General features: G+C 45.4%; 1 protein-coding gene and 1 long non-coding RNA gene across 2 annotated transcripts in view; both read left to right on the forward strand.

The window, feature by feature from the left end:
* The first annotated feature begins 2492 nt into the window (after positions 1–2492).
* Positions 2493–28214, forward strand: LOC137632540 (enterin neuropeptides-like). The gene is made up of 2 exons (XM_068364517.1): positions 2493–2603; positions 27792–28214. Exons 1-2 carry the CDS (start codon positions 2493–2495, stop codon positions 28212–28214), a joined length of 534 nt encoding a protein of 177 aa, XP_068220618.1.
* An 18639-nt stretch (positions 28215–46853) lies between these two features.
* The window catches only part of LOC137637775 (uncharacterized), a 563408-nt gene continuing 538172 nt past the window's right edge, over positions 46854–72089 (forward strand). The window contains exons 1-2 of the long non-coding RNA XR_011043798.1: positions 46854–47044; positions 65236–65399. This is a non-coding gene — a long non-coding RNA (uncharacterized lncRNA). The remainder of the gene's footprint in view (positions 47045–65235; positions 65400–72089) is intronic.

Raw genomic sequence — 72089 nt, forward strand, 5'->3', positions numbered from 1 at the left:
AAAAATTAGGATAAAATATGATTATGTTGAGATGAAACTTTTGGCAAGGGCCTAAACTACTTGACCGACACACCTAATGTCGGTGGCATTTCAGTGACCTTAAGCGCATGCAGAGTGGTCAAGAGAAGTACCCTGCTTTGAATGAAAACCGAGGAGTGGAAAGGTCCATTGTCGCAATCCAATCCTGAAAAGCGAGAGGATTTTGTTCCGAAGATAAACCTTGGAGTGTTCGAAAGCTCTATGCGCTTAGAAATAAATTGCTTCAGCCTCGTAAAACTGAATGAAAGTATGTAAGAGGAGCCCTGTGACTTGAACATTCCATTCCCTGAAATATATGCGCATTTCCTGAGTCCAGCGGTATCTGATTAAAGTACAGCTAATTACCAGGCCTAACATTGTCTAACTTTGTTAAACAGACGAGAAGTGGATTTTTTTGATGTGGTACTGTACTGTATAGTCAATGACCGATCTAACAGTTAGTTGATGAGAATGACTTGCTCACTATTTGTTACGTGCATCTGTAGTCATCTATCCATAAGCTTACTGGAAGTCTGACAACGGAGCAGAGAGAGGACAGTGCTCCCTATCTGCCAAAGAGTCACAGAAGTTACCATGTATAATGGCTTTCATCTAATTGCCTATTCCCCATGAAGGAATCTTCTTAAAGGAAGCACATGAGCCTTTCATCTCAAAGATCCAGACAATAAAATAGGTTTCCTCGTGCTTTCCCAGTTTTAGCTTCCAGGAAGTGTAATCAGACAAGTGTTCCAGCAGAAGTTTTGTATACAACCTATAGATATCCTCGGAGCATTTCAAAAACATTAACATTCTTCACATGCCCTCAGACCCAACAGAAGGCAGAAGGATTTTACTTATTAAGTATTGTTGCAGTGGGTTGGAAGAGTCGAGAGATCCACAGGGTTGCACTTTTGCTTGGGCTCACGCTGACATGAAGTCAATATAGTACTGTACTATGTAAAACCAACCAACTTTTATTCTAAGCAGATAGAAAACACCATGAGATGATGAATTTACCATACCATATAACTGACTCGACTAAACCTACCAGCAAGTACTTGAGACACATCACAGATATTAAGAGATACAGTTTAGAGGTTGCCATGAATGGCAGAGGCATGGGAAAGGAGAAGGCCCTAAATACTGACCTTATACTGTATACATAAGATCAGTGCCCAAGCTCCCTCTCCATCAAGCTAGAACCTGGATGGTTAGGCAATGACTGCTGATGACTCAATAGGTAGACCCATAGGCTTCCGCAACACCCCATCCCTAGCTCACAAGAAAGCCGAGGTTGCAGACACTAAAAGAAATTATCAAGCTTGAGCGAGTCTCGAACTCTCGTTTAAAAGACTGTCAGACCAGTACGTTTCCAATAGGCTACCACAACCCTACATATTTTATTATATCCATGCTATGTACAATTAATGTGCCTCCTTATGAATAACATACACAAAATATACATGTATTTTTACCATAATGTGATATCCATTGCATACATTGCTAATCTGCCAACATTGTACAGTATTGTCATTCAGCAATTTTCCATGAACTAAGGCCACCACTTTAAGCACTCCATCAGTATTTTTAATTTGCAAAGATAATTAATGTGCCTCCTTATGAATAACATACACAAAATATACATGTATTTTTACCATAATGTGATATCCATTGCATACATTGCTAATCTGCCAACATTGTACAGTATTGTCATTCAGCAATTTTCCATGAACTAAGGCCACCACTTTAAGCACTCCATCAGTATTTTTAATTTGCAAAGATACTTCGGTGATAAGAACCTATATTCAACAATTTTGTGTCTTCTTATCTCCTTAAGTTATAGGCCTCCAGAAACAATAACTTCATACAAGGCTTAATGACCCTTTTTAAGTCTTGGTAACATTTTGGTAACATTTTACAAACAGATAAATATCAGCAAATCAAAGTAAAAACAATAAGTTTCAGGAATGTTACAGCAAGATAGGATCCCTCCTATTTTAGGTTAGGGAAGAATAACTAGGATGCATTACCTCAGTTCTGTCAATCCTATGTAATTGCAGTTTTGATATTCCACATACTGAGATCTGGGTAATATTTTAAACAACATTAGGACTCTTTGCAGAACTCCGCCACTAGGAGTGCTGTTTATAGCCCAACATCTTCAATCCACCCTTACTTCTTTGCACCAGGTCTTTACAGCATTTCCCTCTTTGTATAACACTACTTCTCTGGCTGACTATCTTACTTTTGTATTGTCCCTCATTGCTAAAAATATCTTGAACAAGTGTTTGGCAATAAACAAGTGCTCTTCCTTTATACACACTAAGGCCCCTAAGGGAACTGCTTCATCTTTCCAAGCTAACGCTTCCTCTTCTCAAGCTAACGCTACGCGCTAGATGAAGCTCATGACTCTCACGAAAGATGGTAGAAGTTCTTGGTAAGTGCAGGGAGGGGATGTCTTATGTAGCTGTAGGATGACTTTTTGGTTGAATGAAAGTACCATGAGGTACATGGAGAAAAAAGCAAAGAAGATTCGTGTAGCCGTGGCAGCAAATGGCCCAAGCCATGTAAAGAATGTCTCCCAGGTGAGGGACATGGGCATGATCTGAAAATTACTTGTTTGTGTAGATCAAGGATCAGCATTGCATGGAAATAACCATTGACTAGCTCATCATACAAGAGAAAGCCAAGTCTCTACCCCGTCATTTCTCGCAAGATAAACCTCAGTTGACCACCAGTCAAGACACCATATCTGCACCTCATATGCCTTTCTAAGCCAGCAAAGGTTGGCTCGATTAGTTTAAATGCTGTTTTTCTTTGAAGAACATGAAAATGACTTTAGAGTCAAGCTTTTCAGACCACAGTGCAGCTTTCTTAACCATAAGTGTTCAACAGCATGACAAATTCGTAGATAATTTGTATTTTTCCTAACTATACAAACCTTAGCTACTTACATGGGGTAATTACTTCGGCGTACCTGAATGACGAGCCATAAAAGTTTTAACGAGGGTTTACTACCCTGCCGCTAGATAGCGGGGGGGTAGGGAGGGGTAGCTAGCTACCACCCCTCCCCCCTCACACACACTTGTGAATGCTTCACTTTGCTTAGAGGTAGGACTTATCTTGGGGGACAGGGCTGGCGGGCACATATGTGTAAATAGCTAAGGTTTGTATAGTTAGGAAAAATACAAATTATCTACGAATTTGTCATTTGTTCCGTAACTGAAATACAAACCACGCTATTTACATGGGGTGACTTAACCCTTAGGAAGGGTGGCAAGTACTCTGACATACTGGCTTTGGCTTGCCCGGGGACCCCGAACTTGAGTGTGTAGGAACTCAAGAAGTAAGGGGTCCCTGCTCCAAGCTGACAGTTGTGAAACGGCTGCGGCCTACGTAAGCTGTGTGTGAAGGTGAGAAGTGACTCGTCCTAGGAAGTTGACCTGGAGTTCTTCAGATGGAAATCTAGGCTAGGACTCTCCCAATACCACCTCGTCAGGGTATGGGGACATGACAGTATTACATCTTAATACTAGGAACACAAGGGAGCATGGCTTACCTGCAGAGGTTCGAGGTCAGCTGTGCAAGGAACCCAGGATGCTGCTTTCTCCAAGGGAGGAGAGGATGAAGAAAAGAATAAGGGCCAGGTAGATCTTTTCATTCACGCAGACTAAAACCGGGTAACAATGCCCTCAACCTCCTGCTACTTGTCCAATAAGGAGCCTGAGGTTAGACCAGCTGTTGTGCAGCCACCAAAGGGCCGATAGAAAACGTATCAAGCCTCCTGTGTGTCACGTCTTGCAGGTAGTGGGCCGTGAAGGTGGTCTGACGCTTCCACACCCCATCTTGAAGGACCTGTGTCACGGAAAAGTTCTTCTTGAAGACCAGGGACGTAGCCACGCCCCTGATGTCATGCGCTCTAGGGGCGACGTGACGGAGGAGGGTCAGGATTCATGGCCAGATGTATTACCTTGCGAATCCAGACTGATATGGTATTTCTGGTGACCCTCCTCTTCGTCTCCCCGGTGCTCACGAACAAAGCTCGCACCTGGGGACGAACTGCAGCTGTTCTTTTAAGATACAACCTCAGACTCCTAACTGGGAACAGTAGGAGATGGTCTGGGTCATCTGTTACAGAACGGAGACTCGAAACCCGGAAGGAGTCGAACCTTGGGTCCGGCACTCCCGGGTTCTGAGTCTTGGCAACAAACTCAGGGACGAAGCTGAACGTTACCTCCCCCCATCCCCTTGAATGGGCGTCGTCGTACGAGAGACCATGAAGCTCACTGACTCGCTTGGCCGAGGCCAAAGCTAGCAGGAAAACCGTCTCCCAGGTAAGGTGGCGATCAGAAGCCTGGCGTAATGGTTCGTAGGGAGGTCTCTTAAGAGACCTGAGAACTCGAACCACGTTCCATGGAGGAGGTCTCACTTCCGACTGAGGGCAGGTAAGTTCATAACTCTGTATGAGAAGGGAAAGTTCCAGCAAGGAAGAAATGTCCATTCCTTTAAGCCTGAAGGCAAGACTTAAGGCTGAGCGATAGCTTTTCACTGCCGAGACTGAAAGGCGCATTTCCTCCCGCAGATAAACGAGGAACTCCGCTATTGCTGGTAAAGTGGCATCGAGGGGAGAGATACCCCTTCCACGACACCAACCTCAGAAAACACGCCACTTCGCCTGGTAGACTCCTGCGGATGATTTGCGCAGGTGGCCAGACATCCTGTTCACAACTTGTTGCGAAAATCCTCTCTCTGTGAGGAGATGCTGGATAGTCTCCAGGCATGAAGTCAAAGTGAAGCCACGACCTTGTGGTAGATGTTGGAATGTGGTTGTTTGAGTAGCTCGTGATGTGGAGGGAGCTCCCTCAGAATCTCCGTGAGGAGTTGCAGAAGGTCCAGGAACCACTCTGCATGATGCCATAGTGGAGCTATCAGGGTCATTGAGAGATTGACCGATGTTCTGGTCTTGTTGAGTACCCTCCTCATCAGACAGAACGGGGAAAGGCGTACACATCGACGTTGTCCCACCGTTGTTGAAAGGCATCCTGACAGAGAGCCTTGGGGTCTGGGACTGGGGAGCAGTACAGCGGGAGCTTGGTGTTCAGCGCCGTAGCGAACAGATCCACCGTCGGGGAACCCCACAAAGTCAGGACTTTGTTGGCTATCTGAGGATCCAAAGACCACTCGGTACTCACTATCTGCGTCGCTCTGCTCAGACTGTCGGCGAGCACATTCCTTTTGCCTGGAATGAAGCGAGCCGCTAGTGAAATCGAGTGGACTTCGGACCATCTCAGGATCTCTACTGCAAGATGGGATAGCTGTTCTGAAAAGGTACCTCCCTGCTTGTTGATATATGCCACTACCGTGGTGTTGTCGCTCATCACCACCACAGAGTGGCCCGCCAGGACTCGGTGGAACTTCTGAAGTGCCAGGAACATGGCCTTCATTTCTAGCAGGTTTATGTGAAGGTACTTTTCTGATTCTGACCACAGGCCTGAGGTTCTGTGGCTCAGATCGTTGGCCCCCCACCCTTTGTTTGATGCGTCCGAGAACAGCATCAAATCTGGGGGGGGGGACGAGAAGATCCACTCCCTTTCGTAGATTCTCGTCTGCCACCCACCACCGGAGATCCGTCCATTCTGCAGGACCCATAGGGATCAAAGTGTCCGGGGAGTCGTGGCCTTGACTCCACCGGGACTTGAGTCGCCACTGGAGGGATCTCATTCTGAGGCGACCATTGGGAACGAGACGGGTCAGGGAGGAGAGGTGGCCGAGGAGACGAAGCCACGATTGGGCTGGGAGTTCTTCTCGATTGAGGAAAGGTCTCGCGACGTTCCACAGCCTTGCTATCCTTTCGTCTGATGGGAAGGCTTTGTGGAGATTGATGTCTATGACAATGCCTAGATATACCAGTTTCTGAGAGGGCTGCAGGGAGGACTTCTCAAGATTTACCACGATCCCTAGATCCTGGCAAACTTCGAGGAGCTTGTCTCGGTGGCGAAGGAGGATTGCCTCCGAGTCCGCTAGGATCAGCCAGTCGTCCAGATAACGAAGGAGACGGATGCCGATCCTGTGTGCCCACGAAGAGATGAGGGTGAAGACTCTGGTGAACACTTGAGGGGCTGTGGAGAGCCCGAAACACAGCACCTTGAACTGGTAGATCTTGTTGTCTAGGCAGAATCTTAGGTACTTCCTTGAAGACGGATGGATTGGGATCTGGAAGTACGCGTCCTTCAGGTCCAGTGTACAGTACACATGAAGTCTAGTGGTCTCACCGCAAGTCTGACTGTGTCTGCCGTCTCCATGCTGAACGGAGTCTGCTTGACAAACCCGTTCAGGGTTGAGAGGTCGATGACTGGTCTCCAGCCTCCAGATGCCTTTCTCACAAGAAAGAGTCGACTGTAGAAGCCTGGGGACCCGTCTACAACCTCCTGGAGAGCGTCCTTCTTCAACATGGTCTGGACTTCTGCCCGAAGGGCCTGCCCTTTTGCCGATCCCATGGCAAAAGAGCTCAACGACACTGGATTCGCTGTCAGGGGAGGTAGAGAGGCTGTGAACGGGACGCGATAACCTAGCGTGATCACGGAGATCGTCCAGGCATCTGCCCCTAGTTGCTGCCACCTTGTAGAGCAACTCTGTAGGCATCCCCCCACTGGTGGACATGCAGGGGGATTGCCAACCCTAGCGTTTCCGGCCTTTGCTGTTACCTCTAGGGTTCTTGCCTCCCCTGAAGGACTTCTTGCTCCTTCTGCTCTTGGCAGGAAAGGGCTTAGACACCTTTGGCTTCGCTAAGGTAGTCTTCTTTGTGTCCTTAGCTGGACGGGGCTGCTGGACTGCTGGAGGTTTGTAGGGCCTCGATGTCAGGGCCCTGTGAATGAGGGAATCCTGGTTGGATTTCCTCCACCTCTCAGCGGTGAGCTCCACGTCCTTAGGATCAAACAGACTCTTACCAAACACGGAAGAGGGTCTGAGCCTGCTAACTTCCGAACTGGGGACCTTCTGATGGGACCACTCGGCCACAGAGTCCCGACGCTTGAGAATTGTATTGGCCCACAATCTCGAGACTTGGTGGGCCAGAAACTCAATGGTCCGTGTGCCTGAGAGTAAAAAAGTCTCCAGCGCCTTCCTGGTGCTTTCTTTGGAGAGGTCCTCGGACCGCACCAGGATGCCCAGAGACCCCAGCCAGATGTCGAGCCACGAAGTTGCCTGCATGGCACACTTCGTGACCTTCTCCTGGCTCAGGATCTCTGTGGCTGAGAAGGACACGTGCTGGTTGGAGAGTCTTTCAAGAGGGACTCCCCCTGTGAGTTCTTCCACAGAGTGGTGCAATGGAAGACTCAGACAAGATTCCTCAAGGATCTCGAAGTACCTCCTCTGATGGACTCGAGGAGGAGGGAGGAGCTTGTTACCAGCACTCAATCTGCTGGAGGAGGCAAGCTCAGAGAGCTGGCCCTCGACCTTGTCCCTGGCACTCTTCATCCCCTGAGACCAGGGCAAAGCTGCACTGGCCCTAGAGGGTTTCTGGGTGCCATAGACGTGGTCCAGGACCGTGTCCTCATCTTCAGGAGGGGGAATCTCAGGGTCTGGAATCCCACTGAGGATCCTCATGAGGGTCAGGACTTGCCAGAAAGCTTGTTCTGACTCCTGGTGCTCTCCTCCTGATGGACTGGCAGCGAAGTCTCCCGTCAACAGTGGTTCTTCCTGGGGGGACACGTGGACATCCTCGGCGGCTCTAGACGGTTCCTGCCTGATCCTTACTGACGATTTGGGAATCGTCTTAGAGTCCTTAGGCTCCCTCCTGGGCGGGATACAGGACTTGAGCAATGAAGGGGGCAGGCTCTTCTCCACCCCTGGACGAGACGACTTCTCAGGGAGAGGAGGAGCTTCCCCCATTGGTGCGATGGGGGAATGGTCCGGCTCATCCGACTCTCCTGAGGAAGGGTAGTCCTCATCCGCAGGGGAGGGAGAGAAGGTCGGGGGGGGAGAAGGAGCCTTGCGCAAGGACCTGCGAGGAGACAATATAGGCCTCGGAGGAGTTTCCACGGGAGAGACTCCTCTCTTCCTCTTCAGGGGGGAGGAAGCTGCCGCTGGTTTGTGACCCCCGTCAGAGAGGGCGGGCTTGATCGCCTGCACAAGAGCTCTGACTAGGGTGCAGAACCAGGGCTGCTGGCTGACAGTCGCGCTGTCAGACACCCCCTCTGGAAGGAAGGGGATCGTGCGATCCCTAGGAGGAGTCGACAAATGAGGGTTCGCCTGTGGGGCTGAAAGGAAAGAGTCCCTAGACCTGTCCGGGAAGCGCCCCTCCTCCGGCGAGCGCGCTGGTCTGCGCTTGCGGGGAGGGGAACGAGACGAAGACCTGTGCGCCTGACGGTGCTCGCGCTGGGGCTCGTACGAGCCCTGGTCAGGGTCGCGCGTGAAGGGCTCGCGCGACACAGGAATCTCGCGCGCGCATCCGTGTGGGCGGAGGCGGGTGATGCGCAGGCGAGCATACAGGGGCGAGGGAGCGATGGCGCGCAGCACCTGGAGCGGGCGCGTAGTCTCGAGAGCGCGTACGCGATGGCGAGGGCGTGTGGCGTGCAGGAGCCGGCACGGGAGGCGGCCGAACGCGAGGGCGCACAGCGACCTGATGCGGCCCCTAGGCGCGAGATAACGGGGGCGCCTGAGCGCGTGTCCGGAAGAACCGGGCGAGAACGCGCGAGCGCTGGTGCAGGATCGCGAGCGGCAGGGATGGCGCATCAGGATGTGGTCGCACCGGGGTGCGCTGCTGCGGCGGCCGCGCAGGGCGCGCAGTTGGATGAGGACGCTCAGGTGTGCGCTGTAGGGTTACTTTAGGCACCTTGAAGACATTAATGGGGCGCGTGACAGGAACGGGGCGCGTGACAGGAACAGGGTGCATAACCAGGGCGTCGTGCGCGGTTGTAGCACGTGCAAGCTCGCGCGGTCTGGAAGGAGAGCCCAGGGGCGGCCGTGAGCGCCCGTGCGCTACCTTGGGAGCCTCCTGGGCGACGCGCTGGGATGTCGTAGCGCGTTGGCGCGTTGGTGAGCGCTGGAGCTGGAACTGCGCGTGGGCGCGTGTCGCGCGTCTCTCCAGACGGGCGCAATGAGTCCGGAGGAGCCTGTGGGCGCCTGTGCGTCAGCGAAGGAGCCTCCTGGACTGCGCGCGACGAGGCACGAACCGGGGTCCGCTGGGGCGCCAGTGGGCGCGTGAGCGCAGGGGTCCGCTGGGGCACCGGTGGGCGCGTGTGCGCAGGTGAGCGCTGGCACGCTGGAACAGGAACTGCTGGAGGGCGCCGGGGCGCAGAAGGGCGTGGGCGCGCAGGGGGACCCTGGCGCGTAGCAGGAACAGTTGCGCGAATGCATGAGGGTGAGCGCCGTGGCGCTGTCAGGAACAGCGGCAACGGCAGGCACAGCAGCGACAGCAGCAGGAGAGCGCACAGGAGGAACCTGGCGCTTGAGGGCAAGAGGCACGGTTTTGCGCTCAAGACCCTTCAGCCCCGAAGGTCCCAGAGACTGCGCAGTGGCAGGATCAGGTGGCGCGTCACGCGCATCAGGAACATTGGACGTTGAAGATCTGGGAGACTGGTCACTATGTCCTGAAGGACGACCGTCATCCGAAGGTGATCGCGAACGATCCCCGGAGAGGTCTAGGTTGGTAGCTGGCAGGATCGGTGAACGGCGAGTCGTCTCCTCCTCAGAGGACTGTGGTGACAACGAGCCGAAGAGGCACCTCTTAACCCCCTTGAAATGGGAAGGAAGGCCTCTACGGCAAAGGGGAGGACGAGCCTTCCACCTTATATACCCACGAGGGGCCGTGGGATCAGCAAGCTGACCATCAAGGGGCCTCCGAAGAGGAGTCTCTGTAAGTGAACTCCCCCGAGGTGGAGAATCACCAGCAGGAGAGACCGTGGGACTTAGATCTTCCCTCGAAGGGTGATCGGAGGGAGAATCTAAGCCGTCAGCTATCTCAGCCACAGGAACGGGGGTTTGGCTTGACCCACGGGATAACTCCGTCACAACAACGTCAACCACAGACAGAGGATCTATCCCCGCTGTAGTTGGCGATTGTTTGACGGCTGCACCCAGTTTGATCATGTCAAACAGGGCTTCCTTGGAGGGCTTACCCTGCAGCCCCAAGGAAGCCCAATGCTGAAACAAATCATGGTTAGACATTAAATCCTCCTCTGGGGGAGGAGGGGCAGCCGCCTCTCTATGGGAGGCAACTACCTCTCCCGCACCCCGAGATCGGTCAACAGCACAGCGGTCTACGCTACCACTTGCCGGCCTCTCGGAAGAGACCGCTCGAGGGGGAGCTTCGGAGGAGAAAAGGGCAACGGAAGAAGAAGTCCTGGAATTTTCTCTCTTCTTTTCTCTCTTCAGAGAAGCCTCTGAAGGAGAAAGATCCCTTTTGGCCTTCTTCTTACGGTGCCGGGCAAACCTCTCCCACTGGGAGGTAGACCACTCCCTACATTCAATACATACATTGTCACTATCACACCGCTGGCCCCTACAGTGAGGACACAAGGTGTGGGGATCAGTGTCGACCGCCGACATAAAGGTCCCACAAGGGCGGCCGGGAAGTCCAGGGCAAGTACGCATTATCAGTAGAGGCCAACTTCAAACACACTGCGAAAGAGAAAAAGCAAAAAACAGATTAATATGGCAGTCAAAGCGAGGGAGAGCACAGACAGGCCTGTTCTCTTCCCAAGCCAAAAGTAAAGTGAAGCATTCACTAGCTACCCCTCCCTACCCCCCGCTAACTAGCGGCGGGGTAGTAAACCCTCGTTAAAACTTTTATGGCTCGTCATTCAGCTACGCCAAAGTAATTACCCCATGTAAATAGCGTGGTTTGTATTTCAGTTACGGAACAAATGTGTATTTAGCATAACAGTAAATGTAATTAACATACACTGTACATGTGTAAGAATTTCTGTTATATTCCGTACAGAAACTTTGATGATTGATGCACATACAGTACATTAATTTGAATTATTATTTATTACACTACTGTATTATATAGTATCAATATACAGTATACAGTCTTCTAATTCTTGATAGGTTTGTACTGGAAGAAGATGCCTCATAGGACATTCATTGCCAATGAAGATAATGTGCTCCTGGTTTCAAGGCAGCAAAGGACAGGTAGGCTATGGGATACAGTAATTTTTTTTAAATTATTATTTCAATGCATGTAATTTTTTTAGAATTTTGTAATATATTGAAAAAAATATATTTACTGTACAGCACTTTATAAAATGATGTGTAACTGTATGTTTCTTTAAACCCCATTCTGATACAACGAATTTAGAAGTAATATTTATTTTTATTAACAGTATATACAAACCTTGAGCTCTTTACAGGGAATATACCTTTGGCGAAGCTGAAAACTAGCCATAAGTCCTTTAGTGAGGTATAGGCTAATCACCTACCGCAGTTAGTAGGGGTAATATGACAAATTCAGAGATAATTTGTATTTTTCCTAACCATACAAACCTTAGCTATTTACATGGGGTATTACTTTCGACGTAGCTGAAATGACGAGCCATTAGATTTTTAACGAGGGTTAACTACCCTCTCGCTAGTTAGCGAGGGGGTAGGGGAGGGGTAGCTAGCTACCCCTCTCCCCTCACACACCGGTGAACTGATTCACTTCGCTTAGAGGTAGGACTTCACGGGGGACAGGGCTGGCGAGCAAATATGAGTAAATAGCTAAGGTTTGTATGGTTAGGAAAAATACAAATTATCTCCGAATTTGTCATTTGCTCCGTAACCGAAATACAAATCACGCTATTTACATGGGGTGACTTAACCCTTAGGTAGGGTGGGAAGTCCCAGCCTTACTGGCTTTGGCTTTTGCCCGGGGACTCAGAATCCGAGTGAGCAGCACTCGAGAAAAGGAGTCCCTGCACCTCGCAAATTCCTTGCTCCGCAAGGAACGTGCGGCCTACATAAGCTTGTGTGTGAAGGAAAGAAGTGTGACTCATCCTAGGAAGTTGACCTGAAGTCCTTTAGATGGAAATCTAGGTTAGGACGTTCCCAATACCACCTCGTCAGGGTATGGGGGACGCGACAGTATTATATTAATACTAGGAACACAAGGAAGCATGGTTTACCTGCAGTGGTTTGAGGTCAGCTATGCAGAGAACCCAGGATGCTGCTTTATCCAAGAGAGGGGAGGATGAAGAAAAGAGTAAGGGCAAGACATACTTTTTCATTCATGCAGTCTAAAACCGGGTAACAATGCCCTCAACCTTCTGCTACCTGTCCATTAAGGAGCCTGAGGTTAGACCAGCTGTTGTGCAGCCACCACAGGGCCGATAGAGAATGTATCGAGGCTCCTGTGGGTCACGTCCTGCAGGTAGTGGGCTGTGAAGGTCGTTTGACGCTTCTAGACCCCAGCTTGTAGCACCTGCGTCACAGAGAAGTTTCTCTTGAATGCCAGGGACGTTGCGATGCCTCTGACATGTGTGCTCTAGGGCGACGTGACGGAGGAGGGTCTGGATTCAGGGCATGATGGATGACCCTTCGAATCCAAGCTGAGATGGTATTCTTGGTGACCCTCCTCTTCGTCCTTCCTGTGCTCACAAACAGGGCTTGCACGTGAGGACGAACTGCAGCTGTTCTTTTAAGATAATGCCTCAGACTCCTTACTGGGCATAGTAGGAGACGGTCTGGGTCATTTGTTACAGAACGAAGACTCGAAACCCTGAAGGAGTCGAACCGTGGGTCCGGAACTCCAGGATTTTGAGTCTTAGGAACAAACTCAGGGACGAACCTGAACGTTACCTCCCCCCATCCCCTTGAATGGGCGACGTTGTACGAGAGACCATGAAGTTCACTGACACGCTTGGCTGAAGCCAGAGCGAGCAGGAACACCGTCTTCCAAGTAAGGTGACGATCAGAAGCCTGGCATAATTGTTCGAACGGAGGTCTCTTAAGAGCCCTGAGAACCCGAACCACGTTCCATGGAGGAGGTCTCACTTCCGACTGAGGGCAGGTAAGTTCGTAGCTTCGTAAGAGCAAGGAAAGTTCCAGCGAGGAAGAAATGTCCAATCCTTTCAGCCTGAAGGCCAGGCTTAAGGCTGAGCGATAACCTTTCACCGCCGAGACCGAAAGGCGCATTTCCTCCCGCAAATATACAAGAAACTCCGCTATTGCTGGAATAGTGGCATCGAGGGGAGAGATACCCCTCCACCGACACCAACCACAGAAGACTCTCCACTTCGCCTGGTAGACCCCTGCAGATGACTTTTGCAGGTGTCGAGACATCCTCTCCGCAACTTGTTGCGAAAAGCCTCTCTGTGAGGAGATGCTGGATAGTTTCCAGGCGTGAAGCCGAAGCGAAGCTACGGCTTTGTGGAAGATGTTGCAGTGTGGTTGTCTGAGTAGCTCGTGTCGTGGGGGTAGTTCTCTCGGGAGTTCCGTCAGGAGCAGCAGAAGGTCCGGGAACCATTCTGCGTGATGCCATAGTGGAGCTATCAAGGTCATCGACAGGTTGAACGATAGTCTGGTCTTGTTGAGCACCCTTCTCATCAGACAGAACGGTGGGAAGGCGTAGACGTCGATGTTGTCCCACCGTTGTTGGAGGGCATCTTGCCAGAGTGCCTTGGGGTCCGGGACTGGGGAGCAGTACAGCGGCAGCTTGAAATTCAAGGCTGTCGCGAACAAGTCCACAGTCGGGGAACCCCACAAAGTCAGGACTTTGTTGGCTACTAGAGGATCCAAAGACCACTCGGTACTCACTATCTGCGAAGCTCTGTTCAGACTGTCGGCGAGCACATTCCTTTTGCCCGGAATGAAGCAAGCTGATAGTGGTATTGAGTGGACTTCGGCCCATCTCAGAATCTCTACTGCAAGATGGGATAGCTGTTGTGAAAAGGTACCTCCCTGCTTGTTGATATAAGCCACTACTGTGGTGTTGTCGCTCATCACCACCACAGAGTGACCCGCCAGGGTCTGTTGGAACTTTTGAAGGGCCAGTTATACGGCCTTCATTTCTAGGCGATTGATGTGGAGGTACTTTTCTGATTCTGACCACCGGTCTGAGATCCTATGGTTCAAAACGTGGGCCTTCCACCCTTCTTTTGACGCGTCCGAGAACAGCATCAAATCCGAGGGTAGGACAAGAAGAACCACTCCCTTTCGAAGGTTTCCGTCGGTCAACCACCACTGCAGGTCCGTCCGTTCTGCAGGCCCCATAGGGACCAGAACGTCCGGGGAATCGTAGCCTTCATTCCACCGGGACTTGAGCCGCCATTGCAGGGATCTCATCCTGAGGTGGCCGTTTGGAACTAGACGGGCCAAGGAGGACAGGTGACCTAGAAGACATAACCAAGATTGGGCTAGAAGCTCTTCCCGTCTGAGGAAAGGCTCTGCGACCCTCCTCAGCCTTGCTATCCTGTCGTCTGATGGAAAGGCTTTGTGGAGATTGGTGTCCAATATCATGCCTAGATATACCAGTTATTGAGATGGAAGCAGAGAAGACTTCTCGAGATTTACCATGATCCCTAGATCTTGGCAAAGTCCTAGAAGCTTGTCTCGGCGTCAAAGAAGGGTCGACTCCGAGTCTGCCAGGATCAGCCAGTCGTCCAGATAGCGAAGGAGATGGATGCCGATCCTGTGTGCCCACGAAGATATCAGGATGAACACTCTGGTGAACACCTGTGGTGCTGTGGAGAGACCGAAACACAGCACCTTGAACTGGTAGATCTTGTTGTCTAGGCTGAATCTCAAGTACTTCCTGGAAGACGGATGGATTGGGATCTGGAAGTACATGTCCTTTAGATCCAGTGTGCACATGAAGTCTTGCGGTCTCACTGCAAGTCTGACAGTCTCTGCTGTCTCCATGCTGAACGGAGTTTGTTTGACAAACTTGTTCAGGGCTGCAAAGTCGATGACGGGTCTCCAGCCTCCAGACGCCTTCTTTACAAGAAAGAGTCGACTGAAGCAGTCTGGGGAGCCATCGACAACCTCTTGGAGAGCATCCTTCTTGAGCATGGTCTCGACTTCTGCCCGAAGGGCTAGCCCCTTTGCCGATCCCATGGCATAGGAGCTCAACGACACTGGATTCGCTGTCAGGGGAGGAAGAGATGTTATGAACGGGACACGATATCCATGGCTGATCACAGAGACCGTCCAGGAATCGGCCCCGAGTAGCTGCCACCTGAACGCGCAACTCTGCAGGCCTCCCCCCACTGGTGGAGATGCAGGGGGATTGCCAATCCTAGCGTTTGCGGCCTCGGCCGCTCCCTCTAGGATTCTTGCCTCCCCTGGAGGACTTTCCACCCTTTCTGTCCTTGACAGGAAAGGGCTGCTGTTTGGACACCTTTGCCTTTGCTGCCGGAGCCGGTTTCGATGTACTAGACTGACGAGACTGTTGTTGTTGAGGTGCTGGAGGCTTGTAGGGTCTGGATGTAAGAGCCCTTTGGAGGAGAGAATCGTGATTCGATTTCCTCCACCTCTCAGCTGTCCGTTCCACATCCTTAGGCTCAAACAGGCTCTTTCCAAGGATGGAAGAGTGTCTGAGCTTGCAGACATCCACGGCTGGGACATTCGCATGGAACCTCTCGGTCACCGCATCACGACGCTTCAAGATCGAGTTTGCCCACAAGTTAGAAACTTGGTGAGCTAGAAACTCGATGGTGCGCGTGCCCGAGAGGAGAAAAGTCTCCATGGCCTTCCTTGTGCTCTCCTTGGACATGTCCTCGGATCGCAACAGGATGCCCAGAGACCCTAGCCAGACATCCAGCCACGAAGTGGTCTGCATGGCACACTTTGCGACTTTCTCCTGGCTCAAGATCTCTGTAGCCGAGAATGTCACCTGCCAGGCAGAGAGTTTCTCAAGAGAAATTCCCCTGGAGAGCTCTTCCACAGAATGGTGGAGAGGAAGAGCTAAACAACACTCCCCCATGATCTCGAAGTACCTCTTCTGTTGTACACGAGGAGGTGGGAGGAGTTTGTTGCCGGCAGAGGACCGGCTGGATGAGGCGAGTTCGGAGAGCTGGCTCTCAACCTTGTCTCTGGCGCTCTTAACCCCTTGGGACCAGGGCAGAGCCGCACTGGCCTTCGGAGGTTTTTGAGTGCCGTAGACTTGGTCCAGAACCGTATCCTTGCTTTCGCGAGGGGCGGTCTCTGGGTCCTCGAACTTGTTGAGTTGCCTCATCAGACTCAGGACCTGCCAGAAGGCATGCTCCAACTCATGCAGCTCTCCTCCTTGTGGACTGGCAGCAAAGTCTCCTGTCCCCAGCTGCTCTACTTGGGGGGACACGTGAACGTTCTCCTGGGGTCTTGCTGGCTCTGGTCGAATCCAGGATGAAGACTTAGGGACGGTCTTCAAGTCCTTGGGCTCCCTCCTAGGAGAGATACAGGACTCTAGTAAAGAAGTCTGCTCCCACACGAGACGATTCTCTTACTCGAGGTGGGGTTCCTCCCATTGGTGCCGTGGGAGAATGTCTCACCTCGCTGGACTCTCCTGAGGACGGAAAGGCTTCGTCCACAGGAGAAGGAGAAACCCTCTGAGAGGGGAAGGGGCCTTCCTGTCGGACTTCTTGGGAGCCAGTTTAACCCTAGGAGAAGTCACCACGAAGTCCACTCCTCTCCTTCTCTTCAGCGGAGACGAGGCTGCCAATGGTTTGAGGCCTAGATCACCGAGGGCCGGCTAAACAGCCTGTACGACCGCTTTGATCAGAGACCCAAACCAAGGCTGACGGCTGACAGACGCAGTGTCAGCGACTCCCGCTGGAAGGAAGGGGATCGGGCGATCCTTAGGAGTGGACACCACAGGGCCTGCCTGAAAAGAAGAAGTGTTGCCTAGACCTCTCTGAAGATTCTTCCTCCTCCTGCAAGTGCGCTGCTCTGCACTTACGGGGTGGAGATTGTGACGACGATGATCTGGAAGTACGCGCTCCAGAGGACTCGCAAGGTTGCCCGTGCTGCGAAACCCGGCGGGAATCGCGGTTGGAATTGCGGTCGGGATCGCGCTGGCGCTGGCGCGATGGTAGAATCGCGGGTTCACACGCGGGCGAAGGTTGGCACACATGCGCGCGGGCGAACATTGGCGCACATGCGCGCGGAGATAAAAGCGCGGGTGCGCGCGGGGGAGGGGGCGCGTGTGCGCGCGGGCGAGAGAGCGCATGGGCGCGCGGCCGAGGGAGCGCGTGGGCGCGCGGGCGAGTGGGCGCGCGGGCGAGTGGGCGCGCGGGCGAGTGGGCGCGCGGGCGAGTGAGCACGTGGGCGCGTAGGTGAAAGTAAGCGCACGCGCAGGTGAGGGTGCGCGCGGTTGCGCGCGGTTGTAAGGGAGAGCGCTGGTGGCCGGGAGAACGACGGCGCGCAGGGGAGCGATGGCGCGTTGGCGAGCGATGGCGCGTTGGCGAGCGATGGCGCGTTGGCGAGCGATGGCGCGTAGAGCGAGAAGGCGATCGACTGCGCACGGGCGATTTAGCGCGTGGGCGCGTAAGAGACCTTCGGCGATCTGACGTATGGGCGCGCGGGCGCATTGGAGAGCGCTTGCGCGAGGCGAAAGATCGCGCGGGAGATCGCTGGCGCATAGTGGCGCGGTCAGGAGATACCAATTGAGACGCAGGACCAGAAGGTGAAGTGGCGTGTAAAGGCGAACGCTCGCAGGCTTGCACCGGAGACTTCTCGTGGGCGCGCGGGCGAGCAGAGACTCGAACAGGTCTAGAAGAGCGCACAGGAGAGTGCGTGCGGTGACGCGCAGGCCAAGGCTGGCGCGTGGGCGAAGTCTGCGGGCGCGCAGGAGATCGACGGCGAGGGGGCAAAGGAACAACCTCCTTGCCTGCACCCAGATCCGGAGATCATGGGCGCGCGGGTGAACATTGGCGCGCATCAGGACCAGGACGTGCAGATGTGCGCTGGCGAGTAGGCGATCGTGGGCGCTCAGGAGTACGTGGGCGCGCAAGGCGCGCAGCAGGAACAGGGCGCACAGATGTGCGCTGGCGAGCAGGAGAGAGCTGGCGCACAGGAGATCCCTGACGAGCAGGAGAGCGCTGACGTGCAGGCGAGCGCTGGCGTGCAGGAGAGCGCTGGCGCGAAGGCGAGTGCTGGAAAGCAGGAGATCTACGGCGAGAAGATATGGCTGCAGGAGATCGCTGGCGCGTTAAGTTCGAAGGGTCCACAGCAGGAGAGCGCTTGTGCGCTACTGCGTGCGAGCACGCAGGTGACACCTTGCGCTTAAGGGACTTACTCTCATTGAGAGATAAGCCCTTATGCCCCGAAGGGACTGGTGCCCATAGGAATACGGGGTGCGTTGGCGCTCCATGCGCATCTGCGTCCAGGAACGGAGAAGGAAGGCTAGCAGGTCTGGCAGGCGTGAAAGATCGCGAACGATCAGCTGAGAGGTCTAGTGATCCAGCTGCAACGGTCTGCTCACGTCGAGGATGCTCCTCTACGGGAGACGTCGAAGGCGAAGAACCGAAGAGGCGACTCCTAACTCCCTTATAAGGGGAAGGAAGGCCTCGACGGCGAAGAGGAGGGCGAGCCTTACGGCAAAGACGACCTCGAGGGGCAGCAATACCATCGTCGGTCCTCCGAAGAGGAGTCTCCGTCCGTGAACTCCCCCGACGGGGAGAATCACCCGCAGGAGAGACCGTTGGACCCAGCTCCTCCCTCGAAGGATGTTCGGAGGGGGGAACTGAGCCTTCAGCAACATCCGCAACAACAGCAGGGGTTTGGCCCGACCCGTCGGAAGCCTCTGCCACAACAACGTCGACAATAGACAGAGGATCTACCTCTGCTATTACCGGCGACTGTTTGACAGCTGCACCCAACTGGATCAGGTCAAACAGAGCTTCCCTGGAGGGCGAGCCTTTAAGCCCCAAGGAAGCCCAAAGCTGCAAAAGATCATTGTTAGAAACAGAGTCATCAACATCAATATCCTCCCCCGGAGGTGGAGGGGAGGAGCTGCCTCGCTATGGGAGGCAACTCCCTCTCCCTCTCCCCGAGGTTGGTCAACAAAAGCCTGCGCTACCACTCGATGGGCCCTCGCGAGAGACCGATCGAGTGGGAGCTTCGGAGGAGGTTCGGGCAACGGATGAAGAGTCTTTGGAACCTTCCTTCTTCAAGGCAGCCCTTGAAGGAGAAAGGTCACGCTTAGACTTCTTACATCGCCGGGAAAACCTCTCCCACTGGGAGGTAGACCACTCCCTGCACTCACTACAAGTTTTATCCCTATCACACTGTTGACCTCGGCAGTATGGACATAAGGAGTGAGGGTCAGTCTCAACCGCCGACATGAACGTTCCACAGGAGCGGTCGGGAAGTCCAAGGCACTTCCGCATGATAGAGAGAGGCCAACTTCCAAGCACACGAGCTGTAAGAAAAAGCAAAAAAAATTAAGGCTGTCAAAATTCAAGGGTGAGACAGACAGGTCTGATCATCACCCAAGCCAAAAGTGAAGTGAATCAGTTCACCGGTGTGTGAGGGGGGAGGGGTAGCTAGCTACCCCTCCCCTACCCCCTCGCTAACTAGCGAGAGGGTATTTAACCCTCGTTAAAAATCTAATGGCTCGTCATTTCAGCTACGCCGAAAGTAATACCCCATGTAAATAGCGTGGTTTGTATTTTGGTTACAGAACAAACTGACTACACTGCTCACACAGACACACCTGTGCTATACCATCAATTTTGATTGCAGGCATGACATGTAAAGGGATAGGTGAGGGCAGGAAAATTCTGTACAAAGAGCTCAAGGTTTGTATCGTAAGAAAAAAATACAAATTACTTCCAAATTTGTTATTTGTTCTGACAACCCATACAAACCCTTTCGCTCTTTATAAAGACTCACCCTTAGGTGGGAGGAAGTACTAAACAACTGGCTGGCTTTTGACCAGGGGTGTGCCAACGTGCTTTGCACAGCCTTCATAGAGGACCACCGTAACACCTCACTAAATTCTCTTGCATATGCAAGAGTTAACAACCTGAGCAATCAGTGTGGTTGTGTGATAACTAAGCAACGTGACTTGTCCAGGTAAAAATTATTAGAGTATGAAAACAGACTTAACCTTAGACATTGCCCGACTTCCACCTCGTTAGGAAGACAGGGACATAACAAATTTATACTGTATTTCATATATCAGGTTACACAAGGAAAATGCAGACAGAGGAGGCCAGCTTGCAGCGTAGTGAAGGTGCTGTACCCCAAGAGAGGGGAAGATAAAGATAAAAGCCAGTCACTATGTCATTCATCCCAGACTAATCCCGGGTAACCTCTGTCGTCAACCAACTGATACTTGTCCCATAAGGGAGCTTGAGGTGTTTCGACTACATGTTGTGCAGCCACCACAGGATCAAAGGAGAGGGTATCCAGGTTCCTGTGGGCTATGTCTTGCAGGTAGTCGGCTGTGACGGTCGTCTGACGATTCCACACACCTGCTTGAAGTACTGTACCTGCGCCACAGAGTAGTTCTTTTTAGATGCTAGGGACATGCTGGTGCCCTTAACATCATGAGCTCTGGGTGTACACCCTTACGGGGAATAGCCAGGATTCAGGGCACAATCTATTACCTTGCGCATCCGAGAAGAGATCGTATTCCTAGTGACTCTCCTATTTACACTGCCCGTGCTAACAAAAATTCTGTTAACATGGGGGCGAGCTCCTGTGGTTCATTTGAGATAACACCTCAGCACCCATATGGGACAGAGTAACAGTTGATCTGATCCATCCGTTACAGAACGGAGACTCTCAATACAGAAGAACCGAATGTAGGTAGGATCTGCTACAGTTGGATTTTGAATCTTGGCAACAAACTTAGGGACAAAGACTAGAATTACCTGTCCCAATCCCCTTGAGTAGGCAACGTACGAAAGCCTGTGCTACGCCACTCGCTGACTCTCTTAGCAGAGGCTAAAGCAAGAAGGAGTACCGTCTTCAGTGTCAGGTCATTGTCTGATGCCTGACACAGTGGTTTATAAGGCGCTCCTTTCAGGGATCGTAGTACACGAACTGTGTTTCAGGGCGGAGGTCTAACTTCCAGCTGAGGACAGGTATGCTCGAAATTCTGTATGAGGAGAGACAATTCCATCAAAGAGGAAATATTAACTCCGTTAAGTCTAAAGGTGAGGCTCAAGGCTGAGCGGTAACCTTTCACCACTGAGACTGAGCAGATTTTTTCCTCCCGAAGATATAACAAAAGCTCTGCTAACACTGGGATAGTGGCACCGAGAGCAACGATACTCCATCCACAACACCAACCACAAAAGATTGCCTATTTTGCCTGATAGACGGCAGAGAATGACTCCCAAGGAACCCGGATATCCTTTTCGCAACTGTGTGTGGAAAGCCTCTCTATGAGAGATGCTGGATAGCCTCCAGGCGTGAAGTCATAGGGATGCTACAGCTTTGAGGTAAATCTTTACGTTTGGTTGTCTGAGTAAATCGGAAAGTGGAGGGAGCTCCCTCGGCACCTCTGTGAGCAGATGTTGAAGGTCCAGAAACCATTCTGCACGTCACGTCGGAGCTATGAGGGTCATCGATAGGTCTTCGGATGCCCTTACCTTGTTTAGTAATCTTTTTACTAGGCAAAAGTGGGGAAACGCATGGACGTCTAAATTGTCCCACTGGTGTTGGAAAGCATCTTGCCGAAGAGCTTGGGAATCTGGTACTGGAGAGCAGTACATCAGATGTTTCCTGTTGAGAGATGTTGCAAACAGGTCTACTGTCAGCGAACCCCACAAAGTCAGGACTTTCTTGGCTATCTGAGGATTCAAAGACAACTCGGAGCCAACTATCTAAGTCACTCTGCTCAGACTTTCCCCTAGAATGTTTTACTTGAATGGGATGAAATGGGCTGATAAGGCTACAAAGTTGACTTCTGTTCATCTGAGAATTTCTACAGCTAGAAGGCAAGGGTGCTGTGAAAAGGTACCTCCATTTTTGTTTATATATGCCACTACAATGGTGTTGTCACTCATCAACACCACGGAGTGCCATCAAAGGAACTGTTGGAATTGTTGGACGGCTAGAAAGGCTGTCCTCATTTCCAAGAGGTTTATGTGGCAATGTTGCTCGGACTTGGACTACAGTCCAGAGGCCGTGTGCTGCAACATGTGACCCCCCCCCCCCCCCTTCTTTTGATGCATCTGTGAAGAGCATCAATTCCTTGGGAGGAGAATGAAGATATACTCCCCTATGGAGATTGGTATCTGATAACCACTACACCTTAGGTCTCTCTTTTGCTCGGGCCCCACCTGAACATGTACTTTGTGCTGAGACCAGACTTCAGCTGCTACTAGAAAGACCAGATGCAAAGACAGCCAATGGTCACCAGACACTTCAAGGAGGTCAGATGGCCCAACAGGTAAAGCCACTGATGGGCTGGTAGCGAGTCTTGCAACAGAAAGGGACACGCTGTCCTCTTCAGTCTCTCTATTATGCTTTTGGACGGAAAGACTTTGCATAATTGGGTGACTATATGCATCCCGAGGGATACCATTTTTATTTAATTGTTGCAGGAAGGACCTCTCAGGATTTATCACAATCCCCAGATCGTGGCAAAACTTGAGATACCTGTCTCGGTGTTGGAGAGGGGTTGCTACCTAGCCTGCTGGAATCAGCCAGTCGTCTAGATATCTCAATAGATGAATTCCGTTCTTGTGTGCCCAGGTTGACACTAGGGAGAACACCCTTGTGAACATCTGAGGTGCTGTAGACAGGCTGAAACACACAACTTTGAACTGGTATAACTGATCATTTATGATGACTCTTAAGTACCTCCTTAACGATGGAGGCACAGACACAGAAGGAGCTTTCTTTACGGGATCCAGATCCCAAGGGACAAGATTCTGGGAGATAAACACAGGGCAAGGAGCAGGTAGCGCTGGGGCCGGGCCAGAGAAGAGGACAAGTACTTTTGACCCCGATGCAAACTTACGTCCCAACTTTATTTCACATGCAGGTCCAGTTGGGGATAGGCCAGGTTCTTACTGGTTGTGTATGCAGCAAAGCCGAAGACACCATAGGTGCCGGTTGGTCTATTCAATCTCCGGGAATGGCTAAGTCCCAGATGGGCTAGTGCTTTACTTATCACTGTTGTCTTTGTCAATATCTTATTTACCTACTGTAATTTGTCTTACATGGTTTGAGGGGTGGTGCTCTAAGAAGACCTTGCTGTTGAGGGTCAGTAGTTCCCTGGAGTCTCGAAAATCACAACCATCTGAAGAACGAGCATAAGTACCAATCATGTGGTTTCCAATCACATGGTTTATGATCGTGTGGTTCTGGTCATGTGGTTTCCAATTGTGCGGTTACAATCGCACGATTCTCGATCGCGAGGTTTCCAATTCTATGATTCCCAGTAGTGACGCACTGTCAATCCTGTCTGAAATGACAATTATGAAGAACAAGAGTGAGCAAATCTGTCTTACAACGTAGATAATGTAAATAGACTGCTTCTGCAAAGATGAAACACAAAGGGAAGGCCATGAGGAAACATCATGAATGGAAGATTTCATAACAACAATGTGAACGATCATAAGTTCTTTGAAGACAAACCTGAAATGGAAAAGGTGCAACAAAGCAGATATTAGAAGTTCTGTAACATGAATGTCACTGGGGAACAGGCACGAGGGATCCAATTGTGAGGCATCCGATTGCGTAGTGTATGATCAGCGCATAGAAGATCATTTCAATAGTGACTGGTTATGCAGAGACCAGAACATACAGAGGCTGGTTGCTCAGAAACCAGAACACATAGAGACTGGTTACGCAGAGACCGGAATACTATGCAAAGAGACCAGAATACTGTACATAGAGACCAGAACACTGGTTGCGCAGAGACCGAAACACATAAAGACTGGTTGTGCAGAGACCAAAACACACAGAGATTGGATGCACAGATCTCGGAACACATAGAGACTGGTTGCACAAGAGACCAAAACACATAAAGACTGGTTACGCAGAGATCGGAACACATAGAGATTGGTGGTGATATGGAAGACTGGATCTGGATTGTTGTCTCTGGAACTTCCAAAGAGGGAAGGGAAGGAGTGTGGTGCTTATCCTCTTGCATAGGGTGCGCATATTCAGTTCCGTACAAGTCCAAACAGTGAGGGCAGGTGTGTGCATCTGTCTACCATGTACCAATAAGTATTTTCTTGTAAGGAAACTTCCTGATACAAAGATGAGGTGAGAACGTACCAGGACTGTATCAACAAACGGACACATTCTCAATATGAACTGGTAGTTTAAAGGCCGCTTATGAATGGCTGAGGCAAGGGACAGTGGCAATGCCCTAGCTAGCAGGACAATACCCTAGAGACTGACCATATATACAGTACATAAGATCAGTGCCCTAGTCCCCTCTCCACCAAAGCTAGGACCAGAGAGGGCCAGGCAATGGCTGCTGATGACTTGGCAAGTACACCTATAGGGTCTTCTAAACCCTGCCATCCTTAGCTCACAAGGATGGTGAGGTTGCAGGCACTAAAAGAAACTATCAATCTTGAGCAAGACTCAAATCTCCGTCCGGTAGAATGCCAGGCAGGGACGTTTCCAAAAGGACACCACAACCCGACATTCTTTGCTTGGCGTCACTGAGGCATCACAAGAATGTACCAGAGCAAGTGAGGGACAAGGGGGCCTGATAAAGTTCTGGTCACATGTGAGCTTGGTCACATATGAAACTTAGAATAGGAAGCAAGAGTATTAAACTCCTGTATTTCATACTCTAAGATATTTCTTGGAAGGGGATTATTTTGATACAGTACTGCTCCTCTAACGGAAAACATGTAAAGGAGTGACCAATGTCTTCGAGTCCCAGTCCGAAAAGATGTCCTGTGTCTCGGTGACTAATTCCTCCTATACTTTGAGGTGCCACAACTAAAGGCCCAGCTATAGGTGAAGAAGAAAAACCAGGGACAGGTGGGGAGACAGGGTAAAACAAGTATGTATGCCTTAGGCACCCCGGGGCGATTGTCCAGGATAGTGGGCTCTTCATCGACCGCAGGAATGAACTGTTCTAGGAAAAACAGGAAATACTGAAACTTCTTTCCAAAGGGGAACCACGAAAGCCAGTGGCACTTCAATGACTGTAAGCACTTGCAGAGCATTCAAGAGAAGTACCCTGCTTCAACTGAAAACCAAGGACAAGTAGGAATAGGAAGAACCCTTGTTGCAATCCATTACTGAGAAGTGTCAGGATTTTGTTCCAAAGACTGACCTTGGAGTGCCGGAAACCTCTGCGCACTTAGAAAAACCTTGCTTCGTCAGTGTAAAACTGAACAGAAGGATGTGATAAGAGCCCTGTAAATTTACATTCCGTTCCCTGAAGTATAGGTGGATTTGGTGAGTCCAGCCATATTTGATCTAAATAATAAACAGGCCTAACATTGTTTAACTTTACTGAACAGACAAGAAGTGGATTTTTCAATGTGGTACTGTACTGGCCTATACTGTATAGCCAACCACCGATCTCAGAGCTAGGAGATGAAAATATCTTGATCGCTATCCGATGCTCGTATCTGAGGTGTCACTTATCCACAAGTTCCCTGGAAGTCTGACAACGGAATAGAAGGGGGACAGTAACCTCTACCTTGAACAAGGTACAAGTATTAATTTTAGTACAGGGTAGAGCACTAGAAAGAACTGCAATACATATTGAAACCATTCTGTTCCTGATATGTACAGTACCATTGCTCTTGGTATGTCCTTTAACTCTGGGTGGTATGTTAGGTTTGTTCTCAGTACACACAGCTCTCTTTAGTATGAACTATTATTACTGGAAGGCCCATTTTCTCTGAGTCCTATGTATCATCCTTGTGTGAGGTGGAAGATTACAATCATAGACAACTGCAATCCCCCACTCCTACGGCAACAACCAGATGCATGTATCCTAGGTGCGAGCAGATTCCAAGCAAGCTCAGAAAGCAGCTAAACATGGATTTCAGGAATACAGTGGAACCTCTACACACGAACGTATCTACATCCGAATTTTCCAACATCCGAAGTAATATTCGAGCAAATTTTTGACTCTACACCCGAATTTTATTTCGACACACGAAGTAAACATTACGCCATTAAGCGTCGAGTGCTCAGTTCTCTATTCTTGTGTGTATCGTGTGGTTGTCCTCTGTTTGGTCTGTTATTAACAGTGCTTATTTTCTTCCTTTTCTCACATTTCCTTTTTGATTTTACCTATAATCATGGTGCCTAAGAAGCTAAGTTTCAGTACTGGAAGAACGCAATTCTTTCATTAGAATTGAAGCAAGAAATTATAGAAAAACATGAGAGAGTGTGCATGTGAGTGATACTGTATGGCTAAACAATATGGCCGGAATAGGCCTATTATCTCGAGGATCATCAAGCTGAAGGCAGCTATTAAAGCAAATAACCATCGAAGGGGATCACCATTATTACAAGACATCGTAGCAATACCCTGGAAGAGATAGAACGCCATTTGTTGATAGGGATAAACGACAAAGAGATTGTTGGCAACGATCATTTGTGAGAAGGGCCAGCGTGATGAACAGAAAGAAAAAAAAAAGTGAAGCAAAGAAAACCATCATAGCATTAACAAGCTCTTTTAAATAAGACTTCTCTCTTTTTCTGTTTCTCTCTAAACATAGCATTAACATGTTCTTTGAATAAAATCTCTCTCTCTCTCTCTCTCTCTCTCTCTCTCTCTCTCTCTCTCTCTCTCTCTCTTCTTCGCTGTTATAGTGTTAGATACGTCTATTATTTTTTTCCGAGAGAGAGAGAGAGAGAGAGATTAAACAAAAATGTGTTTAGAGTACATATGATTTTCAACAGCGTCAACGAGTTGAAAAACAATTAAATGTAACTAAGAAAGTAATAACAGCTAATCTGAATTCCTTTATTAACTAAAACAGGAATTGCTACGCAGTAAGAGAGACTGCGATAACATACTGTAACTCGTCACTGAAAGTGATGAAAATAAAAAATCAAAAGAAAAAAAATGTAAAAAATATGAAATATAAAAAAAAAAAAAAATAAATAAGCTAAGTTAGATTAAAATTTCCGTAGTGTAAGTTACGGTATGTTATCGCAGTCACCATCTCTACCTCCTTACCGATCGTGTCTCCTCGTGCGTGTGTGTGTGTTTGCGCATACGCACACGAGTGTGTTTGTATCAATATTTGTTTTAGTTAATAAAGGAATTCATATTCGCTGATATTGTTTTTTTAGTTACATTTAACTGTCTTTCAACTCGTTAACGCTGTTAAAAATCATATGTACACAACACATTTTTGTTTAATCTCTCATTTTTGTTTAATCTCTCTCTCTCTCTCTCTCTCTCTCTCTCTCTCTCTCTCTCTCCTCTCTCTCTCTCTCTCTCAGAAAAAATTAATAGATGTCTCTAACACTAACAGTGAAGAAGAACAGAGAGAGAGAGAGAGAGAGAGAGAGAGAGAGAGAGAGAGTATTTATTTAAAGAACATGTTAACACCATGTCTACCTTCTCGCCGATCGTCCGTCTCCGGCGTAGCAAATCCTACACCTGCGTTGGCCTGTCTAAGGTAAAGTGGCAATAAAACACATTTTTTATTTATTATTTCTTTATAATTATCTTTTTTACATGCTTCTTACATATTATGCAGTGATGTTATTGTTGTGTGTAATTATGTGTAGCCATTTATTAAGGATTTATTATGGGTTTTTAGGCTATGGAACGAATTAAATGAATTACCATGTATTCTTATGGGAAAATTCGTTTCTACATCCGAACATTTTCTACATCCGAAGTTGGTTCTGGAACGGATTAAATTCGTATGTAGAGGTACCACTGTACCTGGAATTCTGCTGACAAGAGTGTAGAGTGTGTGCGTGTCGATGACCAAGCACTAACAGGAGAGCATGCACTAATTGGTAAATTTGCTCCAAGAGGAGAGCATGCACTAATTGGCAAATGTGCTCACATAGGAGAGCATGCACTAATTGGCAAATGTGCTCTAAGAAGAGAGCATGCACTAATTGGTAAATGTGCTCCAACAGGAGAGCATGCACCAAATGGCAAATATGCTCCAACAGAAGAGCACGCACTAATTGACAAGTGTGCTCCAACAGGAGAGCATGCACCAATTGGCAAATGTGCTCCAACAGGAGAGCACGCACTAATTGACAAATGTGCTCCAACAGGAGAGCACGCACTAATTGACAAATGTGCTCCAACAGGAGAGCACGCACTAATTGACAAGTGTGCTCCAACAGGAGAGTACGCACTACTTGACTAGTGTGCTCCAATATAAGAGCATGCATTAATTGGCAAATATGCTCCGACAGGAGAGCAAGGGGAAGCGCAAGCAGCAGGATGTGGTTCCCCAAAGGACACACATGAAAAGCCGCGCGTGAATCTGCAGGAGAGTGAACATGAACAGCAAGGCATTCACCAGCAGGATATTCTTCCACTTCTCAAGAATTTACACTACTGTACAGTATACACTATTGAAATTGCAAGCGAACAGTAGAGCAGTCAGGATCTGAAGATCGCCCTTCAATATTAGAGCGAGCTAAGTGCGAAGATGTGACATATCAAGATCCAATGAGTGTACGCTGAATAGGGGGAAGCATACGCCAGTTGGGTGGTACTTGCCATCAGATGATCCCGCGCCAACACTTATATAGGAGAGCACAAGCATGTAAATGCTCTAAGTCCAATGAATGCACACTAATTTCGGAGTGAGAGCATTCTAAAGAGTACATGTTAGCACAAACAGGTGAGCACATCTCACTGATGTGATGGTGAGTGTACAATCAAGCACATAAGAGTGGGAGCCATCACCAGTGAGTGCAAAAACAAGAAAATATTAGGTCTGAAGATTATATGTAAATGTAAAGTGCCCTAGCGCATACAAGTGAAAGCCCGAGCAAACAGGTGAGGATTCTCATAGATTTCATCATGATTCTCTCTGCAGATAAGTAGATAACACCACACTTCTTGTCAGCTGGAGACAGTGGCTCCCTGGAAGAGTGAATGACATTCTTGCCATGCTTCCAAGAACTAGGCAAACTATGAGTGTAGTACTGTAGAGCGGGAGCAAATAGATGAGGTAACACTCCTGCAGGAGCGTGCGCATACACAGATGAAGTGGCACTCTAGTAGGATTACACATATGTATAGTAGATTCTAATGGAGTGCATGGTGATGGCACAATTAGCGCTCCAATGTGAAGTAGTCACTAGGACTCTTGGGAAACACTATCTCTCCCACTAGGAGAGAAATGGTAGGAGTGATGTACAGTACTGTATAAGCAACTCATATCGACCGGTCTTATAGGAGCACTGTATTTCATCTAGAAAAGGGAAAAGAATGACAGACCCCTTTCTTTTCAACCGGTACGATGAAGTGACAGTGTGGCATAGGTGAAGGGGTAACGTGGAGGTCTTCATCAATCGTTGGTATGCAAGGATGTCCCACTTTCTCAGCTACAATAACATTGTTATCACCGGTCCTCACTTGTGAGAGAATAAACATCAACAGAAGGTGTATCTTGGCAGGTTAAACAAAACTGTCCGGTACATTTATTGGGAAAACTGTTATCCTGTCCGGTTTTCAGCTGATGACTCCCATCTTAATTTGCTGGACTTAAACCTGGGGTCTTTTAAATTCCTTATTCCAAATCTGAATATTAATCTATGGTACAATCGTTCAGTTAGTTCTTTATGCATGATGCATAAGATTTTTCATAATTCTGACCGTCCTTTACATCCAGATCTTTCTAGACTGTACCATCCTGCATGTAATACTAGATATGCCGTTAATTCTATCAGTTACGCCTTCTCCACTATAAAGCTCAAAACTACCCAGTATTCTAGAAGTTTTAATCCAACTATGACCAGATTGTGGAATGATCTTCCTTACCATGCAGTTGAATAGGTGGAACTTCACAAATTCAAACTTGCTGCGAATGTTTTTCATGTTGAACAAGCTGAAATAAGACTCTCTTCATAGTTTATATATGACAGTTCTATTTTAACATTGTTATTGATCTTAAAATATTTTATATCAATTATTCATTACTTCTCTTGTAGTTTATTTATATCTTTATTTCCTTTCCTACCTGGGCTATTTATCCCTGTTGGAACCTTTAGGCTTATAGCATCCTGTTTTCTAACTAGGGTTGAAGTTTGGCTAGTAATAATAATAATTATTATTACTTAGAAGAAAAAACAAAAAATTTAAACAGCCAGTTTGCAGCACCTGGAGTAAATCTGTACTCTCGGGTAGCAGAAAACAGTGGAGCTCAGTGGCCTGTCAGATAGGCGGGGTTTCCGTAATCACTGTCACTTCATTAAAAGTTCTAACAACTGTATCCAGTTTCACTAGGAACATACTGTACTCATATTAAATGACAACGCTTTGCGTTCGTCTTGGAACAAACTTTTATTTTCAACCAATGTGATATACAAAAATGGAAAGATCTTTTTTACAGTTTTGTAAGTCAATATGACACTTCAGTTTTGAGTTGTTTGCTAAAGGTATCACATAATGCTGCAGTAGAGAAAGTCAACTTTAACTTTTCCCCATCTCAAATAGTGTTATTTTCCCTATAGTGATTTCTTTGTGATATTTACTGGTAAACAAAAATTTTCAATTACTGTACTTAGTGCCTGAGACAATATGATTGAATTTTATATTAAACCCCAGTGTCAGGTATGTAGTTAAGTATGATATTGAATGTCATTTACTATCATTACTTAGGCCTAATTTTCTCTTAAATTATTTAGTGTGCTGTGTTGTCTGGTAGCTTGAGTATTCATGCCTTAAGCTGTGTTTTGACTACAGTATTATTTTGATGTTAGTATACAAATCATATAGTGAGTCTGGTTATTGTGAAAGGGTACAGTAGGGTGAAGCCGAACTCCTTCGTATCAAAGAAAGGACAGACCACCTGTTGTTGCATTAAGCTGTGGTAAGTTAGGCTTGGGCTGTGGCACCCTAGCAGTACCAGCTGAACTCGGTTGAGTCCCTGGTTAGGCTGAAGGAACATAGAGAGTAGAGGTCCCTTTTTTGTTTTGTTTCATTGTTGGTGTCGGCTACCCCCCAAAATTGGGGGAAGGGCCTTGGTATATGTATGTATGTAAGTTAGTCTAAGAGGATTTCCTTGTCACTTGAGTAAATTTACAGAATGTTGTGTCCACTTTGGTGAAGCAATCAAGAAAGGGCAAAGCTCCCTGGCCCTGTTAAGTCCTTGCCCCCTAGGTTAGGTTAGATTTACAGCATGCTAGGTTAGGTGAGTTGGGGGTACCTTAGATGTAAAAGGCTAAGAAAGGAAACCCCATACCAAATTTAAAGCAAGCTAGGTTAGTTCTGAAATAGGTCTTCCATCTCTAAACGCAATCATTTCCAATTGAAATGAAGGTCGAGTTGGTTCGCAAACAAGAAGGCATAGGGAAATTACAGTATACTCTTAAATCCAGAATAAATGTATGTTTAGTTTTTCAACAGAATTGTATATCAGTTAAAAATGCTCATTTTTCTTATTTTTGTGCATTTGGAACTAATTTGGCTTTCATTTATATCAGAAATACAGCATTACTGTACAGAACTGTAGTTTGTGTATCCCTTTGATAATACTGTACTGTAAATGTGTTACAGTTCAAACCAAGAGAGGATATTGCATTTTATTTCTTTATTAAGGAGTCCTCTTGACTTAATCTAAATAGGAAAAACATACTAAAATCTACAAAAAAAATAATTCCCAAATATTTCCTCATAATCATCATCTCCTCCTACGTCTATTGACGCAAAGGGCCTCAAAATATTTGCTAGTGTATATTATTAGTCTGAAAAAAAAAAAAACAGATGTGGCTCCCAATCAGAATTAGTTCTTTAGCAATGCATTGTGAGCATAAAAATCAGACACTATTTAGCTTTTTCAAACAGAATTTTGTACACAAGAATAATGCTGAATCTTGTTAGGTACGTTTCAAGTACAGTGGTACCTCTACATACGAATTTAATTCGTTCCACAACCGACTTCAGATGTAGAAAATGTTCGGATGTAGAAACGAATTTTCCCATAAGAATATATGGTAATTCATTTAATTCGTTCCTCAGCCTAAAAACCCATAATAAATCCTTTAATAAATGGCTACACATTATTACACAAAACAATAACATAACTGCATAATATGAAAGAAGCATGTAAAAAAGATAATTATAAAGAAATAATAAATAAAAAATGTGTCTTATTGCCACTTTACCTTAGAGACAGGCCAACGCATGTGTAGGATTTGCTACGCCAGGAGGAGACGGACGATCGGCGAAAAGGTAGACATGGTGTTAACATGTTCTTTAAATAAATACTCTCTCTCTCTCTCTCTCTCTCTCTCTCTCTCTCTCTCTTGTTCTTCTTCACTGTTAAGTGTTAGAGACGTCTATTATTTTTTTTTCTGAGAGAGAGAGAGAGAGAGAGAGAGAGAGAGAGAGAGAGAGAGAGAGAGAGAGAGAGAGAGAGAGAGAGAGAGATTAAACAAAAGTGTGTTGTGTACATATGATTTTTAACAGCATTAACGAGTTGAAAGACAGTTAAATGTAACTAAATAAACAATATCAGCGAATCTGAATTCCTTTATTAACTAAAACAAATATTGATACAAACACACTCGTGTGCGTATGCGCAAACACGCACGAGGAGACACGATCGGCGAGGAGGTAGAGATGGTGACTGCGATAACATACCGTAACTTACACAACGGAAATTTTAATCTAACTTAGCTTATTTATTTTTTTTTTTTATATTTCATATTTTTTATATTTTTTTCTTTTGATTTTTTATTTTCATCACTTTCAGTGACGAGTTACGGTATGCTATCGCACTCACCATCTCTACCTCCTCCCCGACCGTCTCTCTTACTGCGTAGCAATTCTTGCACCTGTGTATGTGTGTTTGTGCATACGCACACCAGTGTGTTTGTATCAATATTTGTTTTAGTTAATAAAGGAATTCAGATTAGCTGTTATTACTTTCTTAGTTACATTTAATTGTTTTTCAACTCATTGACGCTGTTAAAAATCATATGTACTCTAAACACATCTTTGTTCAATCTCTTTCTCTCTCTCTCTCGGAAAAAAAATAATAGCCGTATCTAACACTATAACAGCGAAGAAGAACGAGAGAGAGAGAGAGAGAGAGAGAGAGAGAGAGAGAGAGAGAGAGAGAGAGAGAGATTTTATTTAAAGAACATGTTAATGCTATGTTTAGAGAGAAACAGAAAAAGAGAGAAGTGTTATTTAAAAGAGCTTGTTAATGCTATCTTGGTTTTCTTTGCTTCACTTTTTTCTTTCTTTCTGTTCATCACGCTGGCCCTTCTCACAAATGATCGTTGCCAACACTCTCTTTGTCCTTTATCCCTATCAACAAAAGGCGTTCTATCTCTTCCAGGGTATTGCTACGATGTCTTGTAATAAGGGTGATCCCCTTCGATGGTTATTTGCTTTAATGGCTGCCTTCAGCTTGATGATCCTCGAGATCATAGGCCTATTCCGGCCATATTGTTTAGCCATACAGTATCACTCACATGCACACTGTTCTCATGTTTTTCTATAATTTCTTGCTTCAATTCTAATGAAAGAATTGCGTTCTTCCAGTACTGAAACTTAGCTTCTTAGGCACCATGATTATAGGTAAAATCAAAAAGGAAATGTGAGAAAAGGAAGAAAATAAGCAATGTTAATAACAGACCAAACAGAGGACAACCACACGATACACACAAGAACAGAGAACTGAGCACTCGACGCTCAATGGCGTAATGTTTACTTCGTATGTTGGAGCAACACTTCGGATGTCGAGGCAGAAATTTGGTCAAATTTTACTTCGTATGTTGAAAAATTCGTATGTTGGGACATTCTTATGTAGAGGTACCACTGTATATCCAATCAACTATGGTTCTGGAATTTGGTACAACTCCAGAGAACTGGTTTCAGTTAATAGCAATGTCATGTTTAGTACGGATGTTCGATTTATGCTCTATTGACTCTTTCTAGATTGGATTTATGGATTTGGGCTACATAGTCTAGCACAGGGGTTTGTAAGCACATTCAGCGTCAAAGTGCAACTGGAGGAAAACCGTGCAGTTACACTAAGAAGTAAGAGTTGAAAGAGGTTCGACAGTAAGATGTAAAAATAAAAAAAAAGACCGGAGGAACATAGGTAAAGTACGAGGGATGAACTTTTTTCCATGATGAATTTTACATTAAAATGATATTTTAATTATAAAATAAATTTTTGAATATACTTACCCGGTGAATATATAATAGCTGCTGCTCCAGCGGCTCGACAGAAAAACACACAAAAACTCGCGAGCGATCGCTATGAAGGTTGCGGGTGTGCCCACCAGAGCCAACTATCGGCCAGATACCGCATATGCATGTAAACAAGCCTCAATTCTTCTCGTCCCGCTGCGTCTCTATTGGGGAGGAAGGGAGGGCCTTTAATTTATATATTCACCGGGTAAGTATATTCAAAAATTTATTTTATAATTAAAATATCATTTTTAAATATTTAACTTAGCCGGTGAATATATAATAGCTGATTCACACCCAAGGTGGTGGGTAGAGACCAGAGTTAATTAAGTTTACAGCGTATATGCTTAGAGTTTTTGACAGTTATATTATAACAAAACCCAAATATATAGGCACCTGGTAAGGAAGTTGACTTAGACGATTACTCTGCCTTGTAAGTCTGTCTTCCTCACGAAGCCCAGCGATCCTCTTAGGATGCTGAAAGACTCCCAGGAGCTGAAGTATCAAGGGCTGCAACCCATACAACAGGACCTCATCAAACCCCTAATCTGGGCGCTCTCAAGAAATGACTTTGACCACCCGCCAAATCAACCAGGATGCGAAAGGCTTCTTAGCCTTCCGTACAACCCAAAAAACAATATTAAAAACATTTCAAGAGACAGATTAAAAAGGATATTGGAATTAGGGTAATGTAGTGGTAGAACCCTCACCCACTACTGCACTCGCTGCAACGAATGGACCCAGTGTGTAGCAGTCCTCGTAAAGAGTCTGGACATCTTTTAAGTAAAATGACGCGAACACTGACTTGCTTCTCCAAAAAGTCGCGTCCATAATACTTTGCAGAGATCTATTTTGCTTGAAGGCCACGGAGGTTGCTATAGCTCTTACTTCGTGCGTCTTAACCTTAAGCAAACATCGGTCTTTCTCATTCAAGTGAGAATGAGCTTCTCGTATTAAAAATCTGATAAAATATGACAAAGCATTCTTTGACATAGGCAATGATGGTTTCTTAACTGAGCACCATAATGCCTCAGATCTACCTCGTAAGGACTTAGTACGAGCTAAATAGAACTTAAGAGCTCTAACAGGACATAACACTCTTTCCAGTTCGTTGCCTACGATCTCTGATAAGCAAGGAATATCAAAAGATTTAGGCCAAGGACGAGAAGGCAGTTCATTTTTGGCCAGGAAACCAAGTTGAAGTGAACAAGTGGCTTTTTCTGTAGAAAAGCCGATGTTCTTACTGAAGGCATGAAGTTCCCTGACCCTTTTAGCCGAAGCCAAGCACACTAGGAAAAGTGTCTTGAGGGTGAGATCCTTCAGGGAGGCTGAATGTAATGGCTCAAACCTGTCTGACATGAGGAACCTTAGGACCACGTCTAAGTTCCATCCAGGAGTTGCCAAACGACGTTCCTTAGAGGTCTCGAAAGACTTAAGGAGATCTTGGAGATCTTTATTGTTGGAAAGATCTAAGCCTCTATGCCGAAAGACCGAAGCCAACATGCTCCTGTAGCCCTTAATCGTGGGAGCTGAGAGGGAGCGAACATTTCTCAGATGTAAAAGAAAATCTGCGATTTGGGCTACAGAGGTACTGGACGAGGACACAGATGCTGACTTGCACCAGTCTCGAAAGACTTCCCACTTCGACTGGTATACTCTAATGGTAGAAGCTCTCCTCGCTCTTGCAATCGCACTGGCTGCCTCCTTCGAAAATCCTCGAGCTCTTGAGAGTCTTTCGATAGTCTGAAGGCAGTCAGACGAAGAGCGGGGAGGCTTTGATGGACATTCTTTACGTGGGGCTGACGTAATAGATCTACCCTTAGAGGAAGACTTCTTGGAAAGTCTACCAGCCATCGAAGTACCTCGGTGAACCACTCTCTCGCGGGCCAGAGGGGAGCAACCAACGTCAACCTTGTCCCTTCGTGAGAGGCGAACTTCTGCAGTACCTTGTTGACAATCTTGAATGGTGGGAATGCATATAAGTCCAGATGAGACCAATCTAGGAGAAATGCATCTATGTGTATTGCTGCTGGGTCTGGGACTGGAGAGCAATAGATTGGAAGCCTCTTGGTCATCGAGGTGGCAAAGAGGTCTATGGTGGGTTGACCCCAAGTCGCCCAAAGACTCTTGCACACGTCCTTGTGGAGGGTCCATTCCGTGGGAATTACCTGACCCCTCCGACTGAGACAGTCTGCCAAGACGTTCAAGTCGCCCTGGATAAACCTCGTTAACAGGGAGATGCCTCGATCTCTTGACCAAATGAGCAGGTCCCTTGCGATCTCGTACAGCGTGAGGGAGTGTGTGCCTCCTTGCTTGGAGATGTACGCCAAAGCTGTGGTATTGTCGGAGTTGACCTCTACCACTTTGTTTCGAAGGAGACTTTCGAATTTCATCAAGGCCAAGTGGACTGCCAAAAGCTCCTTGCCGTTGATGTGCATGGTCCTCTGACTTGAGGTCCACAGACCTGAGCATTCCCGACCGTCCAGGGTCGCACCCCAACCCAAATCCGACGCGTCTGAGAATAATACGTGGTTTGGGTTCTGAACTGCTAGGGATAGTCCCTCTCTCAGACTGATATTGTCGTTCCACCATTTCAGGCATGCCTTTACTGGTTCGGAGACCGGGATTGAGACCGTCTCTAACGTCTTGTCCTTGTTCCAGTGAAAGGCTAGATGGAACTGGAGAGGCCGAAGGTGTAGTCTTCCTAGCGAGACAAACTGCTCCAGGGATGATAGAGTTCCTACGAGACTCATCCAAATCCTGACTGAGCACCGTTCTCTCTTCAACATTAGTTGGACTTTGAGCAGGGCTTGATCTATTCGGGTGGCAGACGGAAAAGCCCGAAAAACTGGACTGCGAATCTCCATTCCTAAATATAGTATAGTTTGGGATGGAATCAGCTGGGACTTTTCTAGGTTGACCAAAAGTCCCAATTCCTTGGTCAGATCCAACGTCCAATGAAGATCCTGCAGACAGCGATGACTGGACGAAGCCCTGAGAAGCCAGTCGTCTAAGTACAGGGAGGCTCGGATTCCCGATAAATGGAGGAATTTTGCCACATTCCTCATGAGCCTCGTAAACACGAGAGGAGCAGGACTGAGGCCAAAGCACAGGGCCCGAAACTGGTATACCACATTCCTGAAAACAAACCTCAGAAACGGTTGGGAATCTGGGTGTATAGGAATGTGGAAGTACGCATCTCGTAGGTCGAGAGAGACCATCCAGTCTCCCTTTCTGACCGCTGCTAAGACTGACTTCGTGGTCTCCATAGTGAACTTTGTTTTCGTAACAAAAACGTTGAGCGCACTGACGTCTAGCACCGGTCTCCAACCTCCTGTCTTCTTTGGGACTAGGAAGAGACGGTTGTAAAACCCCGGTGATTGAAGGTCCGAGACTTTCACCACCGCTCCCTTCTCTAGCAACAGAGACACTTCTAGGTTTAGGGCTTGTCTCTTTGACTCCTCTCGGTACCTGGGAGAGAGGTCGATGGGAGTTGTCACTAGAGGAGGTTTGCGTACAAACGGAATTTTGTACCCCTCTCTGAGCAACCGAACAGACTGTTGGTCTGCGCCCCTCTTCTCCCAGGCTTGCCAGAAGCTCTTCAATCTGGCTCCTACCGCTGTCTGAGGCTGTGGGCAGTCAGACTCTGCCACGTGAGGACTTGGCTCCTCTCTTCTTACCCCTCTTTCCCTCGGCACGAGCACTTCCCCTGCTGGGAACTCTGCCACGAAAGGGCGGGATAAATCTGGATGCCGGAGTCTCGATCCTGGGTCTTACAGCAAAGGATGTAGAAGGAGTCCCTTTGCAAGCAGAGGACGCCATCAAGTCATGGGTGTCCTTCTGCACAAGCGAAGAAGCTATGTCCTTAACCAATTGTTGCGGAAACAAAGACGTTGATAAGGGAGCAAAGAGCAGTTCTGATCTCTGACAGGGAGTAACTCCTGCCGAAAGAAAAGAGCAAAGGGACTCTCGCTTCTTTAAGACTCCCGACGTAAAAGAGGAGGCGAGCTCATTGGAACCATCGCGGATGGCTTTATCCATACATGACATGATAAGTAAGGAAACATCTCTGTCAGCAGACGAGATTTTCCTACTTAAAGCTCCTAATGACCAGTCAAGGAAGTTGAAAACTTCAAAGGCCCTGTATACGCCTTTCAGCAGATGGTCAAGGTCCAAGGAGGACCAACTAATCTTCGAGCGTCTCATGGCTAGGCGGCGGGGAGAGTCTACGAGGCTTGAGAAGTCACCCTGGGCAGAGGCAGGGACTCCCAAGCCGAGAACTTCTCCCGTGGCATACCAGACGCTCGATCTACACGAGAGCTTTGACGGAGGGAAGGCAAAGGCCGTCTTCCCCAAACTCCTCCTGGTATCCAACCAGTCGCCTAAAAGTCGTAAAGCTCTCTTGGAAGAGCGAGAAAGCACTAGCTTAGTAAAGGCTGGCATGTTAGCAGGTAAGCCTAGAGCAAACTCAGACGGTGGCGAACGAGGAGCAACGGTAACAAAGTGATCGGGAAAAAGCTCCTTGAAAATTAACATGACTTTCTTAAAGTCCATCGAAGGAGGAACCGTTCTAGGTTCGTCTACATCCGAAGGATGATCATCATGATGAGGGTCAGCAACGTCCTCATCTGAAGGATCTTCATCCGACAACTGCTGAGTAACAAGCAAAGGGGTTGGCAATGCTTGACACACAGAGTCCACACGCACTGGTGCATCAGTAGCAGTCCAGGACGCTACGTCATGTAACTGCTTAACAGCCTGACTGTCAACAACAACAGGAGCGGGAGGACGCTCGACGTCAACTCGAGACTGTTTTGACTGCCTAGACTGAGCAGTCAAAACAACTCTAGACTGTGGTGTTTGACGCTCAGCGTCAAAACAAGTCAACTCCGCTGGTTGGCGAACGTCCTGAACGTCAACAAGAGCATTAGGAAGTGGCTGAACGTCCATATGCGGCTGAAAGTCAACACGGGACTGCATCGAGTGAGGCTCTACAAAGCGTGACTGACGTGACTTAGTAACGCCAACGTCAACAGGACGAGCAAAGGCTCGTTTTGGCGGCTGAAGGCCAGGATCTCGATTAGCTAAGCGGCGAGGATCATCGTGAACCTTTTCAGCAGAATAGTCTTCCATAAGGGAGGCGAGCTTGATCTGCATGTCTTGCAGTACAACCCATTTAGGATCAACGGGAATGGGTGCGGTAAAAGACGGGGGTAACGTCTGAGACTGCACAACCTTGCCTACACCAAGACTCTCTGAGCCTGTGTAACGTTGCTGCTTAGGCGGCGAGCAGTCTTCCGATGACTGCAAAGGGTCAGAGCTGTCCCAATGGCTACAACCAGGACGCTGGACCTGTCCTGAAGGGACCGACTTTCGCTTCAAGGGCCTTGAAACCTTGCTCCACGGTTTCTTATGCGAAAAGCCTTCGGATGACGAGGAGAAAATGGTCTCTCTCGTCTTATGGTAGGGGCAGTCTTGATGAGACACGCCTGTTACCATAGAGGGAACGTCTGTTCGCTGAGCAAGGCCTCTCGAACCCATAAGTCGTACGACATTACTTCTCCCCTGGGCTTGGGAGCTTGCAAGAGGTCTCGGACTAGGCGAACGACAGGCACGAACAGACGAACCCTCGGTCGCAACACTGAAAATACTTTGCGCACTAATCACTTTCCCACGATTTTCCGCTGTGGCACTCTGACACTTTAGCTCTTTAACATCAGCCATGAGTTGATTACGATCTGTAGCTAACGACTCAACTCTTTCACCCAAAGCATGAATGGCACGTAACATGTCCCGCATTGATGGTTCCTGAGTGCCAGTAGGGGGTTCAGGCACAACCACTACAGGGGAAGGATTAGGTTCAGGGGCATGGGGAGAGGAAAAATCTACTGATCTAGAGGAACTCCTCCTCACCCTATCTCTCTCTAGCTTACGAGAATACTTGTCATATTCGAGCCAATCGAATTCCGAAAGGCCCACGCACTGCTCACACCGATCTCCTAATTGACAGGTTTTACCCCGACAATTAGAACACACAATATGTGGGTCGAGAGAGGCCTTTGGAAGACGCCTATTGCAATCCCTAGCATCACACTTACGAAATCTAGGAATTTGAGAAGGGTCAGCCATTTTGAATTAGTCAAAGAAAGTCCAAAAAACAATCCAAGTCATCAACAATTAAATCTGTCCAAAAAAGAGTTCAAGAGTTTAAGTTGAGGATAAAACACCTGCACTGCGAAAGCTCAAACCAAAATGAAGTACTTCACCAAGTCTGTTGAAAAAACTCCACGTAATACAGCGAGTAATGATACGTCTTGTCGTTAAGGCCGACAGAGAAGAATTGAGGCTTGTTTACATGCATATGCGGTATCTGGCCGATAGTTGGCGCTGGTGGGCACACCCGCAACCTTCATAGCGATCGCTCGCGAGTTTTTGTGTGTTTTTCTGTCGAGCCGCTGGAGCAGCAGCTATTATATATTCACCGGCTAAGTTAAATATTTAAAATTTAATTATTAAAAGCCACAGGTTATTAATTATCGTATGGCAACCAGTTTTATGTACAGAAATTACTTTTAGTTCTATAGTGGGTTTCAGTAAATTTTACAGCAAACTTCAGGAATATCTTCCCAACGCAAAAAAAAAAAAAAGAAAAAAAAAAAAACAGGACTTCACACCGCTGGAAGGCAAATCACCATTGGCTGTTTCTTATTCTGTTCATGGTACAAGTAATAAATCTATCTTAACCCTTTTACCCCCAGCCCATTTGGAAATTTCCAACCCTTAACCCCCAGGGGGTTATTTTTTCCCCAGCACATTTTGCAGTATATTTTTTTAAAATTGCTCTAACAGCCTTAATTTTTGTCATAGAGAGGTCAGGTTGGTCTCATTCTCTTGGAAAATGCCTGAATTTTCTCAAAAAATTATCAAAAATATGAAAAAAAAAAAATTTTATGGCATGTTTTTGCAAGGACGTACCAGTACGTCCATGGGGGTAAAGGGATGGCTTTTGTGAAACGTACCAGTACGTCCTTTGGGGGTAAAAGGGTTAAGTGCATAGGTGGTTTATAGACAGTGTTTTTGTGATACAAAGTCACTGGAGAGATAAGAGAATAGAAGTGACTCAAAGGGGGAATGGGGAACCCTTAGAGATTAATTTGGACCTGGTGCCCTGTCTATTCCCCCACGTGTAAACCTCAATCTCCTAATGTGGGCCTCCAATTTCGCTGTCCTTCAAAGGGGTATCTTTGAAACTTCGTCTTTCCAAATGAAATGAAGGTCAAATCCGTTCAAAACAAACAAATATACGGAGAAATATTATTCCAATGTCACAAATCTAGCCATAGTCTATAAAGAAAACCTATCAACCCGATCAGGAATGCATCCGACACCCTAAGATAAAGTTAGGCTAGGTAACTTTACCTACTTTAAGGACTGGTCCCATCACGTAGGGGAACCCTACTTTCTGTAGGACCTACAAATCAGTTTATCGTCACCATTCTCATGTGTTTTGCATATGACACTACATAGCGAGTGTTTTTTGTCAAATCCACATTATCGAAACACTTAAGAGAACAAAAAGTCTTCAGTGTTTCCCTATTTTTCATTATAATAGAACCAATTATCAATATGTACTGATAAAGTGGTGGTTAAAGAGGGCGTAACACCCCTTAACCGTCAAGCAAGAACAATGATTTAGGTTAGGTTAGTAAATCCGTAAATTCCATAAAACTATATCGTCAACATTGGTCATCATAAAAGACGGGATTAACGATGACAGCTTCCATTATTAAGGGAAGATTACAGTAACAATTAAACTATTTTTTTTAACAACACAACAGAGCGTCTCCAGGAAAAGTTGCAGGGGTGTATGTATGATAGCGGCCACTTGTATGTATGATGACGGCTGACTAGGAATACAGCAATGTAAGGGGGGAGGGGGGGCGTTAGGTAAGTAGTTATGGACACGGCTTGTAGGTTAGGTTAGCGGGGGAGAGTTTAGTTTAGTTGGTGTCCATATTTGATGCTCATTGGAGGAACTGGCCGCTGCTATACAAAGGCTCCACGTTGCATAAGTCAATTGAAAAGAAAAGATCATGTAAATATAAAATACCTAACCGGTGGAACCGTATATATTTACCTAAAAGAAGAGAATATTTTGAAACGTACAAATCATATGAAAATTATAGTTTTAAATATAAATTCAATGATTTTCTTAAATAAAAAATCACAGAAATTGGTAATTTTGTATATTATTCCATGGTGTGATTTCGCACAAGAAATACATGATTTCCTATAGCAAATAACGTGATTTAACCGATTTTGATGATCATTTCAATCGCAAACAAACAGATCAACCAATTCGGTTAGTTATAAGTTGACGAATTGGTTGATGTTATTACGGATGAAATGAATGAGAAAACCAGTTAAATCACGATATCTACTATAGGAAATCATATATTTCCTGTGCGAAATCACACAATGAAATACAATACAAATGAACCATATAAATATTAACACTGTTGACATATATACTGAGTTAAAATATATAAACAACAGATGTAGGGGACGATAACATTACCAACATTACCAATGGTTGACAGAACTACCAACGATGACGAATGGTACACAGTGTTACCAACGGCACGATGCCATTTCTAGAGATAGAAATGCTAAATATTTCCATACGTAAACTAAATAATTTTTCCATATAACTATTAAACAATAAATAAAAAGTACCAAAAGGCCACAGAACCTAACAAACCCACCTAACCTTGCCTAGAAGTACCCCGGTCACAAAACTCATATAATAAGCATAGGGGAATGACTTACTTTGATTCACAGTACTACCAACGGTGACGAATGGAACACAGAACTACCAACGACACGATGTCATTACTAGTGGCAGAAATGATAAATATTTCCATTTGAATATTAAATAATTTTTCCATATAACTATTACACAATATATAAATAGTACAGAAAGACCACAGAACCTAACAAACCCACCTAACCTTGCCTAGAAGTTCCCCGGTCACAAAACACGTATAATGGCTATTGAGGAATGACTTACTTTTATGAAGAAAACGTCAAAGTATTCGGTAACCTCGGAACAGAAACTTCTCCAATCGACACTAGTTTTCGAAGATATGTTGATACCATCCATGAGGGTCTCATGGTCCGAATGTTTATGCAAAAAGTGGATGGCACATAATATCTTCCATGGGGGTAGACGACTTTTGTCCAAAAAAGTACCTTTATAGGCAGTAACGGTATAACCATAATGGCGTTTCTTCTTAGTTTTACGAATGATGGATTCAGAATTGCAATAAAACACGTGAATGTCTTGCCTATAAGATAAAACAGAACGGCACTAGGGGCACTTTAAACCCTGAGGAATAACTCTGTGAGATTTAAGAAAATTATCAACATTACCTGAAGTATCCAAAAAAATCACCATGGAATTGAGCCACTGATTTTAGGTACGGAATACTGCAGCCGCTACAAGTTTCTATAACTTGCTCCATCGCAAAATACGAAATAGAAACCACACTTGTAATGCAGAACACCTCACCAGGACAAAGGTTACAACGGGAAAGGCATGGGAACAAAGGATATGAAAAAACTGCTAATAGGGATAAAGGAAGTGGGGGGGGGGTAGGGAGATATCTGAATAGGCCTAAGGTGGTGATTGGTTAAGGGAAAAACAAAGAACTCTAGCGGGTAAACATGAATGAACTAAATACGGAAACTAGACCAGAGAAAGGATATATAAGACACAGAGGAGAGAAAAAGAAATAACCAACAAAAGTAAATAAAAACAATATAGGAAGGTAACATGGAATGAACGGTAAATAATATTGAATGGGAATATAAAATGAGATGATCATACCAAGAATTAACTGGATAAAAAAACTAGTCCAGAGTAAGAATTTATGTGCAACCAGGAAGAGATAAAGAAATAACCAAACAAATAAACCCAATATAGGAAGGTAAAATGGAATGAATGATAAATAATATTGAATGGGAATATAAAATGAGAAAATAACACGGTAATAAAAAGAGTAATTGGGGAGAGGAAACTCCTGCGCAGGGGGGTTATATATGCGCAGGTCGGAAACTGGTGCGGACGAACGTACGCACAAATGGGTGCTAATGTTAGCAAGGAATGCTAACATTTGATCTACATCAGGTATGGAATGCTAACATTTAAACTACATCAGGCGTTGGCAGCACTGGTTACTGTATTACTACAAGAAATAACCTTTGAAACGGCTCCTCCCAAATATATCCAGTTATACTGTTTTGTATTTTCCTACGGTTATAATAAATACCAGAAAGAAATGTATAGAGAAGAAAAGGACTGATTTACGGTTATATATCGGTTCCCCGGTATGTTTTCCCCACCCAAAACCCCGAGTTCCCAAAGGGGGTCCCCCATTATCGGAGGATATAGATGTAGATATATTTCTGAAACTATTCATTTGCAACGGGAACGAGTGTTATTTTCGAAGGGAGCGTAATTTTTCCTATAAGAAGATGTAGTTGGAATCCAAGGTTACATTGCCATGTAATAAACTACAATGAAACCCAGAAATTATATAGTTTTATATCTAAATTTAATCTTTTTCTAAAATAAAAACTACAATTTGAAAATTTACCATAAGTTTTCACATAGGCCTACAGCATTTTCAACTTGTCCCTAGCCTAGGTAGGCCTGATACATGATTCTACAAACAGGTTTGTCAAAACAAATAAAATATATGTCAAATTAATAGAAATAATAGAGAAAATTAATTATGTTTCCACCAGACCTACATATATAGCATTTGCAACATGTCCATTGCTTAAGTAGGCCTGATACATGATCTTATCTGAGAGATTCACTAAATAAATGAATTACAGGTATGAAATACTTAAATTAATATGATTAATAAATAAAACCAAATTGTTTCCACATACATTTACATACCTTTGCAACACGTCCACAGCCTAAGTAGGCCTGATACATGGTCTTATCAGCAAGATTACCCAAAATAAATAAATTACAGATACAAAATAAATCAAGGAAGAGGAATGATACAGAAAAATAATTGCAGAATATGAATACGGCAAAAGGGAAAAAAAACTCACCACATATATATCCCTCTAATGGCTCGATGGAAGTTTGGCTCTTCTATGGCCACTATTCAATAGTTAATTTCTCTTTTTATATTACATCCACGAAAGATAGTCCTTTAGACATAAGTTTCATAGTCTACGCAGAAAAAAAAAATAACTTTTTGCTTGACTGCTTTACGCAAAACAATAACAAAACTTCTTCTTTGCTAAAAAAAATAAGTAATGAGGTTAACTACTTTACAAACATAAAGAAAAAACTTCTTTACAAAACCAATTATAATATTTATCTATTTAGAAAAAATAATAATATGGGCTTCTTCTTCAAAAATGAATAAATAAGAATTTTTGCTTTTTTAATCTTAATTGTCCATTACTTCTCATACACTAGTTTATTTCTACCATTTCCTCACTGTTTCTAATTTAGCAATCGTGAAAAATAACATTAAAATTCATACTCAACATAGATATAACTAACAGTTATTAGGGTGTTTAACCTTATAGGCCTACATCATGATTAGCGTATGGCTATGTTCATACTTACAATTAGAAATGCCTATTTAAATCGACTTTGCCAAACACTGATTTCATTTACTTTAAGGTCCCAATTTCTAGTCCTATACTACAGGGGAATCCTACTCTCTACAAGGCCTTCGCAATCATTTTATACATATAGGCCTACATATTCTAAGGAATTCAGCATTTCACATCATATATTACTCGTTTATTGTCAAATCCACATTATCTAACCACTTAAAAAATACAAGAAAAGTCTTCAGTTTCCTTTTAGAAGCCTTAATATCTTTAGCCTTTCTGATGTGTAGTGGTAGCTCACTGTATAATCTTGGGGCGTATATTTGAAAGCTCTAGAACCTACGGTATAGATTCTTGTCTCTTGTATTATACATGATATAATCAGTAAAAAATAAGCACATTATGTAATCTATCATCACTGTAATTAATTTGTATTTTGACTGAATTTCATGGAATTTAATCATCTTGAGATGTAGAATCTGTGCCATGTACTGTATATAATTACGAAATGCAAGGTCTTGAGTACTATCATTAAGAAGGCGAAATAAATAAGATAAAAGATATTCAATGAAAATATAAAAAAGAGAAAATTAAAGACGTTTGTAGAGAAAAAATACACAATTTCACGAAAGAAAGATGATTTTTATCAATGAAAATAGTTGCACAGGTGAGTCAACGTTGCAGAGATATGCAAGGTCTTGTATACTATCTTTAAGAAGGCGAAATAAATAAGATAAAAAATATTCAATGAAAATATAAAAAAGAGAAAATTATAGACTTGTGTAGAGAAACAAATAGAATTCATTGGAAGAAATAAATGTTTTTTTAATAATAGAAATAGTTACACAAGTGAGTCAACGTTGTAAAGGTAAATACAACCTCTTAATTGATTATGCAATACCCACAATGCTCAGCAATATTACGTCATCACTCTGTTTATTTATTATTACAGAGTCCGAGTTTTGTATTAATAAGTGATTTTTTGTAGTGATTTGCGTTATAACAGTATTTTGATCTTCTTTATTTTATTAAACATTTAATAAAACGATCAAATAGATTAACCCTAGATTAATAAGTGGAATTGAAATAAGATAATTGGGTACAAGTGCGAAATGAGGGGATGAACATTGAAGCCTAGCCTAGTTACCTAATAACTTCATGTGTTCGGTAAGTAGGTAAATAGTCTATTTAAAATATTGATATGCTATTTATTATCTGATTAATGTCTTATATATAAATTTAATCTATATGGAGCAATATTGGTGATATATCATACATATGAAACATCAATAAAGTCAAATATATATATATATATATATATATATATATATATATATATATATATATATATATATATATATATATATATATATATGCAGTCTAGGTTTAGGTTAGGTCAACAGTACTTTAAAATTTATTGGTATATAATAATTTAATTTCTAGATAAATACATGAGCCATATATTTTTCATAATCGTTATCTTGTGTTTTATTCATTTTTTAACATGAAAATTTGTGGGTAAGCCAACCATTCATAAGTTTTCCTACACCCCTATTATAATTATAGTTATAGGTGATCCTAGTGGGAAACCAGGATTTTGGGTAGGTAAACACCAAAACCTTGTTATTTATAGTAATAATAATGGTTAGTAATGAATAGAAAACACAATATAACAGTTGGAAAAATGTATGGTCTTCTAAGTGGAATGATATTAAAGTATAATAATTATCTATGAATCACATCACATCCTCAAATGGTATTTGCCCCGCTGTGGCTTGCTTCTCTCACAAATAACATTACCCCCTTAGTTCTCTGCTATCAAGCGATACATCCATGAGCTGCCTATGCCAGTTGTGGTTCGTTATTTCTGGAAGATTTTTCACTTTCAGATGTACAATAATAACTATACTATACATAATACTGAACAGAGAGTGTTTTAAGCTTGATCATTTACTGAAATAGGGGAAATTACACTAATATTTTGAAAAAGATCAAACTCCCCTGTGGAAGATGTTTTCTTGCGATGATATTCATACTGAAATGGTAGCAGAGGGGAACAAACATACCCTTATAAAACAACATCTGGGAACTTGTGTATAAATACTGTACTTGAAAGTTCTTAATCATTTAAAGAAGCCAGCTGATGAGTATGTCGTACAAAAATCAAAATGCTACCAAAAGCAGGTGCAGTAACCCACAATCAGTCTGTCAATGAAATAGTTTTTACATTTTAGTCGATCGATACATAAGTTATGTCAAAGCCCCCATTAGGCATACTGAGAAAAATGCTATTCGTTATAGTGAATTCCAGTTTTGCTAGAAATTTTAGTAGCATATATTAACTGGTTAGATTGCTGTAACCTATGATAGGACGAGAAAATCCTGTTTTACTTGACTGAAGCATAATCTTTATCAACATAATTGAATATACCCCTACTACATACATACATACATATACCAAGGTACTTCCCCCTTTTTTTGGGGGGTAGCCGACATCAACAAATGAAACAAAACAAAAAGGGGACCTCTACTCTCTACGTTCCTCCCAGCCCTACTAAGATATATTAATTTTTTCAATTGTTATGGACTAGTAAAATTTGGAAATGCACCTAGAAAAACAGTTTTGGGAGTAAAGCCAGTTAGAAAACAAACACAGAGTTGAGTTTAAGTCTTTGGGTATGCTAGGGGTACGGTGGTCTAATGTGGGATGTAGACGAGTTAGTAAGAATACGACTCCTGGGTTAGGTTAGGTGGGAAACCTTAGATCTGGTGGTATTCGTGTATTTGTTTCCCTTTTTAAATCTGGCTTTCCAGTTGTAACTTCTGGAATTTTAAAACGTCTATAATTGGGAAAATACAATATTTTCAATTTTAAAATGTCTCTAATTGAAAAAATACAATATTTTCTATAAGAAAATGTCCATAATTTGAAAAATGCAATATTTTCAATTATAGAATGTCTATATTATGAAACATAAAATATTTTCAATTTCAAAATATCTTTTATTTGAAGAATGCAATATTTTCAATAAAAAATGTCCATAATTTGAAGAATGCAATATTTTCAATTATAAAATGTCTATAATTGGGAAAATACGATATTTTCAATTTTAAAATGTCTATAATTGGGAAAATACGATATTTTCAATTATAAAATGTCTATAATTGGGAAAATACGATATTTTCAATTTTAAAATGTCTCTAATTGAAAAAATACAATATTTTCAATAAGAAAATGTCTATAATTTGAAAAATACAATATTTTCAGTTTTGAAATGTCTATTTTTAAATATTAAACTTAGCCGGTGAATATATAATAGCTGACGTCTCGGACGGCTCGACAGAAACACAAAAACTCGCGAGCGATCGCCATGAAGGTTGCGGATGTGCCCACCAGCGCCGACTATCGGCCAGATACCGCTTATACTTGTAAACAGCTCCAGTTCTTCTCTGTCGGTCTTATCGACAAGTTGATTCCGCTCGCTGTTGACCTTGAGTTTTCGTCATTTTTGGTGAAGTACTTTATTTTGGTTGTTTTGAGCTTTCGCTGTGACGGGTGTTTTTCTCTTCAATTAAAACTCTTGAACCCTTTTTTGGCTAGTGTTTATTGTTGATGACTTTGGATTTGTTTTGGATTTTTCTCTGATTGTTCAATATGGCTGACCCTTCTCCTATCCCTGGACCTAAATTTTGCAAATGTAATGCTAGGGATTGTAACAAACGTCTTCCCAAGGCCTCTCTCGACCCACATACCGTTTGTTCTAATTGCAGGGGTAAAACCTGTCAATTAGGAGATCGGTGTGATGAGTGCGTGGTCTTGTCGGAATTCGACTGGCTTGAATTTGATAAATATTCTCGTAAGCTGGAGAGAGATAGGGTGAGGAGAAGCTCCTCTAGGTCATTGGAATTTTCCTCCTCCTATGCCCCTGAACCTAATCCTTCCCCTGTAGTAGTTGTTCCTGAACCCTCTACTAGCACTCATGAACCGTCCATGCGGGATATGTTTCTTGCGATTCAAGCTTTAGGCGAGAAAGTTGAATCCTTAGCTTCGGACCGTAACCAACTCATGTCAGATGTGAAGTTATTAAAGTGTCAGAGTGGCAAATCAGAAAATCTAAGTGACAAAGTGAATAGTGCGCAAAGTGTTGTTAGTGTTGCGACCGAGGGTTCGTCTGTTCGTGCTTGTCGCTCCCTTAGTCCGAGACCTCTTTCAGGCTCCCCTGCACCAGGGAGAAGTAATGTCGTAGGACTTAAGGGGACGAGAGGCTTTAACCAACGTACAGACGTTCCCTCTTTGGTATCGGGCGTTTCTCGTCAAGATCGCCCTTACCATAAGACGAGCGAGGCTGTGTTCTCCTCGTCATCCGAAGGCTTTTCGCAAAAGAAACCTTGGAGCAAGGTTTCTAGACCCTTGAAGCGGAAGTCAGTCCCTTCAGGACAGGTCCAGCGTCCTGGCTGTAGCCATTGGGACAGCTCTGACCCTTTGCAGTCGTCGGAAGGCTGTTCGCCTATTAAACGTAAGCGTAACACGGGCTCCGAGAGTCTCAGTAAAGGCAATGTTTTGCCGACACAGACGTTACCATCGTCTCGGCCCGTCCCGACTCCCGTTGATCCTAAATGGGTTGTCCTGCAGGATATGCAGACTAAGCTTGCCTCCCTTATGGAGGAGTATACCGTTGAGAAGGTTCACGATGATCCTCGCCGTTACGCTGATCGAGACTCTGGCCGTCAGCCGCCCAAACGAGCTTTTACTCGTCCTTTTGACGTTATGAAACGTGATGTCGGTAGTTTGTCACGTCAGTCATGTGACATGGATCCTCACTCGCTGCAGTCCCGTGTTGACTTTCAGCCGCTGCCGCAGCCTCGTGTTGACGTTCAGCCGCTGCCGCAGTCTCGTGTTGACGTTCAGGACGTTCGCCAACCAGCTCAGTTGCCTCGACTTGACGTTGAGCGTCAAGCACCGCAGTAAAAGGTTGTTTTGACTGCTCAGTCTAGGCAGTCAATGCAGTTCCGACGTGACGTCAAGCGTCCATCAACTCCTGTTGTTGTTGTTGGTCAGTCGCAAGGTTTTCAGTCCTTTCAGCAGCGGCATGACGTCGCTTCCTCGACTGCTACTGCTGCTCCTTTGCTTGTGGACATTGCCTGTCAAGCATTGCCGCCGCGGCAGGTCTCTCCTTTACATGAGACTCGACAATTGTCGGACGAGGTTCCTTCAGATGAGGAAGTTGCTGATCCTCCGCCTACTGATATTCCTTTGGGCAGTTTGTCAGACGGAGAAGAGCCTAAAGCTGCTCAGCCCTCTATGGACTTTAAGAAAATCATGTTGATTTTTAAGGATCTTTTTCCAGACCATTTTGTACCTTCTGCTCCTCGTTCGCCTCCGTCAGAGTTTGCGCTAGGCCTAGCTGCTTCCAAGCCTTCGTTTACTAAGCTAGTGCTCTCTCGCTCTTCTAAGAGGGCTTTACGTTTGCTAGGCGACTGGTTGATCACCAGGAGGAGTTTGGGGAAGACTGCCTTTGCTTTCCCTCCTTTTAAACTGGCTTCTAGAGCGAGCGTCTGGTATGACACGGGAGAAGTTCTCGGCTTGGGAGTTCCTGCCTCTGCCCAGGGAGACTTCTCAAGCCTAGTAGACTCTCCCCGTCGCCTGGCCATGAGACGCTCTAAAGTTTATTGGTCCTCCTCGGAGCTTGACCATCTCCTTAAAGGGGTTTACAGGGCCTTCGAAGTTTTTAACTTCTTAGATTGGTCGCTAGGAGCCTTAAGCAGGAAGATCTCGTCGGCCGACCAGGATGTTTCCGTGCTTATTATGTCCTGCATGGACAAAGCCATCCGTGATGGCTCCAATGAGCTCGCCGCTACCTTTACGGCTGGAGTCCTGAAGAAGAGGGAGACTCTTTGCTCGTTCCTTTCGGCAGGAGTAACTCCCTGTCAAAGGTCGGAGCTCCTCTTTGCCCCTTTGTCATCTGCCTTGTTTCCTCAGCAGTTGATCAAGGATATTGCGGCTTCGCTGGTGCAGAAGGATACCCACGACCTGATGGCTACGTCTGCTCGTAAGGGTGCTCCTTCATCGTCTTATGTCGTAAGACCCAAGATCGATACCCCAGCGACGAGGTTTATCCCTCCCTTTCGTGGCAGAGCCCCCAGTAGGGGAGGCGCTCGTGCCGACAGTAAGAGAGGCAAGAGGAGAGGATCCAAGTCCTCCCGTGGCAGAGTCTGACTGCCCACGTCCTCAGACAGCGGTAGGGGCCAGACTGAACAACTTCTGGCAGGCCTGGGAGAAGAGGGGTGCAGACCGAGAATCTGTGTTGTTGCTCAAGGAGGGGTACAAAATACCTTTTGTACGCAGACCTCCTCTAGTAACAGTTCCTTTAGACCTCTCTCCCAGGTATCGAGAGGAGTCAAGGAGACAAGCTCTACATCAGCAGGTTTCTCAGTTGCTAGAGAAGGGAGCGGTGATGAAAGTCTCGGACCTTCAATCACCGGGATTTTACAACCGTCTCTTCCTAGTCCCAAAGCATACAGGAGGTTGGAGGCCAGTGCTGGACGTCAGTGCGCTCAACGTTTTTGTTGTAAAAACAAAATTTACGATGGAGACCACGAAGTCCGTCCTAGCAGCGATCAGAGAGGGAGACTGGATGGTCTCTCTCGACCTGCAGGATGCGTATTTCCACATTCCTATACACCCGGATTCCCAACCGTATCTGAGGTTTGTTTACAGGAATGTGGTGTACCAGTTCCGAGCACTGTGCTTCGGCCTCAGCCCTGCTCCTCTCGTGTTTACGAGGCTCATGAGGAATGTGGCAAAATTCCTTCATTTATCGGGAATTCGAGCCTCCCTGTACCTGGACGACTGGCTTCTCAGAGCGTCGTCCCGTCATCGCTGTCTGCAGGACCTTCAATGGACGTTAGCTCTTGCAAAGGAGTTGGGACTGTTGGTGAACTTAGAAAAGTCTCAACTGAATCCCTCCCAGACGATTCTCTATTTGGGGATGGAGATTCGCAGTCTAGTTTTTCGGGCTTTTCCGTCTGCCACCAGGATAGAGCAAGCCCTGCTCAAAGTCCGCCTCATGTTGTAAAAAGACCGTTGCTCAGTGAGAAGTTGGATGAGCCTCCTAGGGACTCTGTCATCCCTGGAACAATTTATCTCACTGGGGAGACTTCACCTTCGCTCTCTCCAGCTCCATCTAGACTCCCATTGGAACAAGGGCAAGACTTTGGAAGCTGTGTCAATCCCGATCTCCGAGCCAGTAAAAACGTGCCTGAGCTGGTGGGACAGCAGCATAAGTCTGCGAGAGGGTCTGTCCCTGGCGGTCAAGAACCCAAACCACGTGTTGTTCTCTGACGCGTCGGATTTGGGTTGGGGAGCGACTCTGGACGGTCTGGAATGTTCGGGTCTTTGGACGTCGGATCAGAGGAGCCTGCACATCAACTGCAAGGAGCTGTTGGCTGTTCACTTGGCTTTGACGAGTTTCGAGAGTCTTCTACGAAACAAAGTGGTAGAAGTCAATTCGGACAACACCACAGCCTTGGCGTACATCTCCAAGCAAGGAGGCACTCACTCCCACACACTATTCGTCATCGCAAGGGACCTCCTCATCTGGTCAAGAGATCGAGGCATCTCGCTGTTGACAAGATTCATCCAGGGGGACTTCAACGTCTTGGCGGACTGTCTCAGTCGGAGAGGTCAGGTGATCCCCACAGAATGGACCCTCCACAAGGACGTGTGCAAGAGTCTTTGGATGACTTGGGGCCAACCCACCATAGACCTCTTTGCCACCTCGTTGACCAAAAGGCTCCCGACCTATTGCTCTCCAGTCCCAGATCCAGAGGCGGCCCACATAGATGCTTTCCTGCTGGACTGGTCTCACCTGGACGCGTACGCATTCCCGCCGTTCAAGATCATCAACAAGGTACTGCAGAAGTTCGCCTCTCACGAAGGGACAAGGTTGACGTTGGTTGCTCCCCTCTGGCCTGCGAGAGAGTGGTTCACAGAGGTACTTCAATGGCTGGTAGACGTTCCAAGGAGTCTGCCTTTAAGGATGGATCTCTTACGACAGCCCCTCGTAAGGAGTCTTCATCAAAGCCTCCCCGCGCTTCGTCTGACTGCCTTCAGACTATCGAAAGACTCTCAAGAGCTCGAGGATTTTCGAAGGAGGCAGCCAGAGCGATTGCGAGAGCTAGGAGAGCATCTACCATCAAGGTCTACCAGTCGAAGTGGGAAGTCTTTAGAGACTGGTGCAAGTCATCATCCATTTCCTCTTCCAGTACCTCTGTAGCCCAAATTGCAGACTTTCTCCTGCATCTGAGAAATGTTCGCTCCCTCTCTGCTCCTACTATTAAGGGCTACAGGAGCATGTTGGCTTCTGTGTTCAGACATAGGGGCTTAGATCTGTCCAATAATAAAGATCTCCAAGATCTCCTTAAGTCCTTCGAGACCTCTAAGGAGCGTCGTATGGCAACTCCTGGGTGGAACTTAGACGTGGTCCTAAGGTTCCTAATGTCCGACAGGTTTGAGCCATTACATTCAGCCTCCCTGAAGGATCTCACCCTCAAGACGCTTTTTTTTGGTGTGCTTGGCCTCGGCTAAAAGGGTCAGTGAGATCCATACCTTTAGTAAAAACATCGGCTTTTCTACAGATAAAGCCACATGTTCGCTTCAGCTTGGTTTCTTGGCCAAAAATGAACTGCCTTCTCGTCCTTGGCCTAAATCTTTTGATATACCTTGCCTATCAGAGATCGTAGGCAACGAGGTTGAAAGAGTACTGTGTCCAGCTAGAGCGCTTAAGTTTTATTTAGCTCGTGTCAGATCTTTACGAGGTGGATCTGAGGCCTTATGGTGCTCCGTTAAGAAGCCCTCATTGCCTATGTCTAAAAATGCTTTATCGTATTTTATTAGATTTTTAATCCGAGAGGCTCATTCTCACTTAAGTGAAAAAGATCGTTGTTTACTTAAGGTCAAGACGCACAAAGTAAGAGCGATAGCAACTTCCGTGGCCTTTAAGCAAAACAGATCTCTGGGAAGTATTATGGACGCGACCTTTTGGAGGAGCAAGTCGGTGTTCGCTTCATTTTACTTAAAAGACGTCCAGACTCTTTATGAGGACTGCTACACACTGGGTCCATTCGTTGCAGCGAGTGCAGTAGTGGGTGAGGGTTCTACCACTACATTCCCTTAATCCCAATATCCTTTTAATCTTCTCTTGAAATGTTTTTAATATTGTCTTGGGTTGTACGGAAGGCTGAGAAGCCTTTCGCATCCTTTTTGATTTGGCGGGTGGTCAAATGTCGTTTCTTGAGAGCGCCCATATTAAGGGTTTTGATGAGGTCCTGTTGTATGGGTGGTCGCCCTGGATATAACAGCTCCTGGGAGTCTCTCAGCATCCTGAGAGGATGGCTGGGCTTCGTGAGGAAAGCGGACTAATAAGGCAGAGTAATCGTCAGAGTCAGCTTCCTTACCAGGTACCTATATTTAATTGGGTTTTGTTATGATATTATTGTCAAAAACTCTAAGCATATACGCCTTTATTGTATTAATACTGGTCTCTACCCACCACCATGGGTGTGAATCAGCTATTATATATTCACCGGCTAAGTTTAATATTTAAAAATGATATTTTGATTATAAAATAAATTTTTGAATATACTTACCCGGTGAATATTTAAATTAAAGGCCCTCCCTTCCTCCCCGATAGAGACCCAGCGGAATGAGAAGAACTGGAGCTGTTTACAAGTATATGCGGTATCTGGCCGATAGTCGGCGCTGGTGGGCACATCCGCAACCTTCATGGCGATCGCTCGCGAGTTTTTGTGTTTCTGTCGAGCCGTCCGAGACGTCAGCTATTATATATTCACCGGGTAAGTATATTCAAAAATTTATTTTATAATCAAAATATCATAATTTGAAGAATACAATATTTTCAGTTTTGAAATGTCTATAATTTGAAAAATACAATATTTCCCATTATAAAGTGTCTATAGTTTGAAAAATACAATATTTTAGATTTTAAAATGTCTATAATTTAACTAAAACAATATTTTCCGAATTATGTTCATCAAAAAAGTTTAAAGTACCTATAAATACAGCATGAACTCTAATTAATTTCTTCATTAGGAATATTGTACAACAGTAAATATTTACCAAAACCTCCTCTATTTAAGATATTTTGCTATGGAATCATGCTTTGCTTGCAAAAAGTTTAATTTAATTAGTTTTTGGTTTTATTACAGTTTCAGCTAATGATGTATTTTTCTACATTGTTATATCTTCTCATAATGATCCATGCGAAAAACTTTCTTGAATTTATTAAAAATTACTGACTACAGAGATTTAGATACCTATATTTGGCAATGAATATTGTTATCCATACAGGCTTTTTGGTATATAAATGATACTGTACATTGATTTCTGGGGCGGCCTGTGACGGCCGGTGAGAAAGGTCCTTCCTTATACCTTTCCTAATATAAATCTTCCAAATATACTAGAGAAAGATAAAAGCATGGAATGCAGAGGTTACAACCCTCGCGCGAACACCTTGTAGGTGTCGTGTATTAAACAAAGGCGTGTGAAAACCACTATTCACAGGTTGTCTTCCATTTAGATAATCCCTTCATCAATGGGGAGGGCCGTGACAGGCCCTAGAGAACATGGTTGAACTCCCCAACGACACCTACCACGCGCGCCCTCTAGGACATCCTTCTGTAATTGGACTTGCATCAAGCCGAGTTTTTTTGGGCACAGTGTTTTTTCGAAGAGTTTCTCGTTATTTCAACATGACTGACGTTGTTACTTCACCCTTACCAATGTTAAGTATCATAGTTTGTTTTGGCAGCTTTTGGCAGTACCGGGCATTTGTTCTGTTTCCAATATGGTGGTTTTTAGTTTTGGAAGCGATTGTCCTGCCGAGGTATCGGCAGCCATTTTGGGTATGTTCGCTTAGGTAAATTTTCTAGTTATTTTGCCCATCTGGTACTCTGTCAGCTAGGTTATATCACTTACGTTTTATGGCCTTTTATGTTATCATTAATTATTATTAGTTTTTACTATGGTATTTATTTGCTTGCAAGTCCAATTTGGACCTACGAAGAATAGCGATTTAAAGATAGCGTTTTAAAGCATAGTAGCGATTTAAAGCTTAGCGATTTAGTCTGTTAATTTGTACCCTGGAGGGTTCGTTTTAGACTATATCCTTGTTTATTTGTTACGTTGTCGTGAGTAAGCGAGGTGAATTTCCCGTTCTCCGTTTTTATACGATCACGGGTTATTCAGGCCTCCTCTCAGTATCAGAGTTGATGATAGTACGTTTAATATTATAAACGATTTATTGATGTGGTTACTGTTAATTTAGCTAACACTATTATTAGGTTCGTTAGTGTATGAGTCATTAATTGGGGTCGTTTTATACCGACACCCTTAGCTCCGCCTTGAGTTATGCTTAGCTCCGCCTTGAGTTATGCTTAGCTCCGCCTTGAGTTATGCTTAGCTCCGCCTTGAGTTATGCTCCGCTATAATGGATACTCATTGGGTGAGAACTAGTCATCGTTCCGGAGCAGATTTTTGGAGTGCAACGGTGAAATCCGGCACTCGGACTCCGGCTGAAGCCTTTTACACACGAACCTTTGTCATGTTTGATCACAATTACACCGTTAAGGCCCCCGTTGTCATCGTATCTCCGGCTTCACTGGAGATAACTCATTCATTGAGGTTAATGTTATCGTACCGGAGACGGTCACGATATCACGATGACGGGCCTTTGCTACCGGACCTCCGGTAAAAACAGAGATCAAGCAGGAGTCCAGAACCGGAGTTAACAGTGTGATACCGATGAAGTTTAGAGATTCATGCTACGTGGTTACTGGTTTCTATTATAATTTCTTAATTTATTAAGGTGTTAGCTACTACCATACTCACACATAATTAAGATTTAAGTGTTTCTGATTCATAAGTCAATGACAAGAATCTCAAGGAACATCCAGACTTATGTCTTCTTTCTTTTTACAGAAAGTCCGCTGCACTGCCAGGGGCTGCTCCGCTGCCTTTACTGATCCATGGGCCATGATCTATGCCGGGCCCATGCCCATTGCGCCATATCCTTCTCTCGGGAACCGGGACAAGCCCCCTATACGATATGGTTTCCGGAGTCATGCATGCTCTGCTATGAGCTGTCAGCCCTACTCCTGAGCGAGGAGGTAAGTTGGTTCTAGTGTCCCTGTTAATATCCTTTGCGAAGAATTAATTGCTCTTTATATATTGACTTCAGTTTTGGCTTCATCATTAATTCCCCTCTCCTTTTTCAGGCTGATGATGAATCTCTCAGGGAGGCGAGAGCTACTCTCCGGCCTTGGGTGTCAGGGTTTGGGAGGAATGCGCCGGCTGGCGCACCCTATCTCCTTGATGGAGACATGGCTTCTCGCCTATTCCCAGGCTCTACTACTGCAGCAGTTCCACCGGAGACAGCGGCCCCGTTAATTGAAGTGGTTAGAGCAACCATTCTAACTGAGGAAGAGGTTTTAGTGACGGAGGCCGAGCCCTACCTAGGTCTGGACGAGGAACCCATGGATGAGCAGGTAGGTGGTGTTGAGTTGGTGGACCCCCTTTCACCCCACACTCCTTCCTCTACTACTTCCTTTCACGGCTTTGATAAACCTACGGCTTCTCCTCGAGGTCCCTCCATTCCTGTACGACCCAAGGTGAAGCCACTACGTACCTTTAAGCCTTCAGCTTTGCCATTATCAGTGTCACCGGTTCCGGGACCCTCAAAGGATCCTGATGTTCATATTACTATACCTAAAACCGTGACTCCTAAGAAGTCAAAGTCCACTAAGTCCAGGGCTTCGTTTGAGGATCAGGCTCGGGAGCCCCCTTTATCCGCCGCCATGGTCAGGGATATTGTGAAAGAACAGATACAACAGTATCTTCAACAGTCTAGGGCAGACCAAGGAGCTATGACGGAGCTCAAAGATATGATGGCAAGTCTCATCCGTTCCGGAACTCAGATGCCCCCTCCTTCAGCCCCGGACGCATCGAAGTTACCTCCCTTCGAGAAAAACAACCCTCGGAGGTTTGCCTTACATGCTCCATATATTGATGGTGCCATAACTCTAGAGGGCATAGGCACCTGTCCTCTAGAGGACTTAGAATTTTACCCTCCGGGACTAGAATTCCCATTCAACGGCTTCGTCCGATTGAAAGAACATGCCTTGGTTAGGTTAGACAAGGTACCGAAGGAAACGGTAATATTCCCTAAAGAGCAGGCCCAAGCTTTCTGGGCCAGGACGTTGTCAGACTGGGGGTGCACTAATTCCAAGCTCACCCCACACAAAGGAGCCTACACCATATTTACAGCTTCTCCAGTTATTACCTTGCCTATTACAGATAAAGTGGCAGCTCTTACTTTTCAGGCTATCAAAGAAGGTTCTGCCATGCCGGCTCTTAAAGAGACCGATCCCACCTCCATGCTCATTCCGAGTACCGTTACTATCTGGGATGATGCCCCCGCTACTTTCACAGTAGGGAAGTTAGACCCAGACTGTGCCTCTAATCTGTTCTCTGAGAAGCTTCCTAAATTACCAGATATTCTTCTCAAGACTGAGTTTGAGGCACGGAATAGGTTGGCTAGGTCTCTCCACTCCATTACCTCCGTGGAGTCCCTAACCTCACTTTATCCGACCGAGACCTTGTTCTGGGTATTCACAAAGAACCTGTCTCTGTCCTTCCAAATCGACTTACACGAGTTTTGTTCAGCTCGGGTTAGTTGCAGGAAGCACGTTCTTTCTGAGGCCTCGATCAGGCATGAACCGAATAGGCTGATAGCTTCTCCCTGCTGGGGTAAGAACCTTTTTCCTCAGGAGGAGGTGAACAAGGTACTACAAGACGCTGCGAGAGCAAATCAAAATTTGCAAGTGAGGTGGGGCCTCACTGCCAAAAAGAGGGTTGAAGGTCAAAAACAAACCTTCTTCAGGAAGAAACAGAGGTTTGCCCCTTACAAGACGAGCCGAGGTCACTACCAACAATCGCCGATTGCCCACTCGTCTTCACAGTCTCCCACTGCTTCGTCTCCTCTACAGCCGAAACACCCTCAACAGGTGGTCTACCTCACTGCTCCCCCAGGTACCCAACCCAACCCCGTTTGGATGCCCTCACCCGCATACAACCCTAGCTACGGACTCTCAGGTCCCTTTCGTGGACACCAGAGAGGTAGCTACAGGGCTAGAGGACAGTTCCGTCAACGAGGCGGACCTAGGACAAGGGGTTCTCGAGGAGGGAAAGAACCTAGATTCACTCCCTCGCAATGATATAGTTCTGGTAGGGGGGAGACTTTACCACTTTCGAGACCGTTGGACCTTCAGTCCGTGGGCTCACAGCATAGTCTCCAAAGGCTTGGGGTGGAAATGGTCACAAGGTTCTCCTCCTCCACCAGTGACCTTCTTCCAGAGACCCACAACCATTCTGAGAGAGTACACCACCGAGTTACTAAAGAAAAAAGCAATCAAACGGGTTCGATCGCTGAAGTTCCAAGGCCGCCTGTTCACAGTTCCGAAGAAAGGCTCGTCGGCATTGAGAGTGGTCCTGGACTTGTCAAAGCTAAATTCTTACATCCTCTGCGACAAGTTCCGGATGTTGACCATCTCTCAGGTACGTACCCTGCTTCCCCGTGGGGCCGTCACCACCTCTATCGATCTTACCGACGCCTATTATCACGTACCAATAGCTCGAAACTTCTCTCCTTACCTAGGTTTCCGTCTAGGCAGGAAAGCCTTTGCATTCAAAGTCATGCCCTTCGGCCTCAACATTGCACCCAGGATATTCACGAAACTGGGAGAGACAGTGTTAGAACAACTCAGGAACCAAGGGATTCAGATCGTTGCTTATCTGGACGATTGGCTTATTTGGGCTCGGTCAGCCCTGGAGTGCAACAGAGCTACGAAGAAAGTACTTCGTTTTCTCGCCAACCTGGGATTTCGGGTCAATCTCCAAAAATCCCGCCTACTTCCATCAGACCGCTTCGAATGGTTAGGCATACAGTGGGACCTTGCACGGCACAAGCTGGTTCTACCTCCCAAAAAGGTAAGAGAAATAGCTTCCAAGGTCAAGAATTTTCTAAAACACAGACAGGTGTCCAGAAGAGCCTTAGAAAGAATCCTCGGCCTTCTTCAATTCGCTTCAGTAACAGATCGCCTATTGAAAGCCAAACTCAAAGACATCAATCGAGTTTGGAGAAAGAGAGCCACAGTACCTTTAAGAGACAAGGTCTCGAAAATCCCCTCTGTCTTGAAAATGAGATTACAGCCATGGTCCGAACCGAAGAACCTCTCCAAATCGGTTCCTCTTCAATTCCCACCCCCACAAGTGACAATTCATACAGACGCGTCTCTGAGTGGATGGGGGGGTTACTACGAACGTCAGAAGTTTCAGGGCTCTTGGTCACCCGCCATGAAACACTTCCACATCAATGTTCTTGAAGCCATGGCAGTGTTCTTGACCCTGAAGAGGCTCTCTCCTCCGAGGTCGACCCACATCAGAGTAGTGTCAGACAGCACAGCCGTAGTACACTGCATCAACAGAGGAGGATCCAAGTCGCCCAACCTGAATCAGATCCTGGTCGCTATCTTCGCCTTGGCAGCAGAAAAGAACTGGTTCCTGTCAGCAACCCACCTAGCGGGAGTCCAGAATGTGATAGCGGACTCACTATCCAGGACGAAACCACTGGAATCAGAATGGTCTCTGTACATAATTTCATTCCGGTGGATACTCAGGCTGGTTCCGGACCTTCAGGTAGATCTATTCGCAACTCAGATGAATCACAAACTTCCTTGTTATGTGACACCAAACATGGACCCTCAGTCTTATGCCATAGACGCATTAACCCTGGATTGGAACCATTGGAGGAAGATTTACCTATTTCCACCAGTGAATCTTCTAATGAAAGTATTGCACAAACTACGCTCCTTCCGGGGGGCAGTGGCCTTAGTAGCACCTCACTGGCCAAAGAACAGTTGGTTTCCTCTCCTCCTCGAGCTGAAACTCCGACCCTTCCGGATTCCATTCCCTAAACTAACCCAAGTAATTCAAACACAGACTGTGTCAGATTCCTCAAGGATAGCCAAAACCCTAACTTTGTGGACTTCATGAAGTTTGCAGCTCATAAAGACGCAAACATTGACCCGGAAAACGTTCTCTTCATCGAAGCGGACAAAAGGGACTCGACAATTCGTCAATATGATTCGGCTGTTAAGAAATTAGCAGGTTTCCTGAAGAATTCAGACCACACTCGTATGACTCCGAATTTAGCCATCTCGTTCTTTAGGTTCTTATTTGACAAGGGCTTGGCAGCTAGCACTATAACTACCATCAAGTCAGCTTTGAAGAAGATATTCCTGGTGGGGTTTAACATTAACCTAGCTGATTCCTATTTCTCATCTATTCCAAAAGCATGTGCTAGGCTTCGGCCGTTGGATCGGCCGCAAAAAGTCTCTTGGTCTCTGAACAATGTCCTCAAACTCGCGTCGGACACTGACAACGAGTCCTGCTCTTATATCACTCTGCTTAGGAAGACGTTATTTCTATCAGCTATGGCCTCAGGTGCTAGAATCTCAGAACTAGCAGCGCTCTCACGTAACTCGGAAAACATAGATTTCCTCCCTACAGGCGAAGTACTGCTTACCCCAGACAGAGCTTTCCTAGCTAAAAATGAGGACCCGCAAAATAGGTGGTCCCCTTGGAAGATCATCTCTCTTCCCCAGGATCCTTCGCTGTGTCCAGTCACTACTCTCAGGACCTTTTTAGCTAGATCTGCCACCCGCTCGTCTGGCCCCTTATTTATCAGGGAACAAGGTGGTACTATGACCATTCAAGGTATCAGACAACAAATCCTCTACTTCATTAAACATGCTAACCCGGAATCATTTCCCCATGCTCATGATATACGGTCAATAGCTACCTCTATCAATTACTTCCAGAACATGGACTTTGATGACCTTAAAAAATACACGGGTTGGAAATCTCCTATGGTTTTCAAACGCCACTATCTAAAGAACTTATAGGCCCTTAAATACCCTACGGTTGCAGCGGGGAGTCTTATCTCCCCCCATTAATCTCTGATTATTTCTTTATTCCATCTCTTCTCTCCTCCCTCCTCCCTCCTGACCACCTCTCACACCACGTCGCCACTCTCCTGGGTGGTTCGTTAGCCCTAAGTTATTTTGCCATGTTTAATTGTTATGATTTAACTGTTATTGTAATTACCATTCCTGTAAAGTTTAGATATGCTTAGACATTTAAGGTTGATACCTTTTACGACGGGACACTCAGGTGATCCCTGGTCCTCATATTATTTTAGCATTACATCCCCTATGCCTATGGCTAGTTTATGATTTATGTTTACTTACAGTATTATATTATTGCCTTACATGGTGTTTGTTTTCTCCTTATTATGTTATTAATTTATTGGGCTTGGAAGGCATTCTCTGGTACATTCTCACCGGCCGTCACAGGCCGCCCCAGAAAAGGGATTTTGACGAAGGGAAAATCTATTTCTGGGAAGAGGCCTGTGACGCCCGGTGAAACCCTTCCCGGTTATTTGATACGGACCCCACCCCTCTTTTTTCCTTGCCAAGCCATATGTTCTTGCAGAAGGATGTCCTAGAGGGCGCGCGTGGTAGGTGTCGTTGGGGAGTTCAGCCATGTTCTATAGGGCCTGTCACGGCCCTCCCCATTGATGAAGGGATTATCTAAATGGAAGACAACCTGTGAATAGTGGTTTTCACACGCCTTTGTTTAATACACGACACCTACAAGGTGTTCGCGCGAGGGTTGTAACCTCTGCATTCCATGCTTTTATCTTTCTCTAGTATATTTGGAAGATTTATATTAGGAAAGGTATAAGGAAGGACCTTTCTCACCGGCCGTCACAGGCCTCTTCCCAGAAATAGATTTTTCCTTCGTCAAAATCCCTTTTTTAGCCCAATAAGCCTAAATGAACCAGATATTTCACTATTCTATCTCATTTCTCTTCCTCTTGTTTTTTGAAGTTTTTGTATTTTATACAGTATATGGAAGATCTGATTTAATGTTGTTACTATTCTTAAAATATTTTATTATAATTGTTCATTACTTATCTTGTAGGTTATTTATTTCCTTGTTTCCTTTCCTCACTGGGCTATTTTTCCCTGTTGGAGCCCTTTGTCTTATAGAGTCTGGCTTTTCCAATTAGGGTTGTAGCCTAGCTAAAAATAATGATAATAATTATGGTGGATTCTAGTAGGGAACTGAGTTTTGGGTGGGGAAATACAAGATAAGAGTGATTTGCAACAGCAGTAAGTCAGAAATGCATAATAAATGTACGATACAGTAACTAGTTGGAAAAATATATGGTTCATGCAAGTGATTTGAAATTTAAGTATCACAATTATAATTCATATTGTGTACATCAAATGGTCTTTGCCAAGCTGTGGCTCGCTTCGCTTGCAATTAAACCTTATCTCCATGTTTCTCTGTTCTGGCAAACGGTAGATGAACGTGCTGCGCACACCAGCCATGTTGGCTGCTATTTCAGGGATATTTTTTACTTGCAGATGACCAGCAGTACTATATGCTATACTGAATGGAGGGGCTTTCTTATTAATAGAATACTGAAATTACATTGAATAATGAAATTTCAATAAAGATTAAAATAGATTAAACTTACCTCTTGGAGATGTCATCTTGTGACAGTAGTCATGGTGGAACTGAAGTGGAGGTGAGGAAAAATGGAGCTACAATGCTGTAAAATAGCTTCTGGGAACTTGAGTATAAATATTTGGAAGCTCTTAATTGGTTAAAAAAGCTAGACAAAGGTTACATCATATAATAAATAAAACAGCTTCCAAAAGCGAATGCAAACAATGCATGCTCTGTAGCCCATTATCCATCTCATAAAAGTAAAGAATTGATTTAGACAATATAATGGTATGGTGTTCACATCAAGTCCAAAGGTCACAAAGGTTTCTCCCATAGGAATTTTGTTGTTATACAATGCATTGTGTGTAAAAATGTCTGATCATCTTTTTTCTCTCTGCATGCTTAATTTTGGGTATAGTATAAATGCTGAAACCTGATTGGTTAATTTGTTTCAAGACTATTCCATCAACTGATATTTTGGAATTGAGCCATCTATTTAGGAAGCTGGCTTAGATGATGGTTTTCCTGGTGCAGACATGTCATATTTGCAGGTTTTATTGTTTTTAGTGTATTGAAAGTATTTATAAAGATTATAACAGAACTTTATAGCATGTGCATAGTTTTCTTCATTAACATTTACTGCTTCTTATAAGTGTTTAGTGTCCAAAGTTTGACTCGGCCCTTTTTTTTTTTTTTTTTTTAGGAAGATGGATATCTGGGGTATTGCAGTCTTAAAACCTAAGACAAAATGCAAGAATGATTATGTTGTGAGCAATTATAAAGGATCTTTTCTCTGTGAGTCAAAGAATCTTCTTGTTCTTCATGCAGTTGTTCCCCAACCTTCTACATCGGCAGTTTCCATATAAGGTAAGTGAGCTGGCTACAACAAAAATTTTTTTATTTTTTTATGGGGTTAGGAATTTCATGGTATCATAGTTGAGGTTAGAGAAGAGGGGATTGATATTAATTAATGAGGGTGCGACCCCTTAGGTTACGTTTGGTGGATGTGGTTAGGTTAGATACCTTTCCTTATTTTACGTTCTTTTTCCCCCACCAAAAGTTTAGCTGCTTCTTAAGGGAGGTTAGGGAAGGGGTGAGTAGGTCACAGTGGGGCGAAGCCCTCCAAAGTTGGTAAGTAGGACCTGTCCCCCTAGCTTAGGTTAAGTGGATGTAAATATGTTTGACAGCTACCTTCATTTTATTAATTTTGTTTATCCCCCACCCAAATCCCTAAAATCTGGCCATGATTAAAACTGTAGTACATGTATTACCGAATTGGTTCTTATACTTGATGCAAACCTTTGACTTTAAATACGAGTATGAGTTTAGCAAAGTTTGGCAGGTAGGGCCCACTCACCTGAGAAGCAGCACTACCTTCACTTTTACTTCGGTTGTAGTGGTTTACTAGTGTACTCTTCCCCACGTACTATGTGGCACTACTTTCACTTTGATGGCTATGGTGGTGCACTGATGTACTGATGTACTCTTTCCCACGTACTGCACAGAATTACCTTCACTTTGACTTCGGCTGTGGCGATTTGCTGAACAGGTGTTAGAGACCCGCTCTAGCTTGATAGCTTCTCGTAATGTTTGCATCCTCAGCATCCTTGTGAGTTAAGGAGGGGGAATTTGGGGAAGCCCTTAGGTCTACCTGTTAAGTCATCAGGAGACATTGTCTGGTTTTCCCTGATCCTAATTTGGGTGGAGAGTCATGGGCATTAATCATATGTTTATGTGTTCAGTCTCCAGGGCATTATCACAGTCCCTTGCCTCTGCCATTTATTAGCAATATTTAAGTGGAATACCTCCAGAGATAAAATAAAAAAAAAACCAGTCACTGTCCAATTCATATTTCACAGCTGAAAGTACCTCTCATCAACTCTTGCAGTACAATTTCATCACTATAAGGTCCTAGATAGTTGGTTAGCCAGGGAACCAGCTAAAGAGTTATTGAGTCCTTTGACTAGTCAGATAACATTACGTTGGATCCCTCTCTCTGGTTACGGGGCATTTTTCTTTTGCCTACACATGCACCGAATAGTCTGGCCTACTCTCTCCACATTCTCCAATGCCCTCTTACACCTGACAACACTGAGTTTTAAATATTAAACTTAGCCGGTGAATATATAATAGCTGACGTCTCCGACGGCTCAACAGATTCCAAAAACTCGCGAGCGATCGCCATGAAGGTTGCGGGTATGCCCACCAGCGCCGACTATCGGCCAGATACCGCATATACTTGTAAACAGCTCCAGTTCTTCTCTGTCGGTCTTGTCGACAAGTTGGTTCCACTCGCTTTATGACCTCGAGTTTTCTACCGAATTGGTGAAGTACTTGGTTTTGGTTTTATTGCTTTCGCCGTGTTGGATTATTCAATACTATCTTCAAAAGAAATGCTTTTGAAAGGAGAGGAAAAGTGTTTTGCCCTTGCTTTTTTTTTTTTTTATTATATCTGGTTTTTCCATTGAGTAAAGATGGCCGACCCTTCCCTCAGTGTACGGAAGTGTGTTTAAGGCTTTTAGTAATTATTTTATCACGTTATAGATTTATTGTTGATATTTATAGATTTTCCTCTATATATTTTATATCTCACCCGCCTTTATTAGGCCTCTTCGATTAGCTTTCCATGTATACTAAACATCAAGATAAATTTTATGTTTTGTTTATATGCGGCCGTTACCTATTCCTTGTAGGCGGTCCTAACTTGGAAAACGAAGTTAAACAACGTTGAGCCCATTCAACTTTTATTTTTGTTAAGTTTAAATCAATTGCTCTGTAAGAGTTATGAAATGAATATTTTTTAGAAAATATTTTAAGAAATATATTTTTTGAATAGTCTTCGTGCTGTTTTTTTTCAAAGATGAACTAACGTTTGGTTTATTTATGCTACGCAGTTTGCGCTCTATCGTTACGATAGAGAAAGAGAGAATCACGGTTTCACTTTGCAGAAAGAGTAAATCGATTTTGACGTTTTGTTCATTCTTCTTTCAAACTGAAGTGTTTTAGATACTAATTTAAAGGAACTTGTTAATTTTCAATTTCTTAGTCCTTTCAGTTTTTTCCTTTGGTCAAATAACCTGTTTATTGACGAAGGGTGAGTGAGCAATTCTCTTGTGTGTGACAGAGAGAGAGAGAGAGAGAGAGACGGAGAGAGAAAAAGAGAACGATCCGATCTTTATTCTCGTCCCAAGTCTCTGTACAAGGAGTTTGGGATCGAGTAACGTTGTTCTCGATTCAGTTTTTTACTCTCGTCCCAAGTCTCTGTACGGGGAGAGAGGATAAAACGTTTTTAGTTTTTATTCTCGTCCCAAGGCACTGTACGGTGAGAGATTGAAAACGTAGTCTTTAGTGAACTAGTGTTTAGTCTCCTCCCCAGTCACTGATCCTTTTTAACTTTATATATTTCCGTTTTATTCGATATATATGTTTACTGATTTTTGCATGTGTGTTTCATTTTGTACTAATGTGCTTACATTATACGACTCATTTCGCAATTATAACCTTTTGATGTAAGGGAGAATTGCGTGCTTCAGGTAGAAATCAGTTTTATTCATGCCTAATGTGAAATTATTGAAAAATACGATATCAGTGAAGTAAGTGCAAAAAACATGTTCTGTGTTGCGGAGGGTTCGTTTGTTCGTGCTTGTCGCTCCCCTAGTCCGAGACCTCTTTCAGGCTCCCCTGCACCAGGGAGAAGTAATGTCGTAGGACTTAAGGGGACGAGAGGCTTTAACCAACGTACAGACGTTCCCTCTTTGGTATCGGACGTTTCTCGTCAAGATCGCCCTTACCATAAGACGGGTGAGACTGTGTTCTCCTCGTCATCCGAAGACTTTTCGCAAAAGAAACCTTGGCGCAAGGTTTCTAGACCCTTGAAGCGGAAGTCAGTCCCTTCAGGACAGGTCCAGCGTCCTGGCTGTGGCCATTGGGACAGCTCTGACCTTTTGCAGTCGTCGGAAGACTGTTTCGCCTATTAAACGCAAGCGTAACACGGGGTCCGAGGGTCGCGGTAAAGGCAATGTTTTGCCAACACAGACGTTACCGTCGTCTCGGCCCGTTCCGACTCCCGTTGATCCTAAATGGGTTGTCCTGCAGGACATGCAGACTAAGCTTGCCTCCCTTATGGAGAAGTATGACGTTGAGCGGGTTCACGATGAACCTTCGATTTCGAGTCGCTGTTACGCTTAACGAGACTCTGGTCGTCAGCCGCCCAAACGAGCAATTACTCGTCCGTTTGACGTTAGTGCTGACGTTTCTTGTACTTTGAAACGTAATGTCAGTAGTTTTTCACGTCGGTCACGTGACATGGATCCTCCCTCGCTGCAGTCTCGTGTTGACTTTCAGCTGCTGCCGCAGTCTCGTGTTGACGTTCAGCCGCTGCCGCAGTCTCGTGTTGACGTTCAGCCGCTGCCGCCGCAGCCCCGACCGGACGTTCGCCGACCGGCTCAGTTGCCTCGACTTGACGTTGAGCGTCAATCACCGCAGTTGAAGGTTGTTTTGCCTGCTCAGTCTATGCAGTCAAGGCAGTTCCGACGTGACGTCGAGCGTCAATCAACTTCAGTTGTTGTTGTTGGTCAGTCACAAGGATTTCAGTCCTTTCAGCAGCGGCGTGACGTCGCTTCCTCTACTGCTACTGCTGCTCCTTTGCTTGTTGACATTGCCTGTCAAGCGTTGCCGCCGCGGCAGGTCTCTCCTTTTCATGAGACTCGGCAATTGTCGGACGAGGTTCCTTCAGATGAGGAAGTTGCTGATCCTCCTCCTACTGATATTCCTTTGGGGACTTTGTCAGACGGAGAGGAGCCTAAAGCTGCTCAACCCTCTATGGACTTTAAAAAAATCATGCTGATTTTTAAGGATCTTTGTCCGGACCATTTTGTAACTGCTGCTCCTCGTTCGCCTTCGTCAGAGTTTACGCTAGGCCTAGCTACTTCGAAGCCGTTGTTTTCTAAGCTAGTGCTCTCTCGCTCTTCTAAGAGAGCTTTACGTTTGCTAGGCGACTGGTTGATCACCAGGAGGAGTTTGGGGGAGACAGCCTTTGCTTTCCCTCCTTTTAAACTGGCTTATAGAGCGAGCGTCTGGTATGACACGGGAGAAGTTCTCGGCTTGGGAGTTCCTGCCTCTGCCCAGGGAGACTTCTCAAGCCTCGTAGACTCTCCCCGTCGCCTGGCCATGAGACGCTCCAAGATTTTATGGTCGGCTTCAGAGCTAGACCATCTCCTGTTAGGAGTTTTTCGAGCGTTTGAAGTTTTTATTTGTTGGATTGGTCCCTGGGAGCCTTAAGTAAGAAGGTCTCTCCAGCTGTCAATGTATTGCTGTACAATTATGTCATGCATGAACAAGGCTATCAGGGATGGCTCCAATGATCTGACAGCCACGTTCTCTGCAGGAACAAGGCTATCAGGGATGGCTCCAATGATCTGGCAGCCACGTTCACTGCAGGAGTACTTAAGATGTAAGTGCGCTCAATGTGTTCATTGTCAAGACAAACTTCTCGATGAAGACTACCAAATCTGTCTTGGCAGCAGTAAGGGAAGGCGACTGGATGGTCTCTCTCGACCTTCAGGATGCATACTTCCACATCCCGATTCATCCAAACTTTCAACAACATCTGAGGTTTGTGGACGGGAAAGTAATGTACTAATGTCGAGCACTGTACTTCGGCCTCATTCCTGCTCCTCTTGTTTTTACAAGGCCCTTGCAAAAGGTAGCAAGCTTTCTACATTTTTTGAGGATTCAGGGCCTCCCTTTATTTTGACGACTGGCTAATCAGGGCGTCGTCATTATATCGCTGTCTGGAGAGCCTCTAATGGACATTAGACCTAACCAAGGAGCTAGGTCTCATAGTGAACGTAGAGAAGTCGTAACTTACAGTACCCCATCCCAGACTATTCTTTATTTGGGAATGGAGATACAGTGTCTGATTTTTTGGGCCTTTTCGTCTCCCACAAGAATGGAACAAGCTCTGTTAAAAGTCCTTCACTTGCAAGAGAAAAACAGTTGCTCTGTAAGAGTTTGAACTAGCCTCGTGGGAACTCTTTCATCGCTGGAGTAGTTTATCTCTCTGGGGAGACTCAACCTATGCCCTCTCCAATTTCACCTAAACCATTGGAACAAGGAGAAGGGCTTAGAGAGTATCTCTTTCCCAATCTCCAACTCAGTCTAGACATGTCTGACTTGGTGGGACAGCAACATCAGACTTCGAGAAGGTCTTTCTCTTGCGATCAAGAACCCAAACCATGTGTTGTATTCAGATGCATCGGATTTGGGTTAGGGAGCTCCACTGGACAGTCTGGAATGCTCGGGTCTTTGATCCACGGATCAGAAGGAACTCCATTTAAGGCAAGTAACATCTCTCCTTTGGCGAGATTTGTGCAAGGAAAAATTAATGTCTTGGCGGACGGCCTCAGCAGAAGAGGACAAGTCATCTCCATGAAGTGGACGTTGCATAAGACTGTGTGCGAGAAGCTATGGATGACATGGGGTCAACCCACCATAGATCTTTTTGCGACTTCTCTGACAAAGAGGCTCTCGACTTACTGCTTTCCAGTTCCAGATCCAGAGGCAGCCCACATAGACGCTTTCCTGCTGGACTGGTCTCACCTGGACGTTTATGCCTTTCCACCTTTCAAGATCCTAAACAAGGTGCTGCAGAAGTTCACCTCTCACAAAGGGACCAGGTTGACATTGGTTGCTCCACTCTGGCCCGCGAGAGAGTGGTTCACAGAGGTACTTCAATGGCTGGTAGACGTTCCAAGGAGTCTGCCTTTAAGGATGGATCTCTTACGGCAGCCCCTCGTAAGGAGTCTTCATCAAAGCCTCCCCGCGCTTCGTCTGACTGCGTTCAGACTATCGAAAGACTCACAAGAGCTCGAGAATTTTCGAAGGAGGCAGCCAGAGCGATTGCGAGGGCTAGGAGAGCATCTACCATCTAGGTCTACCAGTCGAAGTGGGAGGTCTTTAGAGACTGGTGCAAGTCATCATCCATTTCCTCTTCCAGTACCTCTGTAGCCCAAATTGCAGACTTTCTCCTGCATCTGAGAAATGTTTGCTCCCTCTCTGCTCCCACTATTAAGGGCTACAGGAGCATGTTGGCTTCTGTGTTCAGACGTAGAGGCTTAGATCTGTCCAATAATAAAGATCTCCAAGATCTCCTTAAGTCCTTCGAGACCTCTAAGGAGCGTCGTATAGCATCTCCTGGGTGGAACTTAGACGTGGTCCTAAGGTTCCTAATGTCCGTCAGGTATGAGCCATTACATTCAGCCTCCCTGAAGGATCTCCCCCTCAAGACGCTTTTTTGGGTGTGCTTGGCTTCGGCTAAAAGGGTCAGTGAGATCCATGCCTTTAGTAAAAACATCGGCTTCTCTACAGATAAAGCCACATGTTCGCTTCAGCTTGGTTTCTTGGCCAAAAATGAACTGCCTTCTCGTCCTTGGCCTAAATCTTTTGATATACCTTGCCTATCAGAGATCGTAGGCAACGAGGTTGAAAGAGTACGGTGTCCAGTTAGAGCTCTTAAGTTCTATTTAGCTCGTACCAGATCCTTACGAGGTGGATCTG

Source organism: Palaemon carinicauda, chromosome 3 (assembly GCF_036898095.1).
Source record: "Palaemon carinicauda isolate YSFRI2023 chromosome 3, ASM3689809v2, whole genome shotgun sequence".
In the NCBI taxonomy this organism is placed as follows: Eukaryota; Metazoa; Arthropoda; class Malacostraca; order Decapoda; family Palaemonidae; genus Palaemon; species Palaemon carinicauda.

Coding starts and splice junctions, on each gene's coding strand:
- LOC137632540 (XM_068364517.1), top strand. CDS start 2,493: ATGACTTTTTGGTTGAATGAAAGTACCATGAGGTACATGGAGAAAAAA. Junction 2,604..27,791: donor ATGTAAAGAATGTCTCCCAG/GTGAGGGACATG, acceptor TCTGCTGACAAG/AGTGTAGAGTGTGTGCGTGT.